Genomic DNA, 72,089 nt, shown 5'->3' on the forward strand with positions numbered 1-72,089 from the left:
GGCAAAGAAACCAGCACAAACAGGTCTTCTTAGGTTTAAAGAAGTAAAGTTGAAATTTCTTAAACTTGAACTTAAACTCTAATTCGGTTGACGCCTACGGATACACGACACACCCATGCTAGCATGCAAATGCGATACACACATGCAAATAGAGACAGAAAAGAGCAGAAGAAAAATAAAGTGAAAAAGTTTGAGGCAATATCTGAAGAGTTTTTGTTACGGTTCTTTGAGCTCACTGTAGTGTCCATGATTGTAGGTCGATCTTGCTTTTTGTTGGGGCCCAGTATTCTTCTTAAACCTTGTTCACTGTAGGAGATTTTTCTCTCTTGGGGTTCATGTGTCTTCAGTGGATTCAGAGGCTTGTGAGAAAGAGATGGGAGCAGACAGGAGAGATCTTCTCAGTTCAGGAGCAAACAGTCTTTCTTCTCAAATTCTCTGTGGCTAGTTCAAAAAGCCCTGGAACAGCCAGTTAGTCATGTGACCAGCTGGTCCAACCAGTCCTGGCCCCTGTAGATTGCATCACCCCAGCAGGCCCTGGAATGCACTTCCCCACCCCGTCACTGTCCAGTGATCAAAATCCATTATGGGTTGAATTGGATAGGGGAAGTAAGCTCTCTTGTCCCTATTGGCATGCAAATGTCCTCCGTCCAAATCTGGCAGCCCTTGTAACAGGCTTTCTCTTCTTCCCAACAACAATTTGAAATTTAATGTCCATATGGTATGGCAGGTGGGGGCCAGCATGACATTACCTTCTGATTCCCACAAGTTGTTATTATTGCTTTTGTAATATGGAATATCCCGAAACAGTTTGATGCACTGGATGATGGTCCTGTCTAATTTGTTTCACTACTTCTTTGGCCTCCTTATCTCGAGAGACAATGGGTAAGCGCCTGGAGGTGGTCAGTGGTTTGTGGAGCAGCGCCTGGAGTGGCTATAAAGGCCAATTCTAGAATGACAGGCTCTTCCACAGGTGCTGCTGAAAAATTTGTTTGTCGGGGCTGTTACACAGTTGGTTCTCCCCTTGCGCTTCTGTCTTTTTCCTGCCAACTGCTAAGTCTCTTCGACTCACCACACTTTAGCCCCGCCTTTATGGCTGCCCGCCAGCTCTGGCGAACTCTGGCAACTGACTCCCACGACTTGTGATCAATGTCACAGGACTTCATGTCGCGTTTGCTGACGTCTTTAAAGCGGAGACATGGACGGCCGGTAGGTCTGATACCAGTGGGGAGCTTGCTGTACAATGTGTCCTTGGGGATCCTGCCATCTTCCATGTGGCTCACATAGCCAAGCCATCTCAAGCGCCGTTGACTCAGTAGTGTGTATAAGTTGTGGATTTTGGCCGCCTCGAGGACTTCTGTGTTGGAGATACGGTCCTGCCACCTGATGCCAAGTATTCTCCGGAGGCAGTGAAGATGGAATGAATTGAGACGTCGCTCTTGGCTGACATACATTGTCCAGGCCTCGCTGCCATAGAGCAAGGTACTGAGGACACAGGCTTGAAACACTTGGACTTTTGTGTTCTGTGTCAGTGCGCCATTTTCCCACACTCTCTTGGCCAGTCTGGACATAGCTGTGGAAGCCTTTCCCATGCGCTTGTTGATTTCTGCATCTAGAGACAGGTTACTGTTGATAGTTGAGCCTAGGTAGGTGAACTCTTGAACAACCTCCAGAGCGTGGTCGCCAATATTGATGGATGGAGCATTTCTGACATCCTGCCCCATGATGTTTGTTTTCTTGAGGCTGATGGTTAGGCCAAATTCATTGCAGGCAGCCACAAACCTGTCGTTGAGACTCTGCAGGCACTCTTCAGTGTGAGATGTTATAGCAGCATCGTCAGCAAAGAGGAGTTCCCTGATGAGGACTTTCCGTACTTTGGACTTCGCTCTTAGACGGGCAAAGTTGAACAACCTGCCCCCTGATCTTGTGTGGAGGAAAATTCCTTCTTCAGAAGACTTGAACACATGTGAAAGCAGCAGTGAGAAGAAAATCCCAAAAGGTGTGGGTGCGGGAACACAGACCTGTTTCACGCCACTGAGGATAGGAAAGGGGTCTGATGAGGAGCCGCCATGTTGAATTGTGCCTTTCATATTGTCATGGAATGAGGTGATGATACTTGGTAGCTTTGGTGGACATTCAATCTTTTCTAGTAGTCTGAAGAGACCACGTCTGCTGATGAGGTCAAAAGCTTTGGTGAGATCAATGAAAGCAATGTAGAGGGGCATCTGTTGTTCACGGCATTTCTCCTGTAGCTGGCGAAGGGAGAACAGCATGTCAATGGTCGATCTCCCTGCTCGAAAGCCACACTGTGCCTCAGGGTAGACACATTCGGCCAGCTTCTGGAGCCTGTTTAAAGCGACTTGAGCGAAGACTTTCCCCACTATGCTGAGCAGGGAGATTCCACGGTAGTTGTTGCAGTCACTGCGGTCACCCTTGTTTTTATAGAGGGTGATGATATTGGCATTACGCATGTCCTGTGGTACTGCTCTGAATTGGTGCAGCTACAGCATTATGCTTGTTCAACGCAATACAAGACCCAGGAAATTATGATAATGATTCATGCATTTATATCTACCATGCCATAATTTCCTAGGACTTTTGCACCACTCTGCCAACACCGTCTGAAAAATTGAAAGCATTGGCTATTATAGTTTCACAGTCCCCTAGTTAAGTTAATGGTGACCTGAAATTTCCTGGATTTCTCACTGCATCCACAGAATGAAAAATAATGACATATATGAGGTCAATCTAATTAATTATAGGTAAGTAAAATCTCTGTGGGTAGAAATCCATCCGAGACACTAGCCTGAAGTAGCTGGGACGTTTCCAGACAGCCAAATTATTGACCACAATTGAACTGACTATTGAGTGGGGCACATAACTGGTAATCCATGTGAATCTGCCCCTTTTGTCTCACTATCCAGGATGATTTTCTACTCCTTGCTCTTTCATGATATCTTTAACTCAGTGCTGAAACCCATCAAAATACTTTTGGCGTAAATGTAAGTTCCTTCTAAAAGGAAGTTACGATCACCTTTATAAAACACTGGTTAGGTCACAACTGGAGTATCCTGTCCAGTTCTGGGCACCACACTATAGGAAGGTTGTGAAGGCCTTAGAGAGGATACAGCAAAGATTTATTGGAATAGTTTCTTGGACTTCAGTTACATGGATAGATTGGAGATACTGGGGTTGTTCTGCTTAGAGAAGAGAAGGTTGCTAGGAGATTTGATAGAGGTGTTCGAAATCATGAGAGGTCTAGACAGAGAATAGCTGTTCCCATTGGTGGAAGGATTGAAATCCAGAGGGCACTGATTTAAGGAGATTGGCCAAAGAACCAAGGGTGACATCAGGAAAATTCTTTTCACGAAGCGAGTGGTTAGGATCTGGAAAGCAATGCCTGACAGTGTGGTGGAGGCAGATTCAATCATGGCTTTTAAAATTAGATAAGAACTTGAAACGGGAAAAAATGCGGGGCGGAGAATGGGACGAGCTGAATTGTTCTTGCAGAGAGCTGGCACAGACGTGATGGGCACAATGGCCTCCTTCTGTGCTGTAACCATTCTATCGTTCTGGGATTCTAACCTCTGGTGATTGTGTAAAATGGATATCGGGCCAGCCACCATTTAAAAAAAAAATTGCAAAAATAGTCACTGCTTAAAATTTCATGTAATATTTGCTATTCTCTTTTTTCAGGACATCAAGTTGTTTATTGACAGGTGTGTGACATTTTTCTGTCTGCAAAGTAAATCACTGTGCATATCATCCTGTGAATATTCATAGAATCATATAATCATAGAATCATACACTGCAGAAGGGGGCTATTTGGCCTGTCAATCCTGTGCTGGCCCTTTGAATGAGCTATCTGTTTATTCCCACTCCCTTGCCATTTCCCCATGACATTTCAAATTTCCCTCTTCAATATTTGTCCAATTCCCTTTTGATAGTTATTACTGAAATTGCTTCTACCACCCTTTCAGGCAGTGCATTCCAGATCATAACAGTTCGCTGTGTAAAGAAAACATTCTCCTCATCTTGCCTCTCGTTCTTTTGCCGGTTACCTTATATTTATATCCTTATTAATATCCCTGCACAATGAATACGAGTGGAGACTGAACACACTCACCAATTGCTGTGTTTAGTTCTGGCAATCACAGCTGAAAAGAATACACAACTCCCAGAGAAAGTGCAGCCGAGAGCAACAGGAATGATCCCTACTGCAAAGGGGAACTACAGGACAATAATAAAAACCCTTAGTTTTTCGCTAATGCAAAATATTTTCGCTATTGGCGATTATTTCAGTTTTATTCATATATAATTTGTCTAACACAATATTTTAATAAAGCCAATTATCACATCATTTTCTTAGAATCATTGAATCCTCCTGCCGTTTGGGCTTTTTTAACTGTGTCAGCAGTTTGAAAGAGCTATCCACTTCGTCTCACTCCCCAGCTCTTTCCTCATTGCTCTTTAAATTTTCCCTTGTCCAGTGTCTATCAAATTATGTTTTGAAAGTTACTACTGAATCTGCTTCCACCACCCTTTCAGGCATTGCATTCCTGATCATCACAACTCACTGCTGGAGGGCAAACTTTGCAGATGACCAGAGATGACCCTCGCCTACCGATTGCACACATCAGGACATTATGCTCACACCAACCATGATTTCCAGTATTTAATTTGAATGGATGAAAATTGTGAGCAACACATGCATGTGCCATTAATGGCTGATGTGAATTCAGAACAATGACCCCTAAATGCAAATCAAGTGCACTGGTAAAAAGGTTTTACAAACAGAACTGATGCTAACTGAATTATTTAGGATGGGGTAATTCTGCCCTCCAGCTCCCTAAACATCATGGGGTGTGAAATAAGACATGGGTGGGGACACAAAATAGGTGGTGTTGCATTTGTCACCTGTAATATAATATTTTATCCCCCATTTCCAACAAGATCCTTGGATGCATTTCTTTAGGTTCTGGTATTCCTTTTTTTTTAGAGATACAGCACTGAAACAGGCCCTTTGGCCCACCGAGTCTGTGCTGACCATCAACCACCCATTTATACTAATCCTACACTAATTCCATATTTTTACCACATCCCCACCTGTCCCTATATTTCCCTACCTATACTAGGGGCAATTTATAATGGTCAATTTACCTATCAACCTGCAAGTCTTTGGCATGTGGGAGGAAACCAGAGCACCCGGAGGAAATCCACGCAGACACAGGGAGAACTTGCAAACTCCACACAGGCAGTACCCAGAATTGAACCTGGGTCGCTGGAGCTGTGAGGCTGCGGTGCTAACCACTGCGCCACTGTGCCGCCCCCTCCTATCCTCCTTTCATTTAAATAACTTCTTTGGTACCTTTTTATTTGTTTCAATATCACTCATCTCATTTTCAACCAGTCCAGGATTAATCTCATCCCTAATACCTTCTCTTTTGTAAACAATGAAATGAAGCATTGTTAAGTATTCCCACCAAGTCTATTTATCCTCTATTAACCAAGTATTATCTATCCTCTCTTCCTATAGGCCCTACCTCACATTTAACATTCTCTTTTCTCTAATACTTTTGTACAATTCCCTACTATCCTTAATAAATTTGAGATTCTCTCCTCAAACTCCCTTCTTGATTTTCTCATCCCTTTCAGTTGTGGCTCAGTTGGTCAGAGGGTAATGCATTTGATGGAGTCTATATGAATTTCAGCAAAGCTTTTGATAAGGTCCCACATGGCAGACTGGTCCTGAAAATAAAAGCCCACCAGATCCAAGGCAAAGTGGCAAGTTGGTTCCAAAATTGGCTTAGAGGCAGGAAGCAAAAGGTAATGCTGGATGGGTGTTTTTGTGACTGGAAGGCTGTTACCAGTTGGGCTCCACAGGGCTCAGTATTAGGTCCCTTGCTTTTTGTGGTATATATCAATAAATTTGGACTTGAATGTTGGGGGTATGGTTAAGATGTTTGCAGATGAGACAGAATTTGGTGGTGTAGTTGGTAATGAAGAACAAAGCTGTAGACTGCAAGAAGATATTAATCTGGAAAAGTGTGAGCTAATGAATTTGAGGAAGGCTTTCAAGGCAAGGGAATACACAATAAATGGTAGGATACTGAGAAGTGTAGAGGAACCTTGAGTGCATGTCCATGGATCCCTGAAGGTGGCTGGACAGGTAGATAAGGTGGTCACAAAGTCATAGCAGATTCTTGACTTTATTAGTCGAAGCATAGAATGTAAGAACAGGGAGGTTATGCTGGAACTGTATAAAACACTGGTTAAGCCACAACTGGAGTACTGCATGCTGTATTTGACCCCGAGATGAGCTTCTGGTGAAATTGGCTTTGTTTAAGTTTAAGATTCTTTTTTGTGATTGGAGCATGTCACTTTCAGACTTAACATGAAATTCAATGGTATTATGATCACTGTTTCCCAGTGGATATTTTACTATGACAAAGCTTATTAACCCTGCTTCATTACACAATACTAGGTCTAAGACAGCTTTATCCTTAGTTGGCTGCACAATATATTGCTCCAAGAAACTGTTCTGAAAACATTCTACAAACTCATCAGGGAGAGGGAGTGACAGAGGGAGGGAGAGAGATGGAGAGACGGAGAGATGGAGAGAGGGATGGAGCGTAGCACAGAGGGAGGGTGAGAGGGAGGGTGAGTGGGTGGGAGAGAGACAGCAAGAGCAGGAACAAGGGAAGGAGCGAGGGAAGGAGAGAGGAGGGAACGAGGGTGGGTGGGAGAGGGAGAGAGGGAATAAGGGACAGAGAGAGAAGGAGATGGAGAGAGGGACATAGAGAGAGGGAGGGAGAGAAAGAGACACACACACAGATAGAGGGAGGGAGAGAGAGAGATAGAGGGGGGAAGAGACAGAGAGGGAGCGAAAGAGACAGAGAGGGAAGCAGAGACAGAGAGAAGGAGAAACTGTACATCTAGATGTGTTAAAAATGAATACAAATTTAGAGGGACTCCACACTGAGAAAATTGGCCATGCACAACAACTCAATTTAAAAAGAAATATTGCAGCCAGCTGTGGCTCGGTGGGTAGCCATTTTACCTCTGAGTTATAAGGAGGGAGGAAATCCCTCATCATGTTTAAATTGGAGGGGGAAATGAGGTTCTGTTTAACTCTCGATCTTTACATGTTGTTAGCGGAAAATGCAGAAAGTGCCAAGTGACCCTGAGACACTTTGGAAGTGGAGGAAGGGGAGACAGGGTGACCTTGTCAGTACCTCAGTAACAACCCCCATTCTCTGTCCAGACCTGTGTTGGGGGATTAGTGTGAGTGTTTAGGGGCCAGTGTTGGATTAGTGTTTGATATTTTCAAACTGCAGTGACATTCCAAACAAGAACAAGAGTTAAAGGTTTAAAATTAACCAAGAAATTGCTGAAAGCATTCCTGTCATGGGAGAGAGGGAGGCAGAGAGAGAGATTAAAATAGTGAGATGGAGAGAGAGAGGGAGGGAAGGAGAGAGAGAAAGAGAGAGAGAGAGAGAGAGAGTCAGAGAGAGGAAGGGGTGTAGAAAGAGAGAGGAAAGGGTGGAGAGAGAGAGGAAGGGAGCAAGAGAGCAGGAGGGGGAGAAAGAGAGACTGAGAAAGAGGGAAGTAGAGTGAGAGAGACAGAAAAAGGGAGGGAAAGACAGAGACAGGGAGGGAGAGGGAGAGAGAGAGAGGGAGACAGAGGGAGACAGAGACAGAGAGGTGGGGGGGGGGGGGGGGGTGGTAGAGAGAGAGACAGAGACAGAGCGAGAGGGAGAGAGTGACCAAGAGGGAGACAGAGAGAGACTGAGATGGAGGGAGAGAAACAGAGGAAGACAGAGAGAGGGAGGGAGAGAGAGAGAGATGAAGTGAGAGAAGGAGGTAGAGAGAGAGGGAGGGACAGAAAGAGAAATGGGTGGGGGGGGGGGAGACAGACAGAGAGCAGGAAGGAGAGGGTGTGTGTGGAAGAAGGAGAGAGGAAGTGAGGGACAGAGACAGGGGGGTTGAGAGTGGGGGAGAGAGGGATGGAGAGAGGTAGGGCGAGAGGGAGGAGAAAGAGATAGAGAGAGGGAGGGACAGAGAGAAAGGGAGGGAGAGAGAGATAGAGGGAGGGAGAGAGCAATGGAAAGAGGGAGGGAGAGAGAGACAGAGAGGGAGGAAAAGACAGAGACAGAGAGGGAGGGAGAGAGGGAGACAGAGAGAGACAGAGAGGGGGTGGAGATACAGAGAGATGGAGGGGAGAGTCAGAGAGAGACGGAGACAGGGAGGTATGGAGGGATGAACAGAGGGAGGATGAGAGAGAGAGGAAGGGAGAGAGGGAGGGAGGGGAAGGGACAGTGAGAGAGGGACAGGGACAGATGGAGGGAGAGAGACAGAGCAGGAGGGAGAGACAGAGAGGAAGGAAGAACCTTTACATATAGCTGTTAATACACTAATAAAAATTTACAGGGAATCCACATTGAAAAAACTGGCCGTGCACAACAACTAAATTGGAAAGGAAACATTGGAGCCAACTGTGACATTGAGGAGATTGACTCTGAAACTCTCACAACACACACATCATACAGGCACACACACACAGACACACACATACAAACACACACACACAAACACACACACATTCAAACACACAGACACACACACATACAGACACAAACACACAGACACACACACATACAGACACAGACACACACACGCATTCAAACACACAGACACACACACATACAGACACAGACACACACACAAACACAAACACGCACACACACACACACACACACACACACACATAAACAGACAACATGTACACACACAAACAGACACACACACAAACACACACACAAACACACACACAGACACACACATAAACAGACAACATGTACACACACAAACAGACACACACACAAACAGACGACATACACACACAAACAGACAACATACATACACACACACACTTCATCCTTCTTAGGCAGTTCCTCGAGAACGAGGATGACTTTCTTCCACTCCAGGGTTATGGGTCCTTAGGTGACTGAAGTGTATTCACTGTTATTTAGGAAATGGGAAGGCTAATTTCAGAGAGAGAGGTACAGAGACAGAGAGAGAGACACAGATAAATAATTAAACACTTTAGAAGCAGGGGGAAGGGGAGACAGGATTCGAGGGGACCTTGGCAGAACCTCAGTAACAATCCACATTCTCTGTCCAGTCCTGAATTGGGGGATTAATGTTGGATTCGTGTTTGATATTTTCAAACTGCAGTGATATTCCCAACAAGAGCATGAGTTAAAGGTTTAAAATTAACCAAGAAATGGCTGAAAGCATTACTGTCGTGGGAGAGAGGGAGGGAGAGATGGAGTGAAAGAGACACAGACAGAGGGCGACAGGAACTGAGAGGTCAAGAGATGGAGACAGAGGGAGAGACAGAGAGAGAGAGGGAGAGAGACAGATACAGAGTGAGAGACAGAGAGAGGGGAGAGAAACAGAGGGATAGGAAAAGAGAGAGAGAGGGAGAGACAGAGAGAGAGAGGGAGAGAGAGGGGGGAGATACAGAGACAGAGGGAAAAACAGAGACAGAGGGAGAGAGGCAGAGAGAGAAGGAGAGAGTGGGAGAAACAAAGACTGAGGGAGAGAGACAGCAAAAGAGAGAGAGAGTGAGGGAGAGAGGCAGATTGTAGGAGAAACTTTACATCTAATAGTGTTGAAAAAAGTTTAACAAAAGTTTACAGGGATTTCACACTGAAAAAACTGGCCATACACAACAACTAACCATGAAAGGAACCAGTGCAGCCAGCTGTGGCTCAGTGGGTAGCCATTTTACCTCTGAGTTATAAGGAGGGGGAAAATCCCTCATTATGTTTAAAATGGAGGGGCACATGAGGATCTGTTTTACTCTTGATCTTTAAATGTCATCAGCGGGAAGTGCAGGAAGTGCCAGGAGACCCTGAGACACTTTAGAAGCAGAGGAAGGGGAGACAGGGTGTGAGTGCACCTTGGGCTTACATGCGAACAAAGAACTAGGGAACTAGTGCCACTGACGTGCAGACTCATTGACACAGAGGCGCACACACACACACAAACACACACGTACAGAGACAGACGCACAGAGACACACAGACACACAGAGACACTCAGACACAAACACACACAGACACAGACACAAGCACACACAGAGACTGTACAATCCACAAGTCTGTAAAAATCAAAAAACAGAACCTCAATAAAAATCCCCATGTTCTGCCCAGACCTGTGTTGGGGGATTAGTGTGAGTGTTTTGGGGGCGAGTGTTGGATTAGTGTTTGATATTTTCAAACTGCAGTGACATTCCAAACAAGAGCAAGAGTTAAAGATTTAAAATTAACCAAGAAATTGCTGAAAGCGATAATCCTGGGATTAACATATCAATGGACAGGCCTCCTGGCTCAGTGTGCGTGTGTGCGTGCGTGTGTGCGTGCGTGCGTGCGTGCGTGTGTGCGTGTGAGTGTGTGTGTGTGTGTGTGCGTATGTGTGTGTGCGTGTGTGTGTGCGTGCGTGTGTGTGTGCGTGTGAGTGTGTGTGTGTGCGTGTGCGTGCGTGTGTGCGTGCGTGTGTGCATGCGTGTGTGTGTGAGTGTGTGTGTGTGTGTGAGTGTGTGCGTATGTGTGTGTGCGTGTGTGCGTGTGCGTGTGTGTGTGAGTGTGTGTGTGAGTGTGTGTGTGTGCGTATGTGTGTGCGTGTGTGTGTGAGTGTGTGTGTGTGTGCGTATGTGTGTGTGCGTGTGTGTGCGTGCGTGTGCGTGTGTGTGTGTTCCCTCTGTCTCAATCTGTCTCAAATTTTTTCTCTCTCTCCAGCTTTCTTTCCTTGCCTCTCTTTAAACTTTTAATAGCTAAAAACATGCTAACAAAGCAATGTGATTTCTTGTTAGTTTAAATGGTGAGACAGGAATATTTCAAAGCATATTTCAATTAAGATTACATATGAGATGGAGGGAAATAAACAGAAATATGGACACAGAGAGATACAGACACACAGGGAGAGATAGACAGTTACAGGCACACATACAGATGGAGGTAACTGTGTCTCAGCTTTTTAGCCCCTGGATTATATCTGTGATTTGTTCATATTTGGATGTTGCTGAGAGATTGTCTGTGTAACTGAGAGGAGATCCTGGGCTCTTGTTGTGTTGTTTTGTTTAAAATGTTACTGCCTTTTCATCTGTTTTTTTCTCTCTCTTATCAGGAATTGTTAATTTGAAAACTGCAACATGAAGATCCAAAGAGGGAAAGTCTGGGATGCGGAATCCTTAGAGCTTCCTCCAGAGGGGATGGACTGAGGCCTTTTCCACAGCTCGCACCCAATGGGCCCACATGAGTTGTGTCTATTACCCTGAAGTTTATTTCATTTAGTCTCTGGGGCCCTAGTTTTTGGTGCCTCGGGTTAACCAGTTCCTGTTGAATTGTGGCCCTGGAGTTTGAAACAGATTTAAAGCCTGGGGTTAAAGTAGCCCCCAGTACGTAACAGGCCCCCCCTCACCCGAGAGGAAATTAAACGTCCTAAATGTGAAGCTGTCTATAACTCCAGAATAATGTGCTTTGAACCTTAAGATTAAGTAAGATGCGCAGTGGCCATTTCAATTCTGAGTCTCTGACTTCAGATTTCTCTGTCTATCTCCAGCTTTCTCTTCACTATCTCTATCTCTCGAGCTTTCTTTGTCTGCTTCTCACTAGCCTTCTCCCTATTTCTCCATTTAAACCTTTAATAAATAAAAACTTGCCACACACAGCAATGAGATTTGTTGTTATTTTAAATGGTGAGATCTGGTGGGGGGGGGGGGGGGGTGGGGGTGGTGGGGGGGTGCGGTTTTGCCAGATCTGCCCTGCTCAGAGCCTCTGGAGAAAAGGTTCTCAGTCACACCCTTCCACAAGTTCTGATTTACACTATTAAATCCAGGATGATGAGATCAAACAGTGTCCTGAAGGAATCAGAAAATTATTCCCAAGTTTGAAGAGGGAGTTTAGCATTTTCTGGGGACCTTGAGGGCGCATCTGGCTATTATCACATTGTGGGATCTTGCTGTGTGTAAATTGCCTGCGTCAATTCCTATATTACAACAATAAGGCATAAACAGATGGAGAGAGAGAGAGAGACACAGGCTGTGTGTGGATGGTGGAGGGAAGGCAAAGAGAGAGAAAGAGATCGACAATCAATACCTAAACTGAATTTTGAAGTGCCGCCATTGTTGGGATCTTGCTGTGCGTAATTTGCCTGCAGAATTTCCTGCATTGCAACAGTGACTGCAGTTTAGAAGTGAACTCATTGTGTATAAAACACTTGTGAAGGCCTGGAATCAAAGTCCTGAGATTGAAACAGGTATAATTCCGAATAATGCTGGTAATTTGGGCAGTGCAGTGAATTTGATCATTAATTGAAATGTGCAGCAGCCATTTAGTTGCGAGTGAGGTTCTGAGAGTGGATTTCTCTGTCTCTCTCCATCTTTCTCTCTGAATGAGAGTAACAGAAGGAAGCATGGAAGGAATCAGAGGGGGAGCGGGTGTAGCTGGCTGTTATCACATTGCTGCCTGTGGGATCTTCTTGTGCACAAATTGCCAGCAGTGTTTCCAACATTGCAACAGTGATGACCACTTTAAAAATTAATTGATTGAGTGTCAAATGCTCTTGAGGGCCAGGAATCAAAAGTCCTAAATGTGAAGCTGTCTAAAGGCTTGTTATAATCCCAGAATAATGCTTGTATATTGGACAATGCGATTAAATTGATGGTTAAATGAAATGTGCAGCAGCCATTTTCATTCATTTTACTGCAGTTTTGATTGTGGATTTCTCTGTCTCCCGATCTTTCTCTCTCTCGCTCTCTCCATCTTTCTCTCTGGATGAGAGTAATGGGGGTGGGGGAGTGAGAAAGGGGAGAGATTGAGGGAAATAGGGAGAGAGAGGGAAACAGAGGGAGAGGAACAGAGAAAAACAGAGGAAGGATGTGTTGTGTGGTGGAGGGGAAAGAGACACAGGATCCAGGAACTGCAGTGTGTAGTCACTACCCAGCCCCAGGCACATCCTCCCCGAAGATCTAATTTCCAACATTAAATCCTAGGCCGGTGATTTTACAAAGTGTCCTGAAGGAATCAGCAGATTTTTTCCAAGTTTAAAGAGGATGTTTAGCATTGTCTGGAGACTTTGAGGGGTGCTATGGCTATTATCACATTGTGGGATCTTGCTGTGTGTACCTTGCCCGCAGAATTTCCTGCATTGCATGACTGCACTTTAGAAATGAATTCATTCTGTGTAAAGCACTCGTGAAAGTGTGGAATTAAAGTCCTGAGCTTGAAACCGGTATAATTCCCAAATAATGCTGGTGTTTTGGCCAGTGCAGTAAATTTGATGGTTAATTGAAATGTGCAGCATCCGTTTGAAGTGAGAGTGAGGTTCTGAGAGTGGATTTCTCTGTATCTCTTCCCCTCTGCTAGACTCTATTAAACACACACACACACATACCTTTAACAATTTCCCCTCTGCTAGACTCTATCATACACACACACCTTTAACTATCTGTATTATATACACACACACACTTAATTTCCCCTCTGCTGTACTCTATTATATAGACACACACACACACTCACACACCTTGAATGATTTCCCCTCTGCTAGACTCTCTCTATTAAACACACACACCTTTAATAATTTCCCCTCTGCTAGACTCTATTAAACACACACACTTGCCAATTTCTCCTCTGCTAGCCTCTATCTCTATTTCACACACACACATACCTTTAACAACTTCCCCTCTGCTTGACTCTCTGTGTTACATGCCCATACATACGCACTCACAAACCTTTAACAATTTCCCCTCTGCTAGCCTCTATCTCTATTACACACACACACATCTTTAACTATGTCCCCTCTGCTAGCCTCTATCTCCATTACATACACACACACACACCTTTAACTATGTCCCCTCTGCTAGCCTCTATCTCTATCAAACACACACACACACAGACCTTTAACAATTTCCCCTCTGCTGGACTCACTATTACGCACACACGTTCAACAATTTCCACTCTGCTAGACTCTATCTCTATTACACACACCCCTTTAACAAATTCCCCTCTGCTAGACTCTATCTCTATTACACACACCCCTTTAACAAATTCCCCTCTGCTAGACTCTATCTCTATTACACACACACATTCAACAATTTCCACTCTGCTAGACTCTATCTCTATTACACACACCCCTTTAACAAATTCCCCTCTGCTAGACTCTTATCTCTATTACACACACACATTCAACAATTTCCACTCTGCTAGACTCTCTGTATTACATATACACACACGCACTAACACACCTTTCACAATTTCCCCTCTGCTAGACTCTATCTCTATTACACACACACACACCGTTAATTATCTGTATTATATACACACACACACTTAATGACCCCTCTGCTGTTCTTTGGGCCTCCTTATCTCGAGAGACAATGGATACGCGCCTGGAGGTGGTCAGTGGTTTGTGAAGCAGCGCCTGGAGTGGCTATAAAGGCCAATTCTGGAGTGACAGGCTCTTCCACAGGTGCTGCAGAGAAATTTGTTTGTTGGGGCTGTTGCACAGTTGGCTCTCCCCTTGCGCCTCTGTCTTTTTTCCTGCCAACTACTAAGTCTCTTCGACTCGCCACAATTTAGCCCTGTCTTTATGGCTGCCCGCCAGCTCTGGCGAATGCTGGCAACTGACTCCCACGACTTGTGATCAATGTCACACGATTTCATGTCGCGTTTGCAGACGTCTTTATAACGGAGACATGGACGGCCGGTGGGTCTGATACCAGTGGCGAGCTCGCTGTACAATGTGTCTTTGGGGATCCTGCCATCTTCCATGCGGCTCACATGGCCAAGCCACCTCAAGCGCCGCTGACTCAGTAGTGTGTATAAGCTGGGGATGTTGGCCGCTTCAAGGACTTCTGTGTTGGAGATATAGTCCTGCCACCTGATGCCAAGTATTCTCCGAAGGCAGCGAAGATGGAATGAATTGAGACGTCGCTCTTGGCTGGCATACGTTGTCCAGGCCTCGCTGCCGTAGAGCAAGGTACTGAGGACACAGGCCTGATACACTCGGACTTTTGTGTTCCGTGTCAGTGCGCCATTTTCCCACACTCTCTTGGCCAGTCTGAACATAGCAGTGGAAGCCTTACCCATGCGCTTGTTGATTTCTGCATCTAGAGACAGGTTACTGGTGATAGTTGAGCCTAGGTAGGTGAACTCTTGAACCACTTCCAGAGCGTGGTCGCCAATATTGATGGATGGAGCATTTCTGACATCCTGCCCCATGATGTTCGTTTTCTTGAGGCTGATGGTTAGGCCAAATTCATTGCAGGCAGACGCAAACCTGTCGATGAGACTCTGCAGGCATTCTTCAGTGTGAGATGTTAAAGCAGCATCGTCAGCAAAGAGGAGTTCTCTGATGAGGACTTTCCGTACTTTGGACTTCGCTCTTAGACGGGCAAGGTTGAACAACCTGCCCCCTGATCTTGTGTGGAGGAAAATTCCTTCTTCAGAGGATTTGAACGCATGTGAAAGCAGCAGGGAGAAGAAAATCCCAAAAAGTGTGGGTGCGAGAACACAGCCCTGTTTCACACCACTCAGGATAGGAAAGGGCTCTGATGAGGAGCCACCATGTTGAATTGTGCCTTTCATATTGTCATGGAATGAGGTGATGATACTTAGTAGCTTTGGTGGACATCCGATCTTTTCTAGTAGTCTGAAGAGACCACGTCTGCTGACGAGGTCAAAGGCTTTGGTGAGATCAATGAAAGCAATGTAGAGGGGCATCTGTTGTTCACGGCATTTCTCCTGTATCTGACGAAGGGAGAACAGCATGTCAATAGTCGATCTCTCTGCACGAAAGCCACACTGTGCCTCAGGGTAGACGCGCTCGGCCAGCTTCTGGAGCCTGTTCAGAGCGACTCGAGCAAAGACTTTCCCCACTATGCTGAGCAGGGAGATTCCACGGTAGTTGTTGCAGTCACCGCGGTCACCTTTGTTTTTATAGAGGGTGATGATGTTGGCATCGCGCATGTCCTGGGGTACTGCTCCCTCGTCCCAGCACAGGCATAGCAGTTCATGTAGTGCTGAGAGTATAGCAGGCTTGGCACTCTTGATTATTTCAGGGGTAATGCTGTCCTTCCCAGGGGCTTTTCCGCTGGCTAGGGAATCAATGGCATCACTGAGTTCCGATTTGGTTGGCTGTATGTCCAGCTCATCCATGACTGGTAGAGGCTGGGCTGCATTGAGGGCAGTCTCAGTGACAGCATTCTCCCTGGAGTACAGTTCTAGGTAGTGCTCAACCCAGCGGTCCATCTGTTTGCGTTGGTCAGTGATTATGTCCCCCGATTTAGATTTGAGGGGGGTGATCTTCTTGATGGTTGGCCCAAGAGCTCTCTTCATGCCATCATACATTCCTCTGATGTTTCCGGTGTCTGAGGCCAGCTGAATATGACTGCATAGGTGTTGCCAGTAGTCGTTTGCGCAACGCCTAGCTGTTCTTTGTGCAGTACTTCTGGCTGCTTTAAGTGCTGCGGATGTTAAATCGCTGGGGGCTTTCTTGTAGTTCAAAAGTGCAATGCGCTTAGCGGCTATGACAGGTTCCAGCTCTTCATTATGAGATTGAAACCAGTCTGCATTTCTCTTCGCACTTTTGCCGTAGGTGGTCAAAGCTGACTCATAGATGGCGTCTCTGATGTGGGCCCACTTGGTCTCAGCATCCCCTGTGGGAGTGTTTTGAAGGGCTGTTACAAGTGAATTTAGAAATTTTTGTAACAGCTGTGGGTGAGAAATTCTGCTCGTGTTGATGCGCGGGTGGCCCTTCTGCTTGGAATGATGCAACTTCTTTGGTCTGAGTCTAACCTTGCTGCACACCAGGGAGTGGTCGGTGTCGCAGTCCGCACTGTGGAAGCTGCGTGTGATTTGAACACTGTTTAAGTGTTGTACTCTTCTGTACTCTGCTGTACTCTCTGTATTATATACACATACTCACACACCCTTAACAATTTCCCCTCTGCTAGACTATATCTCTATTACAGACACACACACACCTTTAACAATTTCCCCTCTGCTAGACTCCATCTCTATTGAACACACACAAACACCTTTAGCAATTTCCCCTCTGCTGAACTCTATCTGTATTATATACATGCACACACACACACATTTCCCCTCTGCTAGACTCTATCACTATTACACAGACACACACACCTTTAACAATTTCCCCTCTGCTGGACTCTCTCTATTAAACACACACACTCACACACACATACACACAGCTTTAACAATTTCCCCTCTGCTAGACTCTATCTCTATTAAACACACACACTCTCACACACAGACACACATACACCTTTAACAATTTCCCCTCTGTTAGACTCTATCTCTATTACACACACACACCGTTAATTATCTGTATTATATACACACACTTAATGTCCTCTCTGCTGTACTCTCTATTATATACACATACACCTTTAACAAATTCCCCTCTGCTGGTCTCTGTTATATAAACGCACACACACACAGCTTGAACAATTTCCCCTCTGCTAGACTCTCTCTCTATTAAACACACACCCTCTCACACACAGACACACATACAACTTTAACAATTTCCCCTCTGCTAGCCTCTATCTCTATTATACAGACACACACACACACACACCTTTAACAATTTTCTCTCTGTGGACTGTTTCTCTATTAAACACACACACATTAACAATTTCCCCTCTGCTAGACTCTGTCTCTATTACACACACACTTTCAACAATTTCCCCTCTGCTAGACTCTATCTCTATTACACACACACACAAAGAACAAAGAAAAAAGAACAGTACAGCACAGGAACAGGCCATTCAGTCCTCCAAGCCTGCGCCGATCTTGATGCCTGCCGAAACTAAAACCTTCTGCACTTCCGGGGTCTGTATCCCTCTATTCCCTTCCTATTCATGTATTTATCAAGATGTCTCTCAAACGTCTCTATGGTACCTGCTTCCACCACCTCCCCCGGCAACATGTTCCATGCACTCACCACCCTCTGTGTAAAGAATTTGCCTCGCACATCCCCTCTAAACTTTGCCCCTCTCACCTTAAACCTATGTCCCCTAGTAACTGACTCTTCCACCCTGGGAAAAAGCTTCTGACTATCCACTCTGTCCATGCCGCTCATAACTTTGTAAACCTCTATCATGTCGCCCCTCCACCTCCGTCGTTCCAGTGAAAACAATCCGAGTTTATCCAACCTCTCCTCATAGCTAATGCCCTCCAGACCAGGCAACATCCTGGTAAACCTCTTCTGTACCCTCTCCAAAGCCTCCACGTCCTTCTGGTAGTGTGGCAACCAGAATTGCATGCAATATTATAAGTGTGGCCTAACTAAAGTTCTGTACAGCTGCAACATGACTTGCCAATTTTTATACTCTATGGCCCGACCGATGAAGGCAAGCATGCCGCATGCCTTCTTGACTACCTTATCCACCTGCGTTGCCACTTTCAGTGACCTGTGGACCTGTACGCCCAGATCTCTCTCCCTGTCAATACTCCTAAGGGTTCTGCCATTTACTGTATACTTCCCACCTGCATTAGACCTTCCAAAATGCATTACCTCACATTTGTCCAGATTAAACTCCATCTGCCATTTCTCTGCCCAAGTCTCCAACCGACCTATATCCTGCTGTATCCTCTGCCAATCCTCATCACTGTCCGCAACTCCACCAACCTTTGTGTCATCCGCAAACTTACTAATCAGACCAGCTACATTTTCCTCCAAATCATTTATATATACTACAAAGAGCAAAGGTCCCAGCACTGATCCCTGCGGAGCACCACTAGTCACATCCCTCCATTCAGAAAAGCACCCTTCCACTGCTGCCCTCTGTCTTCTATGACTGAGCCAGTTCTGTATCCATCTTGCCAGCTCCCCTCTGATACCATGACTTCACCTTTTGTATCAGTCTGCCATGAGGGACCTTGTCAAAGGCTTTACTGAAGTCCATATAGATAACATCCACTGTCCTTCCTTCATCAATCATCTTCGTCACTTCCTCAAAAAACTCAATCAAATTAGTGAGACACGACCTCCCCTTCACAAAACCATGCTGCCTCTCGCTAATAAGTCCATTTGTTTACAAATGGGAGTAAATCCTGTCCCGAAGAATCCTCTGTAATAATTTCCCTACTACTGACGTAAGGCTCACCGGCCTATAATTTCCTGGATTATCCTTGCTACCCTTCTTAAACAAAGGAACAACATTGGCTATTCTCCAGTCCTCTGGGACCTCACCTGTAGCCAATGAGGATACAAAGATTTCTGTCAAGGCCCCAGCAATTTCTTCCCTTGCCTCCCTCAGTATTCTGGGGTAGATCCCATCAGGCCCTGGGGACTTATTTACCTTAATGCTTTGCAAGACACCCAACACCTCCTCCTTTTTGATAATGAGATGACTGAGACTATCTACACTCCCTTCCCTGGGCTCATCATCCACCAAGTCCTTCTCCTTGGTGAATACTGATGCAAAGTAGTTATTTAGCACCTCACCCATTTCCTCTGGCTCCACACATAGATTCCCTTCTTTGTCCTTGAGTGGGCCAACCCTTTCCCTGATTACCCTCTTGCTCTTTATATACATATAAAAAGCCTTGGGATTTTCCTTAATCCTGTTTGCCAATGACTTCTCATAACCCCTTTTAGCCCTCCTGACTCCTTGCTTAAGTTCCTTCCTACTGTCTTTATATTCCTCAAGGGATTCGTCTGTTCCTAGCCTTCCAGCCCTTACGAATGCTTCCTTTTTCTTTTTGACGAGGCTCACAATATCCCGCGTTATCCAAGGTTCCCGAAACTTGCCAAACTTATCCTTCTTCCTCACAGGAAATTGCTGGTCCTGGATTCTAATCAACTGACCTTTGAAAGACTCCCACATGTCAGATGTTGATTTACCCTCAAACAGCCGCTCCCAATCTAAATTCTTCAGTTCCTGCCTAATATTGTTATAATTACCTTGAACACCTATAAACACCTTGAACAATTTCCCCTCTGCTAGATTTTATCTCTATTACACACACACTATCAATTTCCCCTCTGCTGGACTCTATCTTGATTACATACACACCTTTACTAATTTCCCCTCTGCTAGACTCTATCTGCATTTACACACACACACTTTCAACAATTTCCACTCTGCTAGACTCTCTGTATTACATGCACACTCACACACACACTCACACACCTTTAACAATCTCCCCTCTGCTGGACTCGATCTCTATTAAACACACACTGACACACTTAACACTTTTCCCTCTGCCAGACTCTATCTCTATTATACACACACACACACACCTTTAACAATTACCCCTCTGCTGGACTCTATTATATACACACACATACACACACGCACCTTTACTAATTTCCCCTCTGCTAGACTCTATCTGCATTATACACACACACACACATTTAACAATTTCCCCTCTGCAAGCCTCTATCTCTATTATGCACACACTGTAACAATTTCCCCTCTGCTGGATGCTATCTCTATTAAACACACACACACACACTTACCAATTTCCCCTCTTCTGGACTATATCTCTATTAAACACACACACACACACTTACCAATTTCCCCGCTGCTGGACTATATCTCTATTAAACACACACACTTACCAATTTCCCCTCTGCTGGACTATATCTCTATTAAACACACACACTTACCAATTTCCCCTCTGCTGGACTGTATCTCTATTAAACACACACACACACTTACCAATTTCCCCTCTGCTGGACTGTATCTCTATTAAACACACACACACACTTACCAATTTCCCCTCTTCTGGACTATATCTCTATTAAACACACACACACACTTACCAATTTCCCCTCTGCTGGACTGTATCTCTATTAAACACACACACACACTTAACAATTTCCCCTCTACTGGACTGTATCTCTATTAAACACACACACACACTTACCAATTTCCCCTCTGCTGGACTATATCTCTATTAAACACACACACACCTTTAACAATTTCCCCTCTGCTGGACTCAGTCTCTATTAAACATACACTCACAGACCTTTAACAATTTCCCCTCTGCTGGACTCAGTCTCTATTAAACATACACTCACAGACCTTTAACAATTTCCCCTCTGCTGGTCTCTGTCTCTATTACACACACATCTTTAACAATTTCCCCTCTGCTTGACTCTATCTCTATTAAACACACACACACCTTTAACAATTTCCCCTCTGCTTGACTCTATCCCTATTAAATACGCGCACACACACACACCTTTAACAATTTCCCCTCTGCTGGACTATATCTCTATTAAACACACACACACCTTTAACAATTTCCCCTCTGCTGGACTCAGTCTCTATTAAACATACACTCACAGACCTTTAACAATTTCCCCTCTGCTGGTCTCTGTCTCTATTACACACACATCTTTAACAATTTCCCCTCTGCTTGACTCTATCTCTATTAAACACACACACACACACACCTTTAACAATTTCCCCTCTGCTTGACTCTATCCCTATTAAATACGCGCACACACACACACCTTTAACAATTTCCTCTCTGCTGGACTCAGTCTCTATTAAACACACACACACCTTTAACAATCTGCCCTCTGCTGAAATATTTCTGTATTACACACTTGGAAGTCGGCCAAAGAAAGGGCCGTCTGGCTGATGGCATATTGACAACAGAAACAAAATGACCAGTAGGAGATACTGGAGTTAAGACAGGAACGGGACGAGAGAGAAGCGGTAGTGAATAGATTACGAAAAGAATTGGAAGGGGAGCGACAAGATCGCAGGCAGGATTGAGTAAAACATGAGGTTGAAAAGGAAAAGTGGTGTAGCCGACTATAGTTTGTTGAGGGTCAGAGTGTGAACAATCAGTGCCATGGGCTGAGGAAGCACACACTCAACGCTGGAGGGCGGAAGAGGCCGAGGGACAGTGTGTTGACCTAAAAGTTGCATTCCAGTGCCTGGTTAAGGAGAAACAGCGTAGTCACTATCAAGAGGGAAATCGTGGTCCTTGCCAGGAAAAGGTGTACAGATCAAGGGAGGCGCTGAAACGGACTAGGGGCATCGTATGTGCAATGGGAGGAGGGGTGGACACGAGTGATAGTGAATCTGATGATGGGGGAAGGGCTGATGAACTGGCAAAAGAGGGAGCCAAAAGGGTCGTCCCCGGAACCCCTATGAATCCGGAATGGTGGCGGTCATAACAGGCAAGCAAGAGGCCACATCAGTGCCCCCAGCCCCTGATCTCAAGGAGGTTCAACATAAGGATCCAGCTTTGAAGGCTATCATCCGGGAAAAATAAGAAGGGAAATAATTGGAGGGACCATGGCAGGCTAGTGACATAATGGTGGGGAAAGACATGATATTCAAGGGGGACAAGTGGGTGGTGCCCGAGGGGTACCGACGGAAAGTGATGCCGTTAACCCACGGAGGCCTTGGCATGGGGCATCCCAGAAGTGAGGGAACTTGGGAATGTATTAAACAAGGAGGATGGTGGCCCGGGATGAGATCAGATGTAGAAGGTTATGTGAAGGGATGTTTGGTGTGCCTGGTCAATAACCCAAATCCACAGAAAAGGAAGGTGGAATTGGGAGGGACCCTGGCGGTCAATCCAGATTGATTTTATCAGACCCTTACCCACCACCACAAGGAGGAATAAGCACTGCCTGGTATTAGTGGACGATTTCACTAAACGGGTGGAGGCTTTCCCCTGTAAGTCAGCCACAGCTTTGTGGACTGCTGGGACTCTGGTCAAGGAAGTGTTCTCGAGATGGGGATTGCCTGATGGAGTGGACTCGGATCAGGGAAGTCACTTCACCAGACAGGTGATGCAGATGACTCTAAAACTGTTAGGGATAGAGGGCAAATGGCATGTGTCGCACAACCCCCAGTCATCGGGGTTAGTGGAATGCATGAACAGAACCATTGAAATGACTTTGCGGACAGAGTTGGAGGGACGGTCCCAGCGATGGGATGAAGTACTGCTCCCTAGTCCCCATGCATATCAGAGGGCAGAAGTCCAAAGGAACAGGGTATTCCCCCCATGAATTGGTGTCGGGGAGGCCCATGCACATCCCCACCCACCTGTTGATACCCACACTGACGGAACAGCAAGCCCAGGAGGTAACTAAACATAAATTCACCCGAGATCTGTGGAACCAATTGCAATTGTTGCATGAAAGTGCAGCTGGTAATATCGAGATGAGGCATCGACAGAACAAACTACTCCTGATGCCGGGCAAGTCCCAAGAATGGGACATTGGGGACAAGGTCATGGTAAGAAACTATGCAAGGGTGGGAGTATTTGAACCCATGAACAAAGGCCCATACCACACTGTGGACAGGGTCAGTCCTATGGATATGCCAAACAATTGCCCAAACGTGTTAAATGGTTCCACATCAACCAAAGGAAGAAACTGCATCTGCCAACCCGTGAGATAGGAAAGGTGGCTAGTAGCACACCCTGAAAGGAATCTGACTCCTCGATAAGCCGATTCGATTGGAACGAGGATGACAATGATAATGACTCAGAAGGGTCGGAAGAGGACGTCCCTCCGATACCCGATTAGGACCGATGAGGGCAACGGCGAGGTTGGCGACCATTCGATTGTGGGGAGGATTTCCCTTTCGACCTTTCAGTCCAGTCGAAATAACCGGAAACGGTGAAAGTCGCAGCACTTGTCTGAATTCTTTATGGATTTCTAACCCCTCTGGCAAGGCCTTTGAGTAAAAAAGCCTTAGCAACGTGGAAATATTTTGTCATGCAGAATTAATCACAGCTGATCAGTGACGACTGGAGAGGCCCATTATATCTTGCAGAATGCTACTCATCATACTGATACCACTGGGATTGGGGACAGGCGGAAGTTCAGTACATATTAATTGTAAAAACAAATTGCTGTAGCAACGAAGGCTCGGATGGCATAAAGATAGATGGCAACGACCAGGTCAATATGGGCACAACCAGTACAATTGTGGTGAATGTCACCATCGGGCAATGGGTACGTGTCGAGTGTCCAGAGAGAAACAAGATCGAGGTCCCCTCTGCGGATGAATACCCCCTCCTGCTCTCTGTGAGAGAGCCCTGCAGCGACAGTGGCTGTAAAGTCTGATTTAAGTGCTTAAGACCAGGGGGCGGGTTGATCCTCCCCAGAACAGGATGGGTAACACCGACAATAGTATTGTGTATCGGCAAGAACGAGTAAAGGCAAAACATCGCAGACACATTTAACGGATTCCTCTTGCCCAGCATTAAGCCCTGGACCAGAGAATAGACAAGTGTTGACAAAAATAAAGTTTTGTACGATAATGTACACCATGGGTTGGTACTCGTGATCCTAGACATCTCAGATTTGGGATTACCCCCGTGGTGCTCAAATCTGACTAGAACAATATATGAAAGATTGGTGAAACGAGTGATTGAACAGGAAACCCAGGCACAGGGATCCCGGCCAGATTTCTGGAGGGAGACTGGGCTTGGAGGCGTGTGACCAGGCCGAGCCGGTGGGTCTTGGGGAAATTTGAGAAGAAGTAAAAGAGAATTGGGTGACTGATGTAATAACAGGTTTTGATACCGGGACAGGAGTAGTAAATACCCTAGACATAGCCAATTTGGACCAAAAGGGTAGGACATTCAGCGCTCAGCTGAAAGAAATTCTAAGGGACGCACAAAAGATCTAAAGAAATGGGTTCTAGAATGCCCAAAGACTGACCAAATGGGTTAAATTGTTGGTGCCCACCGTGGAGGATCATCCAAAAGCAGTCAATAAATTGTCTAGGGAAGTGGAGGAGTCAGGAAAGAGAGCAACTAAGAACAGTGCCTGTTCTACTGATGGTAGTTGGGTTGGCAAAAAGGCCAGGGAAAGCCTGAGGCAAATTCACCAGGGAGAGGTACCCCTCTGGATCAGTAATGATCAGGTTAAGAATTTAATTTCAAAACCCACCAATCTGACCGGTTTCTAACTCAGGGGATTAATGCATGCGTTTGCGACTCATACTAACTGTATTGAAAAGGGAGGGAATGTTATTGGGAATGGTACTGGCAATACCTATTATTACTGTGAATCATGCACCTAAGGATGTATACCGGGTAGAGAACATCGGAGTAATGAGGGAAAGACACCATTGTTGTGTATCATCACATTCACCCCTATGCAGTCCGCTCTAGGAAAGTAATGTTGGGGACATCATTGAGAGGACGTTGTATGGGAGAATCGACCATAGTGTGTTCATATCCTGTCTATGCCACTGAGGAAGCATTTTGTGGTTTTACCTGCACTATGGAGGCGTTATCAGCAGTTGGCTTACATGAGCAAGGGGAAATATTATGTGACTACCTCCCAGACATCATTCGGGCATGGTAGGTCACAGTAGAGAATAGTACACTATGTTTTACCCCAACGCTTCCTCAAGGATAGGCCAGGTGGAACTGGTGGACATACACAGGCGAGTGGTAGTGGCGCTCAATGCCACTGCAAGTTTGAGGGACGATCTGGAACTGTATGTTAGCCAATTCTCATACCCCATACCCCCATTGCCCGAGCATATGACAGAGATTAGAAAAGGACTGGGCCGAGTGCATAATATTTATGAAATGCTACAGCAAAGGAGTGGGCAAGTGCAACTAGAAATTGAGGAAATAGAGGTGACCACCTGGTGGGAGGACCTATGAGACTGGGGAATGAACGTGCAAGTTCACCCCCTGGATCAGAATATTCTCACATGCTCTGATTGCAGCTCAGCTTGTGGTGTTGCTTTGCCTCCTCACCACCCTTTGTCAGCTAAGGCAACGAACTAAGAAACGGGAAAAGCAAGCACTTATACAAGAGGTTTTCCAGGAAGGGACTCCTCGGGGAGGTTGGCGGATCACGAGTTGGAAGGTGTTGTCTAAAACTAACTGGACCCTGAAGGGGCCAGGTAAGGTTTAAAGGGTAGAGCTCTGTCGGGGACCACCATTCAACCCGTGAACTGTATGTGACCTGTTAAAAGTGTAAACAAGTCCACAGCAGGGGACTAGGGATATACAGAGACAGCTATGTGGTGTAACTGAACTGTAAAGGGGAAGTGGATGTACTAACACCCGTGAGGTTTTATGACAACCTGTTTAAACTCACTGCTAAATTTGTAACAGATGCTTGGAGACCAGGGGTTGAGAGAGTGAAGTAATGCCTTGTTATCAGACAAGGGCTGGAAAACAGAGAACTAGCTATACAACGTGGTCGAAACTTGTGGGATGAGGCTACCAAACATAAGTAGATGTCAAAACCGGTGAAAGGTTGACCGACTGTGGTTGAGGTAGCGCACCCGCGGCGTTAGCCACAGCTAACCGACCAATCTCTGTACATCGGGTAGTCAGGTCCGACCCATCCCGAAACAGGGTATGGGTAAGCATGTTCCAAAGTGCTAGCTAGCTAGCTTAGGACTAAGTAGTCTGATCAACTATTTGGAGAATCGGATGGGTGAGGACTGATGACCTGCTCCGTTACGACTCTCAGATGAACCTAAGTAACCTAGCTTACGTGAACGTGTGAGTATAATCTCTGTTGAAAAGACTTTGAAATGCTGAATAAACGTGCTATATGGGAGCACGTCTTGAGTTGTTGATACCCAGAGTAAACCTCTGGACCAGGGCCAGTAGTAGGGATAGGTTACAAACTCTATCTGTATTACACACATATTTAACAATCTCCCCTCTGCTGGACTCCATCTGTATTACACACACACACACCTAAAGTGCTACAGCACTGAAACAGGCCCCTTTGGCCCACTGAGTCTGTGCCAACCATCAACCACCCATTTATACTAATCCTACATTAATCCCATATTCTCACCACATCCCCACAATTCTCCTACCACCTGCCTACACTAGGGGCAATTTACAATGGCCAATTTACCTACCAACCTTCAAGTCTTTGGCTGTGGGAGGAAACTGGAGCACCTGGTAGAAACCCACACAGTCACAGGGAGAACTTGCAAACTCCACACAGGCAGTGCCCAGAACTGTTTTAGACACACACACACACCTTTAACAATCTCCCCTCTGCTGGACTCTATCTCTATAACACACACACCTTTAACAATTTCCCCTCTGCTGGACTCTATCTCTATAACACACACACCTTTAACAATCTCCCCTCTGCTGGACTCTATCTCTATAACACACACACCTTTAACAATCTCCCCTCTGCTGGACTCTATCTCTATAACACACACACCTTTAACAATTTCCCCTCTGCTGGACTCTATCTCTATAACACACACACCTTTAACAATTTCCCCTCTGCTGGACTCTATCTCTATAACACACACACCTTTAACAATTTCCCCTCTGCTGGACTCTATCTCTATAACACACACACCTTTAACAATTTCCCCTCTGCTGGACTCTATCTCTATAACACACACACCTTTAACAATTTCCCCTCTGCTGGACTCTATCTGTTTTCGACACACACACACACACCTCTTCAACAATTTCCCCTCTGCTGAACTCTCTCTCTATTACACACACACACCTTTAACAATCTCCCCTCTGCTGGACTATATGTATTAAACACACACACAGACCTCTTCAACAATTTCCCCCTCTGCTGAACTCCCTCTATATTACACACACCTTTAACAATCTCCCCTCGGCTGGGCTCTGTGTATTACACACACAAGCACAGCTTTAACAGTTTTCCCTCGGCTGGGCTCTATCTGGATTACACACACAGAGGAATTTTCAAGTTGGCAGGCAGTGAATAGTAAAGTGCCTGCAAGGATCAGTGTTTAGTTTAGTTTTTTAAAAAATAAGTTTAGTTTAGTGATACAGCACTGAAACAGGCCCTTCAGCCCACCGAGTTTGTGCCGACCATCAACCACCCATTTATACTAATCCTACACTAATTCCATATTCCTACCACATCCCCACCAGTCCCGATATTTCCCTACCACCTACCTATACTAGGGGCAATTTATAATGGCCAATTTACCTATCAACCTGCAAGTCTTTGGCATGTGGGAGGAAACCGGAGCACCCGGAGGAAAATCACGCAGACACAGGGAGAATTTGCAAACTCCACACAGGCAGTACCCAGACTTGAACGCGGGTCGCTGGAGCTGTGAGGCTGCGGTGCTAACCACTGCGCCAGGGTCTTAACTATTTAAATCTATAATCAATGACTTAGACAAAGAGGCAGAGAGTAATGTATCTACGTTTGCTGATGATACAAAGCTCTGTGGAAAGGTAAGCTGTGGGGAGGACACAGAGAGGCTGCAAAGAGATATTGACGGGTTAAGTGAATGGACAACAAAATGGAACATGGAGTATAATGTGGGGAAGTGTGAAGTTATTCACTTTGGTCGTAAGAATAGAAAAGCAGAAAATTGTTAAAACGTGCGTAAGAGGTTTGAAAGGAGCAGATTCAGTATTAACTTTCACAAGGGAATTGGATAAATACTTAAAAGGCAAAAGAATTGCAGGGGAAGAGCAAGGGGAGTGAGAGAAACAAGGAAAACATTTTGTTCAGGAATGGACTTGGCAGTGGAAGTGCAAACCCTGAAGTCACTTCAGAAGCCGCTGCTTGCTGCAGTGGGGGAATCTTTTCCCTCTGGATGAAAGAATTAAAAAGGGGCCAAACAGTCTCATCTTCAGAGTTGTGCCTTTCTCCTGTGATTCCCCAGCATCACCCTCTGCTGGTGGATGGACGTTCCTGCACCATTGGAGAGGAAATCATCAGGGATTCCCTGGAGTCAATATCACACAGCACTGATCTAAACTGACAGGAGCAGCAACACAGCCACACAGTCAGTGTGGAGATGGAGAGGGGGGCTAGTGCCTCACTGAACTCGGAAACTTAGATAAACTTGTCAACACTCGCAGACAGTGTTAAATACAGTGTCCAGAACGTGTGCCTCAGATTACAGGGAAGATGCCTGTGCAGAAAATTCCCCTGCCTAACCTGTATAACAGGCCTCCAAAACAAACCATCCAGTTGAACAAAGTACTCGCCTTAAGCATGTTGCATGTTTCATAGTTGCCAGTTTTAACACTCTTTACACCTCATCACTTCAAATGTGGACAAGAACCAGAATGTACAGGCGCACCAGTGTCCCATTTGGAGTAAAAAAAAAATTCTAAAGGTCTGTTCATATCTGGCTTTAGGTCGAATGCTGTCACCGACATTGCAGTGACTGTCTAAGTACATGACAAACAGGATGCACAGACACCCACAGGAAACTAAAAAACGGCTGATACTGCCCTGTTACTTCTCACAGGGAGATGGTATTTTACCTGCTAACGACAAAGAAAGGAAGAACATGTAATAATGTCTGGACCTCCCAGAAAGCTTCCAAACCAATGAATTAATTACTGCCATAATGTCTCTAAAGGTGGCCTTCAATTAGGGCAATTAGGAATATTGCTCCTGGAAAACATTCCATGGAACAGATCAGCTGAATGGCCCGACCATTTCTTGGAATGTCGGTCAGGAACACCAAGAGAATTACTTGTTTTTTAAAATTTAATTATTGTCATGGATTTTCTCGGTCACCTTGAACATTCAGACTGGACATGAGATTGGGAGCACCTCTGACAGTGCAGCACTCCCTCAGTACCGCAGGCCACTTTTAATTTGCTCAAGTCTGACGATGAGGCGTGAAGCCACGAGTCATAGAGTGATAGTCATTTGCAGCACAGAAGGAGGCCATTTGACCCATCGAGTCTATGCCGGCTCTCCCTTGAGCAACCCAGTCAGTCCCACTCCCCTGCTCTATCCCTGTAGCCCTCCAAGTTTAGTTCCTTCAAGTGCCAATTCTCAACTGCCAGAGTGCTACTAAAAAAAAACTTAGCGAAATAAACCCCATAAATGGCATGGTTCATGTATGACAAGATGGATAGTGAATGGAAAAGTAGCAAATGTAACACCGCTATTCAAGAAAGGAGGGAGAGAGAAAACGGGAACTGCAGGGCCAGTCAGCATTACATCATTCATCGGGAAAATGCTGGAACCCGTTAAGTTAGTTATAATGCAGAACTTGGGGAAAAGAAATCCTAATATGTTTAGGCAGAGTCAACAGGTTGGCAGACTGTTACTGGAGGAGTACCGCAAGGATCAGTGCTATTTAAACCTATGAGGTAGATGAAGGGACTGAGAGGAATAGATCCACGTTTACTGACCATGCAAAGCTAGGCGGGAGAGTCAGTTGTGAGGAGGACGTAGAGTCATTGCAAATGGACATAGATAGGCTGAGTAAGTGGGCGAGAAGGTGACATAGTGAACTACAAGACCAGGCTAGAAAGATGCCGGAGATTGCAGACTTTTGCTTCTTCAATTTCTGACGGTGAAGGCGATGTTCCAACAACAAATTTACGTTGATATCGCGCCTTTAACTTGGGGGAAAAATTGTAAAGCTCTTCACAGGAAATGACATTCACCCCCAACCGAGCCCATCAGCTGCCAAGAAGACCGAGCAGAAGTGAAGCTTGAGGGTTTTTTTTAATATCTTGAAACCTCTGTCCTGTTGGCGGGGTCATGTTGGTCCTGTTCTCACATCCTGTCATCTATTTGCTGATGCTGTAGAGGCGGTGAACTGGGTGAGTTTCATAATCACTGAAGCTGCTTCTATGCTGCAGCTCCCAGCAGCTCAGTCTCGACTGGAAAGAACAGCAGGTTAACCACTGCATGAAAATGACAATGAATGTTGTTTGCGTCCCTGTCTCCATTATAACGTCGTATCTTTTTCTCATGGGTAAGTCAACGTTTCTATTCAGCAATGACTGTTATTGGGATGGAAGCAAAGCTGGGGCGAATGCTATATTCCGAACTGAGCTTGCTGAAGGTTTGCAATGTCCCGTGTGCTCTTTAGAGAAAGCGGGCGCTCGCTCCGAGCCAATGTTAACTCGTCAATGCAGTTCCGGGCGCCCCGTTGCTCCGATCATTGGCTCCCAACGAGTCCGGGAGATTTCAGGGACTCCAGGAGTTGAACCGGTTTCCGTGCCAGTCACAGACAGGGAGAGGGTGCTGGTCCTGGATTCAGGACAGGAAGGTTCAGGCAAAGAAAATGAAAGGAGGAGCCAAGTTAAATCTTGATCAAGTTCATGAATATGTGGAAGCGGCAATGAGAGAAATAAGGAGTGATGACTGACTAGAAGCTTTATTTCTAACAGGAGTTCACTCAGATTCAGAAATTGTACGGCAGACACCTCAATTAATACAGCTGGTCGAAAGCAAGAATGTGGTTATGGATTGCACCATTAATTTCGCTGGACCGAAAACTTACAAATGGCTAAAAAATGGCCTGCCAGTCTCACAAACTATCCCAAAGTACAACGAAAGAGTAGCCGAAAGCATGAGGGAGTCCGAAAACCAGAAAGTGCTGCTGCTGTCTTTGCGGATCAGGAATCTTACAGAATGTGATTCTGGAAAATATTATTGCACGATGGAGAACCTGGGGAAGATAAAGAAGGGCGCGGGGACCACCCTGACCGTAACGCGTAAGCACATTGCGTTAATTTTGATTGTGTGTGTATGTCTGTGCTTGTGTGTCTGTATGAGTTTCTGTGTGCGCATGAGTGTGTGGTAGTTTGCATCTGTGTGAGTATGTGCGTGTGTGTCTACGTATGTCGCTGTGTGTGTATGCATTTGTGAGCCTGTGCGAGAGAGTGCATGTGTTGTGTATGCATGCACATACACACAATATCACATAATATTACACATACGCATAAATATACACTCACAGACACATGCACACACACTCATACAGACGCATACGCACACATACATACTCACAAAGACACACTCTCAGACACACACATACACTCACTCTCGCACGGTCACGCACTTAAACTGACACACTCTTACACAAAACACATACATACATAAAAATATTCTGTCTGTCTGTGTGAGAATGTATATGCGTCTTGTGTGTGCATGTGCTTATGTGTTTGTCTCTGTGATTGTGTGAGAGTGTGTGTCTGTGTGAGTATATGTGCGTGCGTGTCTGTGCGAGAGTGTGAGTATATATGCTTGTCTATATTTGTGTGCGTCTCAGTGTGTGAGGATGGTGTGTGCCTGTTAGACAGTGTGAATATGTTTGTCTGTGACAGTGAGTGTGTGATAGTATCTGTGTGAGTGTGTATGCATGTGTGACAGTGTATGTCTGTGCTCGAATATTTTTATGAATGTATGTGTGAGTGCGTGTGTATGTTTGTGTGTCAGTTTATTTGCGTGCGTCAGTGCGAGAGCGTGTCTTTGTGAGTATATGTGTGTACGCATAAGAGCGCGTACGTGTCTGAGTGTGTGTCTGTGAGAGTGAATATGTGATATTGTGTGCCTATGTGAGAATGTATATGTGTGTGGCTGTGTGAGTTTATGTATGTGTGTGTCTCTTACAGTAAGTTTAGATATCTTTGTGATAATGTCTATGTGTGTGTGAGGGTATGTCTGAATGTGTGTCTGTGAGGGTATGTAAGTATGTGTTTGTCTATGAGAGTGTGTCTGTCTGTCTTTGTGATAGATTGTGTGCGTCTGTGAGTGTTGTAATATATCAGCATAAATACACCAAGAAAGACTATTACTGAGACCCCCATCATTATTGTGATACAAAAGCATTTGTTTTTAATGGCAAGTGCACGGAAAGAATGGGTATTCATTTACCGAGGCACCAATGCTTGGCTGACTTTATCCATTATCATTTTAGGTGTTTCACAGGAAGTTCAATGCGTCCCCATCAACATTATACATATTGGAGTGTCGGCTGGTGTGATAGCAGTGCTTTGCGTTTCATTAATTGTAGTGTCTGTACGTCTCATTCAACGAAATAAAGGTATTGTTACAATTTGATTTAAAATCATCAATACTGCAATGGCGATTGCTGCCTTCCTTAAACTTTAAATGCACGCCTTTCATCCTCTTCGCGTCCTCACTTTCTCAATGATGTTTTCTGCTATCTTGTCCTACTCCAGCTCATTTTATTTTAAAACCAATTCATTCAGTCTCCCTTTCCTCTGAAATCTCCTGTCTTTTATAACCATTGTTTTATTATTTACCTCCCCTCCACTCACCGCTGCACACCCCCTCACTCCAACCTACCTTTTCAACTGTTGTGTGGTCATGACCTAGATCTCTCAATAAAAGTAACGAAGCTATTTATTGTTATAGATTAGTGCATTTTTTTCATTGCTTGCCAAGCCTCAACTGTGACTAAAATAACATTGAAAAAAATGCAGATCATTGGCATCCATTCTCTGCTCCACTGGAGCGTGCTGGCTGCAGTGTGTACTATCGATAGACTACACTGCAGCAAGTGTTCTCCCGCAGCACCTCCCAAACCCACCACCTCCAACACCTGGGAACACCATCACCTCCAGGTTCCCCTGCAAGCCCCACACCACCCTGACCTGGACATCTATTGCCACTCAGTCATCGTCTCTGGCTCGAAATCCTTGCACTCCCTACCTAACAGCACTGCTGGAGAACTTTCATCACCCAATCTGCCGTGGTTCAGGCAGATGGCCCACCACCACATTCTCAAGGGTAAATAGTAATGGACAATAAATGCTGGCCTAGCCAGCGACGCCCACATCCCATGAATTAATTAAAAACACAGTGACTATATATATGTTCATAAGTGCATGTATTAAGTTTCAAAGGTCATTCCCAAACATGTTTATGAGTACAAAAAGTTTTGCTATACATTGCCAATTTTAGGCAATGGCTAAAAAGTAAAAAAAAAGATAAGAAGGGGTATGCACTCAAGCGTTGAGCTATAAAGTTTAGTTTATAATTTATGTTCATTGAGTTGAACCACGTTTGCCTAGTTTCTTGGGTTGCAGCATATTAGATCCCTACACTAAGAATGGTAAAATTATGTTCATTGTAGTCACTCAGTTGGTAGTCAGCGACCAGAGGATTGTGTCGAGCAGGAAACGTGTATTAGAGATTATTTTGGACATTTTGGGTAGGAAATAATGATTGGCACTTTAATAAGCTGAACGGCGGTGGGGGAGGGGTGGGGGGTGGGGTTGGTGGGCGATGGCAAGCACAGAAGCGAAATACCCCCAGTCTATGTTGGCAAGGTTTGGGCAACACGTTTCCCATGTGAGTGCTTAGGTTGGCAGCAGAGGCCCTGTGGCTTTATGGTTCATTGAGGATCCAATCCGCTGCGGGGCATGGGGTGGGGCGGGAGGAGTGCCGGGGGTGGAGGGCTGGGAGTGAGTTCTAAAACATCCGTATAGGAGGTGGATGGGTGGAATAGGCTGTGAATAATAAACGTTTCAGCCTCAAATTCGAAAGCATAACGAAATGTGCCAAGCACCAGAGTCATTCTTTAGGACAGTGACATGTTTGTCAGTATATGTCATGTTCATAGCTATTACTGATTCTGGTGTTACACACCACGCATTTTTGCCCAGCTGAAGTTCCATTGGAAAGCCATAGCTATAAATCATCAGCTTTGAAACTGTGAATGATATACTCATCATGGATCCAGATTTAATCCTTTTATCCTGTTGTTCTTTTTTGCAGCTTGCATTGTTCTTCAGAGGTAAGTTCATGTACTGCGTTCATTTGCTTCACCCCTCTGGTTCCTCCTAAGCTGAAAATGAACCGCCCCATTTGTTTTCCCAAGCCTCTGAATATGACCTGCATTGAAATTAAAACTTATTGCATTTGTAGCCTCCTTGCTGAATATATTTGCTAACCATGTGCTTTCTTCTTCCACAGACAGTTTGTCGCATACATCACTGAAAAGTCAACAGGTAACTGATTTCTAAAATGTAAAAGGGGATTCATAAGATGACAAATCGGTTTGAATGAAAAGCCCCTTGGCCCATTCGTGCTTATTATTTCAGAACCCCAATTTTGCCATCTTCAGCATCTAGTTCTTGCTGAAGTGACTCAAGTGTTTTGGCTGCAACCATTCTTCCTAGCGGTCTGTCACTTCCAGTTCTTCCCTCCACAAGTCCTATTCCATTTTTAAAGTAAATGGGCCTCCTATTTTTGCACAATGCAGTGCCTTGCAGTAAAAGTTACTGAACTTAATTTGCCACTGATCAACCCTAACCAGCTCCCTCTTCTCTGAACACATGTATTAAGCAAGGGAGCAAGAAGGGATAAAGAGAATTTTATTCATGTAGTGGGTTGTTATGATCTGAAAAAAGGGTCCTGGAAGCAGATTCAATCGTAACTGTCAAAAGGGAATTGGTTATGTATTTGAAAAGGAAATTTTTGCAGAAAATGGGGAAGAGCAAGGGAATGGGACTCTTTCAAAGAGCTGGCACGGACATGATAGGCCAAATGGCCTCCTTCTGTGTTGTATGTTTCTATAATTCTATGTGCTTGTTTCGGGTCTGCATTATTCAAAGGATCATCAGTGTTTCACAAATTGCAGTCTCTGCAAATACTGTGAGGTCGATTATCCATTGTGGAGGATTCATCAGTTTTCATCCGCTTAAGCCCTTATCTTCATCTCATATCAAAGTCCTGGAGCACACGTGAACTATTTGGTCTTGGTTGGTGTGTTTGTTGCCTCATGAAAGCCTTAAAGAAGCTTTAATTTAATATTCTAACTATTTACCTTCATGCTTAATTTGTCTTAATTCACTTAGGGCTTGATTCCTCTCACTGACTGCTCTCTCAGCATTATAATATTGGAAAACATTTTTTTTTGACTTTAGGTTTTATATCAATTACAATGTAACGAACCAACTTTGTTTTGACACCAAAAATCTTGTTGATTGGCTTCTGTGTAATTTTTTACATGACTCAAGAGTCACCATTTTCCTTCTTGCAAGCTTTGTACTTTGATAAAGGGGAACCCATTGACGTAATGTACTTGAATTTCCAGAAGGCATTTGACAAAGTGCCACATAAAAGGTTATTGCGCAAAGTAGGAGCTCATGGTGTAGGGGATAACATATTAGCATGGATAGAAGATTGGATGGCAGAAAACAGAAAGTATGTTTAAATGGGTCCTTTTCTGATTGGCAGGATGTGATGAGTGGAGTCCCGCAGGGGTCTATGCTGCAGCCTCAACTTTTACAATTCATATCAATGACTCAGATGAGGGGAGTGATGGTTCGGTAGCTAAATTTGCAGATGACACAAAAATAGGTAGAAAACTATGTTGTGAAGAGGACTTAAGGAGGTTGCAGACCAATATTGAGTGAGTGGACAAAAATCTGGCAGATGGAGTATAATGTGAGAAAATGTGAAGTTGTTCACTTTGGCAAGAAGAATAAAAAAGTGGAGTATTACTTAAACGGAGAATGACTACAGGATTCTGAGGTGCAGAGGGATCTAGTTGTTCTAGTAATAAGTCACAAAAAGTTAGTTTGCAGGTACAGCAAGTAATAAAGAAGGCTAATGGAATGCTATCCTTTATTATGAGAGGAATTGAAAATAAAAGTAAGGATGCTATGCTTCAGTTATACAGGGCATTGGTGAGACCACATCTTGAATACTGTGTGCAGTTTTGGTCTCCTTATTTAAGGAAGGATGTAAATGTGTTGGAGGTGGTTCAGAGGAGGTTTGCTCGATTGATACCCGGAATGAGCAGGTTGTCTTATGAGGAAGGGTTGGACAGACTGGGCTTATTGTCAATGGAGTTTAGAAGAGTGAGAGGAGACTTGATTGAAGTATATAAGAACCTGAATGGTCTTGACAAGGTGGATGTGGGAAGGATGTTTCCTCTTGTGGGTGAGTCTAGAACTAGGGCGCACTGTTTTAAAATTTTGGGTCACCCTTTTAGGACAGCGATGAGGAGAAATGTTTTCTCTCAGAGGGTTGTGGAACTTGGGAACTCTGCCTCAGAAGGTGGTGGTGGGGTTATTGAATATTTTTAAGGCAGAGGTAGATAGATTCATGTTAGGCAAGGAAATCAGAGGTTATCGGGGGTAGATGGGAATGTGGAAATCGAGACAGAAATAGATCAGCCATGACCTTATTGAATGGTGGAGCAGGCTCAAGGGGTCGAACGGTCTACTTCTGCTCCTAATTCGTATGTTCGTATGTTCTCCTTAATTTCCCTTTTAATTCCCAAGTATTTATTTTTCCTTCTGGTTACTGTTGGTTACACTGTCTTGCATTTCCTCACATTGTTTCCAAAGGATTTCTGCTCATTATTCACTGATTTAATGCTGTCAAATGTGCTTGAGATTGTGCTATAAAGGTCAGGTACCACATTCCTATAGTTTCTCTAATGAATTGATTCCTTATCTATACTGTGCTGTGATAGAATAAATAAGGAGAATCTGTTTCCCTGGCAGAGAGGTCAGTAAGCAAAAGGCATAGATTTTAAATAATTGACAAAAAGAACCAGGGGTGAGATGTGTTTTTTTTTTAACCTGCAGTGAGTTGTTTTGATCTGGAATGCACAGTCTGAAAGGATGGTGAGAGCAGAATCAATACTAACTTCCAAAAGGGCATTGGATATATACTTGAAAAAGAAAAAAATGAGCTTTAGGAAACAGCAGAGAAGTGGGATTCATTTGGTAGCTCTTTCAAAGACCCAGCATGAGTATGATAGGCCGAATGGCCTCCCTCAGCATGTAAGATTCTATCTTGGGCAGACCTTAAAGCTTGTTTTGCTAGACACAAGCCTAATTTTACCACAACTGATCTTTATTTCTAGTTTTGAAACACATGGTTGCATTCTAAAGTGACAAAAGACAAATCTATATGGTAATTTATATGAAGCCAATTAAAGAAACTAATCTTGGAAATATCCAGAACAAGGGGACATAGTCTCAATATTAGAGCTAGACCATTCAGAGTTGATGTCAAGAAATACTTCTTTACTCAAAGGGTAGTGGAAATCTGGAACTTTCTCCCCCCAAAAAACAGTTGAGGCTGGGGGTCAATTGAAAATTTCAGAACTAAAATTGGTAGTTTTTTGATAGGCAAAGGTATTAAGGATTGTGAAACCAAGGAGCTGAGATACAGCTAATCCACGATCTAATTAAATGGTGGAACAGCCTTGAGGGGCTGAATGGCCTCCTTCTGTTCCAACATTCCTAAAAAACCTAACAATGCTGCAATTCCACAGCAGGTCAAGCATCATCTGAAAGATTTGGAAAAACTATTATTTTATATAAGGCTACTGAAGGGTTACAAAGGAAATATTTAACCATTTTTAAATGCAGCTGGGGCAACCATGTAATCCCTGCACTTGCTGCTTTTACATGTCATTCATTTACATTTCGATAACTGAGAATTATTCTGTGAAATCATAGAAATTTATGTATCCTACGAATATACTATATCCTCATCTATTTAAGAAGATTTAAAAACCCAGTTGCTGAACATTCAGGCAAAAATATACTTTATTCATAAAAACTTTGCAAAAATACATTACAAAACAGTTCAAATTTCACATTTCGGAATAGAGATCAGATTTCTGCGATGCAGAAACATGAAGTGCCTCACAACTCTTGCCTTTCCATTTTATATGCAATGTACATTTGCAATTCACAGCAAAACCGTACTTTGGTGCTTACAGCCTGAGGGGCTTTACACCGGTTCCAGCCCCATGGTTCACTATGGTGGGAGGACCTTACACACTGGCCTTTCCCTGTTACGTCTTTGCGGTGGCTGCCCCAAGCTTTATTGCATCCTTCAGCACGAAGGTCCATAAAGTTTTTTCCCCCAAAATATACTTTATTCATAAAATTTGCAAAAATACATTACAAAACAGTTCAAGAGAGTTGAGAGCAGTTAATGAAGCATACAGTATCCTGGGCTTTATAAATGAGGGCATAGAGTACAAGAGCAAGGAAGTTATGTTGAACTTGTATAAGATATTAGTTTGGCTTCAGCTGGAGTATTGCGGCTAATTCTGGGTGCCGCACATGCGGAAAGATGTGAGAGCATAGGAGACAATACAGAAAAGATTCACAAGAATGGTTCCAGTGATGAAGAATTTCAGTTATGAAGATAGATTGGAGAAGGTAGGACTGTTTTCCTTGGAGAAGTGAAGGCTGAGAGGTGATTTGATAGAGGTATTCAAAATCTTGAGGGGTCTGAACAAGTAGAGAGAAACTGTTTCCACTCATGAGAGGATCAAAAACATGAGGGCACCGATTTAAAGTATTTGGTAAGAGAAGCAAAAGTGACATGAGGGGAAAACAATTTAGGCAGTGAGTGGTTAAGGCTTGGAATGCACTGCCTGTGAACGTGGTGGAGACAGGTTCAATTGAAGCATTCAAAAGGGAATTATGAAAAGGAAGAATGTGCAAGGTTATGGGGAGAAGGCAGGGGAATGGAACTGAGGGAATTGCTCTTGCAGAGAGCTGGTGCAGTCATGATGGGCCAAATGGCCATCTTCTGCGCTGGAACGATTCTGTGATTCTGTGAATCTGTGAAAACAGTTCAAATTTCATATTTCAGAAAGTACAAGAGAGATCAGATGTCTTCGTTACAGAAACATGACGTGCCTCACAATTCTTGCCATTCCATTTTAAATGCAGTGTACGCTGGCATTACATTGTAAAAAAAAACATTTTGATGCATATAGCCCATGGTTTCTACATGGGTTCCAGCCCCTCAGTTCAGTTCACTATGGTGGGAGGCCCTTACACTGTGGTCTTTCCCCAGTGAGCCTTTGCAGCAGCTGCCCCAAGCTTTAGTGCATCCCACAGTACTTAGTCCTGGACCTTAGAATGTGCCAGTCTGCAACACTCGGTCATGGGCAACTCTTTGCTCTGGAAGACCAGCACATTTCGGGCAGACCAAAGAGTGTCTTTCACCGAGTTGATGGCCCTCCAGCAGCAGTTGATGTTTATCTCTGTGAAAGTCCCAGGGAACAGCCCGTACAGCACAGAGTCCTGTGTTACAGAGCTACTCGAGATGAACCTCGATTAAAACCACTGCATCTCTTTACACAGCTGCTTTGCAAAGGAACATTTCAGAAGGAGGTGAGCAACAGTCTTTCCCCACCAGAGCCACCTCGAGGGCGGTCTGTGGAGGGCGGTGAGACTCTGAGCACACAGGAAGGATCTGACAGGGAGGGTCCTTCTCACCACCAACCAAGCTACGTCCTGGTGCTTGTTTGAAAGTTCATGCAATGAGGCATTCTGCCAAATGACTTTGGCAGTCTGCTAGGGGAACCATCCAACAGGATCCACCATTTCCTTTTCCCATAGGGCCTTGAGTATATTCCGTGCTGCCCACTGCCTGATGCTTTGGTGGTCAAAGGTGTTTTTCTGCACAATTTTTTCCACGAAGGATAGGTAGTAAGGCACGGTCCAATTGGATGGAGTGTTCTGGGATTCTATGCACAGCTTGATGCACACAAAGATATCCATCAGGATGAGGGTGATGTTGGGTACATTTTCCCTCCCTTTATCTAGAGGTTTGAACATTGTGTCCCTCTGGGCCCGGTCCATTTTGGATCTCCAGATAAAGTGAAAGATGGCTCAGGTGACTGCCACGGTGCAGGACTGGGGTATGGGCCAGACTTGCATCACAAACAGTAACAACATGAGCACCTTGCAGCTGATGACCAGGTTCTTACCTGCAATGGAGAGGGAACACTGCTCCCACATTCTCAGTTTATGTTTTACCATGGCTACACGCTGCTTGCAGTTTTTGGCACATGCCCTGGCCCCTTTGAACCATATCCCCAGCATCTTCAGGTAGTCTGACCTGACGGTGAAGGGAGCAAAGGTTCAGTCAGCTCAGTTCCCAAAGGACATGGCCTCATTCTTGCCATGATTAACTTTGGCTCCCGAGGCCAGTTTGAACTGGTCACAGATGCTCATCAGCCTGTGAACGGACAGCAGATCTGAGCAGAAAACGGTGACATCATCCATGTACAGGGAAGCTTTAACCGAGGGCCTCCGCTGCGTGGAATTGTCATCCCTCTTATGCCTGCATCCTTCCTAATGGACTCAGCAAAAAATTCAATGCAGAAAACAAACAAGACAAGGGAAAGCGGACAGCCCTGTCTGACTGCAGATTGGATCGGGAAACTTTCTGATTCCCACCCATTAATTGCAACTGCGCTACTGATTTTTGTGTAGAGCAGTTGGATCCAATTGCAGATTATGTTTTTGGACAGCATGTCCGTCATGTAGGTGTGTGATATCCTGTCAAAAACCTTCTCCTGGTCCAAGCTGATGAGGCAGTTGCTCAGCCCCCCTGTCCTGCACATAGGTGATCGTTCAGGCGGTAATCCAATCCATTCGCATATTTGTATTGGCATACAATTTATATAAACAAAGTCACCAAGATTTTAATGCTATCCCCTTTCCAACAATGTAACACATACTAACAAATCAGTAAAAACACATTTTTCCCATAAAACTGTCCTACTTCAACATAAATAGCTTAACATTTCCAAGAGACCAGCATTAGCCATTGTTCTAATTCTGTACTTTGCAGATGTAAAAATTGTAGAAATTATTTAATTTTAGTTGAGGGCTGAAACATTTAGTCAGACAAACTGTTAAATAAATGGTTGGAGTGCTATATTTGTGACTTCCTGCTTTTTAAATCTCTTGTCAAATGTTATATATTTGAATTTATTTGCCAAACAAAGTGCTCTTTCTTTCCAATAGGATCTGTCCCATCAAACCAGGAAAGGAAGCATAAGGTAAGCAGGGCCTTGCTAGAATTTTCTACCATTAATATATCAATAAATGTATTTACTTAAGAATCAGTAGAAAACTCAGCAAAATTTCCAGAAAACAATGTATGTACATTTATACGATGCTGTCTTAGAGCATGTATCTGGGAAAATGCCTAATTGATAATTATTTCATTGAATTAACAAATATTAAAGCATCAGACACTTTAAAAAGTGTATGTATTGGGATCTTATTAAATGCAATTTAAGACTGATACATTTTATGCATGCATAAAGATATTTATTAGCTCCAAAGGTTAACACGGAGTTTGTGAGATACTTTATCTTGACTATAAATGATGAGCTCTCCAAAGTGTTGATGTCCATGAAATGTGATAATAGCTTGTTAGGAATTTGCATATTAGACAGGCACCTTATATATTTACAAAGTTGTACTGTTTTAATTAGAATGTTACCTAAATTGAAAGAGGGATTATGCAACATAGCATATAATGCTTATGATTGCAAAGGAGCTTAATAAATGTAAATTTCATTATCGTGAGAGAATGGGAACTGCATTGGAACACGCTATTTGCAATGGAAACCAATTATAAATTGTACAACTGGAATGGAACTTTATTCATTGGGGAATTAATGGCAGACAATTGAAGTATTAAGAATCCGTACACTGGGAGTAAATGGAAAAGGGCACGAAACATTGGATTCCATACAACATGAATCACGGAGATGTGGTTTGATCAGAATGAGATTCAGTGGAACTGATTGGGATAGAGTTGGGAGTAATGTGGAAGTGGTTGGCATTGATGATGATATATTGTAAATCTATGCAATGAGAATTGGTGTTTGACGTTCTATACAATGGGCAGGAATGGGGCCTTCAGTCGCTCCTTAAAACCTATCTCTTTGATAAAGCTTTTGGCTAAAGAACCAGGGGTGACATGAGGGGAAAAAGCAAGACCTGTCATGCACTGTCTGAAAGGGTGGTTGCAGCAGATTCAATGACAGCTCTCTAAGGGAATTGGATAAATACTTGAATGAGATAAATTTGCAGGGCTTTGGGGAAACAGCATTTTGTTTTCTTTTGTGTTTCCTTTTTGCTTTTTTTAAAGGTGACCTTTATACCCCAGGCCCCTTTATATATATATTTTTTAAAAATAACTTTATTAAAAACAGATAAATAAAACAAAGAGCGGGACTAATTGGATAATCCTTTCAAAGTTCCAGCACAGGTGTGATATACTGAATGGTTTCTTTCTGTATTGTATTATCCTATGAATCTTTGATTCTTTGGCCACATGTCCTAATTCCTTTTTATGTGGCTCAGTGCCACTTTCATCTGATAATACTTCTGTGAAGTGTCTTGGGACTTTTTATTACATTAAAGGTGCTGCATACATCTGCATTGTTGTTGTTCACTTGGAAATTCAGCAAGTGTGTTGCTTAATAAGATAGAGCATTATCATAGAATCACAGAATGAGACATGACAGCAGGAGGCCATTCATCTTAGTGTGGATTTGGAAGATTTATCCAATTAGCCCCACTCCTCTGTCATTTCCCCAGAGCCTTGCAATTGTTTTCCCGTTGAAGTATTTATCTAATTCCATTTCGAAAGTTATTGTTCATAAAACAACTTTACTGATGCATTCCAGATCATGATAAATTGCTGCATTAAAAAAAAATCCTCTTGCAACCTCTGGTTCCTTTTCCAATTACTTTTAATCTGTTTTCTCTGATTTTTGATCCTAAGCCACTGGAAACAATTTGTCATTTACTTTATCAAAACTCTTCATCATTTTGAACACTTCTGTTAAATCTCCCCTTGAAAATTTCTGCTCTAAGGAAAACAACCCCAGCTTCTTGACCTAACAGAAGTTTCGCATTCTTGGCACCATTCCAATAAACTTCCTCTGGACACTCTTTAAGGCCTTGACATCCTTCCTAAATTGTGGTTCCCTGAATTGACAACAATGCTCCAGTTGGTGCCTAATCAGCGATTTAGAAAAGATTTAGCGTAACTTCCTTGCTTTGTACTCTCATGCATCTGTTTGGAAAGCCAAAGATCCTGTATGCTTTTGTCATTGCCTTCTCAACTTCTCTTGCAACCTTCAAAGATTTGTGTATGCATAACCGCAGGTCCTGCTGTTCCTGCACTTGCTTTCAAATTGTACCATTTAGTTTATATTGCCTCTCTTCATTATTCCTGCCGAGGTACATCACTTGAGATTCGCTGAATTAAATTGCAGTCTATGTCCCCTTGAGTTTGCTACTATCCTCCTCACTGTTGAATACATTTCTGATATTGTAGCTTATTGTAGTATGGATTTTATGCCACTATTTAAAAAAAGGAGGGAGAGAAAACACAGGGAATTACAGACCAGTTAGCCTTACATCAGTAGTGGGGAAAATGATAGAGTCTATTATAAAGGATGTGATAGCAGAATACCTGGAAAGCATAAATGGGATTGGACAAAGTCAGCAAGGGTTTACAAAAGGGAAATCATGCTTAACAAATCTACTGGAGTTTTTTGAGGATGTAACTTGTGGGACAGATAAGGGAGAACCAGTGGATGTGGTGCATTTGGATTTTAAGAAGGTTTTTGATAAGGTCCCACATAAGAGGTTAGTGTTCTAAATTAAAGCATATGGGATTTCGGGTAATATACTGGCATGGGTTGAGAATTGTTTGACAGACAGGAAACAGAGAGTAGGAATCAATGGGTCTTTTTCTGGGTGGCAGGCATTGACAAGTAGGGTACCGCAGGGATCAGTGCTTGGGCCCTAGCTATTCACAATATATAGTAATGACTTGGGTGATGGAACTAAATGTAACATTTCCAAATTTGCAGATGACACAGAGCTTGGTGGTGGTGGGGGTGGGGGGTGGGGGGGGGGTGGGGTTGGTGTTTGGGGTGGGGTTGGGGGGCGAATGTGAGCTGTGAGGAGGATGCAAAGGGGCTCCAATGTGATTTGGACAAGTTGGGTGAGTGGAAAAATGCATGGCAGATGCAGTATAACGTGGATAAATGTGAGGTTATCCACTTTGGTTGTAAAAACAGAAAGGCAGATTATTATCTGAATGGTGATAGATTGGGAAAGGGGGAGCTGCAACAAGACCTGGGTGTCCTTGTACACCAGTCGCTGAAAGCAAGCATTCAGGTGCAGCAAGCAGTTAGGAAGGCGAATGGTATGTTGACCTTCATTGCAAGATGATTTGAGTACAGGAACAACGATGTCTTACTGAAGTTATACAGGGCCTTGGTGAGACCACATCTGGAATATTGTGTGCAGTTTTGGTCTTCTTATCTGAGGAAGGATGTTCTTGCTATGGAGGGAGTGCAAAGAAGATTTACTAGGCTGATTCCTGGCATGGCAGGATTGATGTATGAGGAGACATTGGGTCGACTAGGCCTATATTCACTAGAGTTTAGAATAATAAGAGGGGATCTCATAGAAACCTATAAAATTCTAACAGCACTAGACAGGCTAGATGCAGGGAGGATGTTCCCGATGGCTGGGGAGTCCCGAACCAGGGGTCACAGTCTCAGGATACGGGGTATGCCATTTAGAACTGAGATGAGGGCGATTTCTTCACTCGGAGGGTGGTGAACCTGTGGAATTCGCTACCGCAGAAGGCAGTGGAGGCCAAGTCATTAAATATATTCAGGATCTTAATGCCAAAGGGATCAAGGGATATGGGGAGAAAGCGGGAACAGGGTACTGAATTAAACGATCGGCCATGATCTTTTAGAATGGTGGAACAGGCCCGAAGGGCCGAATGGCCTGCTCCTGCTCCTATTTTCTATGATTCTATGTTTCTGTGTAATGTCTAGTCTCCTGCTAATGCTTAGATCCTTGCCCCTTAAAGCAAAATGTGAAATCATCCTACAATCTTGATAACAATTATCTGGCCAGCTAGAGATCAGACCAATTGTCATTCTCCTTTTAGGTGTGTTTGCTAAGACCATTTAAAGACTGTAGGCATTCCGAGCTTTGGGTCAGTAAGATATTTACAGTAATAAAAACAAGAAATGCTGGAACCACTCAGCAGGTCTGGCAGCATCTGTGAAATATGAAATAAAGATGCTGCCAGACCTGCTGAGTGGTTCCAGCATTTCTTGTTTTTATTTCAGATTTCCAGCATCCGCAGTATTTTGCTTTTATGCTAGATATTTACAGTAGTTGGGAGATTCCCTGTGCATGGCAAATAATTAACTGCCTTGCTCTTTTTCAAATGATAGTATAGAATTTTACTGAGAGAAATGTCACCATTATGCATTATTTATGATTTGCTTTATCTATTATCATGTAAATAGCATATCTGCCAAATTATCTATTCATCTGCCTTTGCATCTCTATCTGTCTTTTTTACTATCTATCTATCCTGGCTTTTAATTTCTTTATTTTATATTATTGATGAATTATATTGTCAATCGGCACATTAGCTGACTTTTCACTGTGATCTCTATATTTTCAAAGCACAGAGAGGGCAAAGCTTCGATCTCCAGTCAAGAGGAAAAGAAGAAGAAAAGAAAAGCAAAGCAGGGTCACCGGATGGACAATGAGGAATATGTCCACGTCCGCCAATCCCAGGAGTACATGCCCTAACCACAAGAACACAGTCAGACATTATTTAAGCTTCTCAGTCATCCTTCAGTCTTTTCCAAAGGGTGATTTCCTCTTTCTATAGTTTTAATATGTTGCCTGTTTTCAGTAAGGTAAATAATGAATAGGTAAATCAGACTTTATGCCAATATAATTCCATAGCTTTTCTATTACCATCTTTATATTCATTAATTGCACCAATTAAATGGTGGTGGGAAATGTTGTATAGTGTTTTTTTTTCAATGTGAAGTTAATAAGTTATTTTATTTTGGACAATAAGAGTAAATTATCAGATCCAAGGCAAAACCACAATGTCATTTCTTCCTGCACTCTGTTTCCTTCCTCTTTTTCAACACGGACAGATTCCCAATGCTTGCACAAGGGGTGCGATTTCACTAGCCCCCGGGTGGTGGGCTAGGAGATGGGGGAGGGCCAGTATAATGTTGGGGAGCTGAGCCTGGAGGACTCCCTGATTCAGTCCTGCTGTGGGGTCATTTTAGCAGCCAGTGGCTCGCTGCCGGAGGCGGGCGGCCGATTTAGGCAATTAAAGGCCCAATTAAGGGCCATTTTTCCCAGCGCCTTCTCGAGTGTGGGGAGGTGGTCATCCCTTCCGGAGGCTCCATGGCCCAAGGAGCTGCACCCCCACTACCCGGCCCACCGCCCACACCGGCATCAAAGGCCGCCATCACGGCCCTGCTGCCAACCTGCGTGGCTCCGGCAGAGAAAACCATTCTCTAACTCTCTGCACGGGCATCTCAAACTGGAGGCGGCCTGTCCTGCTCCTTGCAGCATCATCAGCGGCCATCTCTCTGGGTGGATCTGCCCAGGTTGCAGAGCTGCTGGTGGTCCTCTTCATTGGATGGCGGGCCCGGGAGCCGCATTTGGTCCAGACATCGGGACTTAAGCCTCTGCCGGTAAAATCCTGGCCTGGGCAGAATTTTCCGGACCCACTGGCGATGTGCTGGGATGTGGGGAGGGCAATGACGCCGCCGCTCATCGGGGCTGGCTGACTTCAGTGGAGATTAACATCAGGCTGGGAATAAAACCTGCGTTGTACCCCATCCAGTCAGTCTCTCGACGGGCGGGCATTGTCTGTTGTACCGTCAGACCTTCATGTTAGTTTGTGAAATAACAATGGCGAAATTTTGGAGACATTTTAAGCAAGCCTTAATACAAAGCAAAACAAAGCTTGTTAAAGCTTTCAAGAATGCAAGTTGCATTTATTGAGTTTATGACAGGAGAGCTTATAAGCTCGCGTCAAATTCCACTCTCCGTTATATTAATGGAGGCGTTTCTCCCACTTCTTAACACCTCGCTTAACGAGCAGAAACCGGCGTAAAGATTTTAGCCGTCCATAGAAACTACTGTCGGTAATATGATACATTAAGTTTTTTAGCTGAAAAGTTGCACCTAGTGACATCGACTCTAGGGCACAGGAATGTTTATGCTCCAAATGACTCCAAAATGCTGCGGATGCTGGAAATCTGAAATCAAACCAGAAAGTGCTGGAAACACTCAGCAGATCTGGCAACATCTGCGGAGAGAGAAGCAGAGTTAACGTTTCACGTCTGTGAACTTTCCTCTCACCCTTCTTTATCGCACCCGGTCCTCATATCCTTCTGCACCGTTCGCCCTCCTGTACTTATCTAACTTCCTCTTAAATGCATCTACGCTCTCTGCCTCAATTGCTAATTTAGAAAAAAGGCTCTCCAGATAATAGCAAAAAAGACTCACTAAATACTAATAAAACGAACACGTTACCATCTAATTGTGTTTGAATCCTGCTAGTTCACTCCCTTGGACTACTGGGGCAAACGGAAATAAAATACTTCATCAGAAGGAATAATCTTTAAGCAGAACCCTTTATTCAGCTCAACTTCATTGAGTTAGACTGCCAAGAGTTTGCAAGAATAAACCCACGCACCAGTTGCAACTCACAAGTTGCTTTCAGTGTGCCTATGTGGAGGTGGGTGGATGGATGGTATCTTGTGCGTGTGCGTATGTGTGTGGGGAGGTAAGTGGTGCTCAGGTTTCTATGCATATTCCTCTGCACGCACACTTTTCACACTTTTAAAACCCTGCCTGTAGTTTTTGCAGTTTGACACTGTCATTGTTTCAGAGGTCAGTGGAAACTCTGAGGCGCTGGCTGCTGCAGGTATTTCGTGAGAGGCTGGTTGCTTATTTTTAGCCTGGCACATCGTCAGAGGCACAAATCTAATATTCTATCTTAACCACTTCAGCCGCTGTGCAATGTTGCGAAACCTTCACCTAAATGTGCGGCACTACGGTCATGTTTGTTTTCGTGTTTGACCGGATGCCACTTTTACAGAGCAAGCAGGCCTGTAATTAGAATTGATCATTAATTTAAAAAGTCGAAAGGCACAGCAGGTTGATCAATACCTGTAGGCGAGAGATGTTTGATCGGAATCGAATTATTCCCCAGTATTTGACACGTCTAATAGGTGGAACCCGCAATATTCTACAGAGAAAAGGTATGAACCGCATCCCCGAGCCATCTCACAAACCGGCCTGTCTTGGCTCAATTTGCCAATTTGGAACCGACCTTAAATCTGGTTGGAGAAAAGCACGTCACACATATGCAGTAGAGGTTGCAGTTATCGGGTTATGAGTGAGGTATTTTAGGTTAGATAGGAAGGAGCTCCTTAGGGTGTGTATGATATATGTGACTTGGGAGTTACCCAATGGTGACGAACATGCGGAAGATCTCCACTGTCAACATTAATAAAGGGAAAATAGGAACAGCAGTGGGTGGACCCACAACTGCAGGGAATTGCACTAAAGCAGCCAAAGCATATTTACAACAGCCCAGAAAGAGCGGTGTGAAGCGAAATCACCCACAGATCGTATAATCAGAAAGAAATTCGCTATAAAATCAGTGGATTGAGCCTCCTCCTGGAAATCTGTCACCATATCCCTGGGACTGGGGTAATAGTGGTGGTATGAGCCCCTCGGATGGCTGTTGATATTGTGGTTTGGGGCAATTTTAACCTTAATCCATCCGTCGTGAACGTGACCGGATCGAGTGCACCGCTGGCTTTACACCGGACCCCGATTTTACTCTCCATTAAAGTAATTGGTTTGTGCGCAAAACCGGCATTGCGCCGGATCGCGTGGGCTTCCCCATCAGCCGGTGAGGTTAAAATTGCTCCTGCAAACAGTGGGAGACTGGGAGCAAGAGTGAAGAAAAAGTGGAAAAGAGATGTGTTACGAAAGCACCCGAGTGTGAATGAGAATTGACCAGGGAGAGACATTGCGTATGTGTGAGGGAGTGAGTGTATGTGACAATTGAATGATCGAACCCGTTATTGGAATCGCTAATAACTTCATTCTTTGACCATAGTTTTCTTTCTCTCCAGAAAGTTGCAATGTGTTGTTTCTGAGTTCTGACCAGCCGTGTAGGTGGGAGTGAGTTTAACCCACCAATGACCTACATGTGGGTTGCAGCGGTCTGGCTAAACCTGAATTTCCATTACAAACTGGCAGGCTGCTGACATTGAATGCTGAATGTAATTAACACACACTGTCATTGTGAGGGGGTTGTCCGCAATGATAGAAACAATTTATAATCCAAAATATAAAACCTTGATCTCCATGAGCAGGAAATGCTGTCGATTCCACCATATTTATGATTGCCAGGATTGATTTGTACACTTGCATAGAGGTTTTATAATCCACTGTTAACGGAGAACGCTAATAATGATCGTTATGATTATGTAGCTTCAGCTTTTGTTAGAGCTGTCCGTTTATCATGGAGGATTATATCCTCTCTGCTACACGGTTAATTATTACATTAATTAATTTCCGGTTTCAACTGTGCAGCTTTGGTCGCTTTGTCGCCAAATGGTGAATGTGTGAGCGAAGATTTTCTCCTTATATTTTCCATCAAGATTGTAAACACTCTCTCACGGAATGCGTTGATAATTTCCCTCAATAAGTTGAACAGAGAAAATAAACTGAAATAAAAGCGGAAGGTGCTGGCAGCTATCAAGAGGCCAGGCAGCATCTGTAGAGACAGAGAGAGAAGCAGAGTTAAGGGCCTTTTACAGGAATGTAGGAACTAGAGCCATTCAGTCACTCGAACTGGTTCCATCATTAAATTACATCATGGCTAATCTGTACCTTAACTCCATTTAGTTGGTTGCACATCCTTTAATCATAGAATCATTGAATCATAGAATCTTACAACACAGAAGAAAATTTGATGAAGGCTCATCGAGTGTAACAAACCTGTTTATGTTTTCACTGATGTTGCCGGATCTGCTGAATATTTCCAGCATTTCCTGTTTGTAGATGAGGTTTGTTGATTCGCAGTTTTTGTATAAATTTCTCCCCAATTTGTCTATTAGGTTTCTCCTTACCCTTCACTGCTTTAAGGAGAACAATCGCAGGCTCTCTAATCTCTCCACATAACTGAACTCCCTCCTCCCTGGTATCATCCTATTGGCTTTTGCATCCACTCCAGGGTTCTGACACCCTTCCTAAAATGTAGAGTCCAGAACTTTAAACAACGCGCCAGCTGATTAAGTAATTTATTGACCACCTTCTTTCTATTTTTATCCTATCTAATAAATCTAGTCCCCTCTCCTCAACTGCGGCATTAACCTCATCCACTTCTTTTGTGAATTCGGATGCAAAGTGATCAAAGTAATCTTTGGGTATATCACTCACACCCTCTGCATAAATTGTCCCTAATCGCCTCACCATTCCTTTAACTATCCTTTTACTATTTATATGTTTATAAAAGAATGTTGGGTCTCTTTTATGTTACCTTCTAATTTTTTCTCATGGTCCCTCTTTGTTCTGCTTCCAGTCGTTTTCAATTTCCCACTGCGTTCTCTGAATTCTGCTTGGGTTTTGATTGTATTCTGTATGTGCCATTTGTCAATAAACTTTTTTCTTCTGTTTCATTTGAACACCTGCCATTCAGAGAGCTCCAGCTTCCCGTATTTCCTCCTATGGGAATATGCTTAGTATATGCCCAAACTATCTCTGCCTTGCAGGTCTGGCGTTGCTCATTTACCATTTTCACCACCAATTTTTTTTTTTTGCATTCCTTCTGTGCTTGGTCCATTCCTAGATCACTGACCTTGGCTTTCTTCTACTTGGGTATTTTCACCTTTGATATTTCTTCGTCTTTTCCATAACTGATTTAAAACTAAGTATATTATCATCACTATTACCCAGATGTTCTCCCACTGAAACATATTCCACTTACTCCACTTCAGTCCATCGAACCACATACATCATTGTTTCATACCTTATTGGGCTATAAACGTATTTATGAAGAATGTTTTCCTGCCACGTTTTAGGAATTCTTCTGTTCTTCCCCAGTCTACATTAGGGTATGGTAGCATAGTGGTTATATTACTGGACCAGAAATCCGGAGGTTTGTGATAATGATCCAAAGATCCATGGTATTTACGTTCAGCTAATTAACTAAAACGATCAGGAATATAAAAGCCAGCATCAGCAATTGCAACTGTGAAATTACTGGATTGTCCTGAAAATTCATCTGGTTCACTAATATAATGGCATGCTCTCAATGGGCCAAATGGCCTCCTTCTGTACCGTTCTGACTCTATGACGTTAGGGAAAGGAAATCTGCCATCCTTCGCCCGTCTGGCCTATTATGACCCCAGACCCACAGTAATGTGTTTGACTCCTAACTGCCCTTTGGAATGGCCTAGGAAGCCAGTGGAATCAAACCACTATAAGAAACAATAAGAATAATACAGACCATCCAATATCGGTCTAGGCACTGGACATGACAAAGGCACACGCAGCCCATATGATCCTGCGAAGACCTACTCACTAACATCTGGAAAATTGTGTCAAAATTAAGAGAGTTGTTTCCCTGATTATTGAAGCAACAGCCTTAAATGGTCATATTCACAGCATCATACCTTCCAAGGAAGGCAGTGGCGTAGTGGTATTGTCACTGGACTAGTAACCCAGATACCAAGTATTGCTCTGGGGAAATGGGTTCGAATCCCTCCATGGCAGAAGATAGAATTTGAATTAAATTACTAAATCTGGAATTAAAAGCTAGTCTAATGATGGCCCTGAAACCACTGTCGATTGTTGTAAAAATCCATCTGGTTCACTAATGCCCTTTAGGGAAGAAGATCTGCTGGCCTTACCTGGTCTGGCCTACATGTGACTCCAAGCCCACAACAATGTGGTTGACTCTTACATGCCCTCTGAAATTGCCCAGCAAGCCACTAAGTTGTATTTCACTGCTACGAAATCAGTAACACAGAATGAGATGGGACGGACCATCCGGCATCGACCTAGGCACCAGAAATGACGACGCAAACCCAGCCTTGTCGACTGTGCAAAGTCCTCCTTACTAACATCTGGGGGCTTGTGCCAAAGTTGGGAGAGCTGTCCCATGGACGGTTCAAGCAACAGCCTGACATTGTCATACTCACGGAATCATACCTTACAGGCAATGTCCCAGACACAGCCATCACTATCCCCGGGGAGATCCTGTCCCACCAGCAGGACAGGCCCAGCAGAGGGGGCAGCACTGTGGTATACAGTCGGGAGGGAGTTGCCCTTGGAGTCCTTAACATCGACTCCGGACTCCATGAGGTCTCATGGCATCAGGTCAAACATGGGCAAGGAAGCCATCTGCTGATTACGACCTGTTGCACTCCCTCAGCTGATGATTCAGCACCCCTCCATATTGAACAGCACTTGGAGGAAGCACTGAGGGTGGCAAGGGCACAGAATGTATTCTATGTGGCCCAGTAGCACCACGACTGACCGAGCTGGCCGAGTCCAAAAGGACATAGCTGCTAGACTGGGTATGTGGCAGGTGGTGACCTCATCCTCATCAATCTGCCTGCTGTAGATGCATCTGTCAATGGCAGTATTGGTAGGAGTGAATACCGCACAGTCCTTGTGGAGACAAAGTCCCATCTTCACACTGAGGATACTCTCCATCGGGACCACGGTGCTAAATGGGATAGATTTCAAACAGATTTCGCAACACAAAACTGGGCATTCATGAGGTGCTATAGGCCATCATCAGCAGCAGAATTGGACTCAACCACAATCTGTAACCTCATGGCTCTGCATATCCACCACTCTACCATTATCATCAAGCCAGGAGACCAGCCCTGCTTTAATGAAGAGTGCAGGAGGGCATGCGAGGCATACTGCAAAATGAGGCGTCAACCTGGTGAAACTACAACACAGGACTACGTGCGTGCCAAACTGCATAAGCAGCATGCAATAGACAGAGTTAAGTGATCCCATAACCAACGGATCAGATCTAAGGTCTGCAGTCCTGCCACATCCAGCTGTGAATGGTGGTGGGCACTTAAACAACTAACTGGAGGAGGTGGCTCCACAAATATCCCCATCCTTAATGATGGGGGAGCCCAGCACATCAGTGCGAAAGATAAGGCTGAAGCATTTGCAACAATCTTCAGCTAAAAGTGCCGAGTTGATGTTCCATCTCGGTCTCCTCCTGAGGTACCCAGCATCACAGATGCCAGACTTCAGCAAATCTGTTTCACTCCGTGTGATATCAAGAAACGACTGAAGGCACTGGATACTGCAAAGGCTATGGATCCTGATAATATTCAGGCAATAGTACCGAAGACATGTGCCCCAGAACTTCCTGCGCCCTTAGCCAAGCTGTTCCAATACAGCTACAACACTGGCATCTAACTGACAATGTGGTAAATTGCACAGGTATGTCCTGTACACAGATAGCAGGACAAATCCAACCTGGCCAGTTACTGCCCCAACAGTCTACTCTCAGTCATCAGTAAAGTGACGGAAGGTGTCATCAACAGTGACATCAAGCAGCATGTGCTTAGCAATAACCTGCTCAATGACGCTCAGTTTGGGTTCCACCAGGGCTACTCAGCCCCTAACCTCTTTACAGCCTTGGTTCAAACCTGGACAAAATAGCTGAACTCAGGAGGTGAGGTGAGAGTGACTGTCCTTGATATCAAGGCAGCATTTGACCGAGTACGGCATCAAGGAGCCCGAGCAAAACTGGAGTCAATGAAAATCAGGGGGAAAACCCTCCGCTGGTTGGAATCATACCGAGTGCAAAGGAAGATGGTTGTAGTTGTTGGAGGTCAACCATCTCAGTTCCAGGACATCACTGCAGAAGTTCCTCAGGGTAGTGTCCTAGGCCCAACCATCTTCAGCTGCTTCATCAATGACCTTCCTTCAATCATAAGGTCAGAAGTGAGGATGTTCGCTGATGATTGCACAACGTTCAGCCTGATTCGCAGCTCCTCAGATACTGAAGGAGTCCGTGTAGAAATGCAACAAGACCTGGACGATATCCAGGCTTTGGCTGATAAGTGGCAAGTAATATTCGCACCACACAAGTGCCAGGCAATGACCATCACCAACAAAAGAGAATCTAACCATCTCCCCTTGACATTCAATGGCATTACCATCGCTGAATCCCCCATTGTCAACATCCTAGGGGCTACCATTGACCAGAAACTGAACTGGAGCAGCCATATAAATACCATGGCTGCATGAGCAAGTCAAAGGCTAAGAATCCTGTGGCGAGTAACTCACCTCCTGACTCGCCAAAGCCTGTCCACCATCTCCAAGGCACAAGGCAGGCATATGATGGAATACTCTCCACTTGCCTGGGCGGGTGCAGCTCCAACAGCAATCAAGAAGCTCGACACCATCCAGGCAAAGCAGCCCGCTTGATTGGCACCCCATCTTCAAACATTCACTCCTTTCACCACCGACGCACAGTGGCAGCAGTGTGTGCCATCTGCAAGATGCACTGCAGCAATGCACCAAGGCTCCATAGCCAGCACCTTCCAAACCCGTTACCTCTACCAACTATAAGGACAAGGGCAGCAGATGCATGGGGAACCTGCAAGTTCCCTTCCAAGTCACACACCATCCTGACTTGGAACTATATCACCATTCCTTCACTGTCACTGGGTCAAAATCCTGGAACTCCCTTCCTGACAGCACTGTGGGCGTACCTACCTCACATAGACTGCAGCAGTTCAAGAAGGAAGCTGACCACCACCTTCTAAATGGCAATTAGGGATGGGCAATATATGCTGGCCTAGCCAGCGACGCCCTCATCCCATGAATGATTTTTAAAAAATCACCGTCCCAGCCTCCTCCATCACCATCCCTGGCTATGTTCTGTCCTAATAGCAGTTCAGACCCACCACAGGTGGCGACACAGTGGTATGCAGGTGGAAGGGAGTGCCGCTGGGAGTCCTCTACAATGACTTTGGACGCCAACTTCAGGTCAAATATGGATAAGGAAATTCTTCTAATTACCACCTATTGCCTTCTCTCAGCTGGTGAATCAGTACTCCTCCATGTCGAACACCACTTGGAAGAAGTACTGAAGGTTGCAAGGGCACCGAATGTAAATGGATGGGGGACTTCAATGTGGTAGCACCGCTACTCACTGAGCTGGCCGAGTCCTGATGGATGTATCTGCCACATCGGGCTTGTGGCAGGAGGTCAGTGAACCAATATGAGGGGATCAAACCTACTTGACTGCATCATTAGCAATCTACCTGTCGCAGATGCACCTTTCTATCACAGTGTTTATAGGAGTGACCACCACATTGTCCTTGAGGAGACAAAATCCCATCTTTACACCGAGAACACCCTCAATTGTCTTGTGTGGCATCACCACTGTACTAAATGGGACAGATTCAGAACTGGGCAACCATTGAAGTGCTGTGGGTTATCAGCAGCAGCACAATTGTATTCCACCACAATCTGTAACCATTTGGCCCGGCATATCCCGCACTCCACCATTACAATCAAGGGGACCAACGCTGGTTCAATGAAGAGTGCAGGAGACCATGCCAGGGACGGTACTAGATATGCCTAAAATGATGTATCATACTGGTGAGGCTGCAAAACAGGACTACAAACATGCTATAGACAGAAGTAACCAACCTATCAAATAAAAGTCCTGTAGTCCTGCCACATCCCGTCATTAATGGGGTTGAAAAATTAAACGCCTACAGGAGGAGGTGTCATGAATATTCCAATCCTGAATGATGGCACGGCCCAGTATAGCCCTTGCAATAGACATGGCTGAGTCGTTTGCAACCCCATCTTCAGCCAGAAGTGCTGAGCGGATGATCTATCTCGGCCTATTCCTCAGCTTCCCAGCATCGCAGATGCCAGTCTTCAGTCAATTTGATCAACTTCACGTGACCAAGAAATGGCTGAATGCACTACATATAGCAAAGGCTACAGGCCTTGACAACATTTCTGCTATTGTGTTGAAGACCTGTGCTCCAGAACTAGACACAGATCTAGCCAGGTTGTTCCATTATAGCTACAACACTGGCATCTAACCGATAATGTGGAAATTGCACAGAAATGCATAGATCCACAAAAAGCAGGACCATTTGGCGGCACAGCTCCAGCGACCCGGGTTCGATTCCGGGTACTGCCTGTGTGGAGTTTGCAAGTTCTCCCTGTGTCTGCGTGGGTTTTCTCCGGGTGCTCCGGTTTCCTCCCACAAGCCAAAAGACTTGCAGGTTTGTAGGTAAATTGGCCATTATAAGTAGGGAAATATAGAGACAGGTGGGGATGTGGTAAGAATATGGGATTAGTGTAGGATTAGTATATATGGGGGGTTGATGGTTCGGCACAGACTCGGTGGGCCGAAGGGCCTGGTTCAGTGCTGTATTTCTAAACTAAACTAAATCTAATCTGGCCAATTACCATCCCATCAGCCTACTCTCAATCATCAGCAAAGTAATGGAAGGTGTTGCCAACAATGCTACCAAGCGGCACTTACTCACCAATAATCTGCCCACTCTGTTTGGGTTCTGGCAGGGCTATTTGACCCCATACCTCATTACATCCTGGCTGCATACAAATAAGTTGAATTCGAGAAATGAGGTGAGAGTGCATGGCCTTGATATCAAGGCAGCATTTGACTGATTGTGGAATCAAGGAGCCCTAGTAAAATTGAACTCAGAAGGAATCAGGGGAAAGAACAAAGAACAAAGAACAAAGAAAATTACAGCACAGGAACAGGCCCTTCGGCCCTCCAAGCCTGCGCCAATCCAGATCCTCTATCTAAACCTGTCGCCTATTTTCTAAGGGTCTGTATCTCTTTGCTTCCTGCCCATTCATGTATCTGTCTAGATACATCTTAAAAGACGCTATCGTGCCCGCGTCTACCACCTCCACTGGCAACGCGTTCCAGGCACCCACCACCCTCTGTGTAAAGAACTTTCCACGCATATCCCCCCTAAACTTTTCCCCTCTCACTTTGAACTCGTGACCCCTAGTAATTGAATCCCCCACTCTGGGAAAAAGCTTCTTGTTATCCACCCTGTCTATACCTCTGATGATTTTGTACACCTCAATCAGGTCCCCCCTCAACCTCCGTCTTTCTAATGAAAACAATCCTAATCTGCTCAACCTCTCTTCATAGCTAGCGCCCTCCATACCAGGCAACATCCTGGTGAACCTCCTCTGCACCCTCTCCAAAGCATCCACATCCTTTTGGTAATGTGGCGACCAGAACTGCACGCAGTATTCCAAATGTGGCTGAACCAAAGTCTTATACAACTGTAACATGACCTGCCAACCCTTGTACTCTCCATTGGCTGCAGTCATACCGATCACAAAGGAAGGTAGTGGTGGTTCTTGAAGGCCGATCACATCAACACCAGGAAATTGCTGTAGGAGTCAGAGCATGGCTACCCAACCCGAACCCAACGGGACCCGATGACATGTGTCGGGTTAGGGTCGGGTCAGGTCTGGGTCGGGTCAGGTCGCTCTTCCAGGTCTGGTATTCGGGCTCGGGTCAGGTTGGGCCAGGTTGGACGTACCTCCGGTACGTGGCTATGATCTTAATGTACTTTTTAAACAACCTTTCAGGTCCAGTTACAGTTTTTGTTGCTTATCTGCACAAGCTTAAAAAGTGAAAACGGAAGCTATGTTAACTGAACATTCCGGTGGTCAGGTCGGGTCGGGCGTGGCAAAAAAACGAAAGGACTCGGGCCGGGTCAGGCTCGGATTGGATGTGATTCTGTCGGGCTCGGGTCGGGTTTCATTTTCAGATCCGAGCAGGCCTTTAGTAGAAGTTCTTCAGCGCAGAGTCCTAGGCCCAATCATCCTCAGCTGCTTCATCAACGACCTTCCCTCCATCAGAAGATCAGAAGTGGGGATGTTCACTGCACAGTGGCAACTTCTCAGGTAATGAAACAGCTCATGCCTGGATGCAGCAAGACTTGGACAGCATTCAGGCTTGGGCTAATAAGTGGCAAGTAACATTCGCACCGCAAAGTGTCAGGGAATTAACATCCCCAGCAAGAGAGGATCTAACCATCTCCCCTTGATATTCAATGGCATTACCATCGACAAATCCTCTACCATCAACTTCTGGGGGAATCATCATTGACAAGCAACTTAATTTGAATCAGCAATATACATACTGTGGCTAAAAGCGCAGGTCAGATGCTGTGAATCCTGCAGCAGAAATTCACCCCCTTACTCCCCAAAGCCGATCCACCATCTAACAGGCACAAGTCAGGAGTGTGCTGGATTGTAAGATTTAAGTTCATGAGTTACAGATACCAAAGAAGGGGGTCGAGCTCATAAAGTGATTTAAAAATAGTTTATTAAGAAGCAACATTTTAAATAAAATGCATATTAAGAATTGAGAAGCAAAAGTTTAAATATAATGTATATTAAGTAGCAGTTTAGATGTGATGATGCATAACCTTAATAGGCAAAAAGCACATCCAACCCATAACAGATCGAATGGATTACCGATCCCAGATAATACAGTGGGGCAGAACGGTGTTGGCAGTCTCCCTGATGGATGAGGCAGGCAAGGTGTAAGTTGCCTCTTTGGTCCTCAGTCTTCTCGAGCTAACCAAAGTGCTAGGCCGAAGCCTAACACTCAACTGAAGCTGAGCTTCAGAAACCTACCCTTCTGTCCTTCAAAGACTGACCATTTCCCCTACCATCCGCACGCCAACACCACCCCACCCCCGCCCCCCATCCCCACCCCATGCACCTGCTTATATACTGTATTTCTAGGGGTTCACCCTATGCCAATCACTTGTTCGAACACTTCTAACCAATGACTACAGGACAGGTAACTGAAGTTCGGGGTGGCCACCTCCCCCTTGTCCATCACTGCAGCTCGAGGTCATCTTTCAGTTTACTTCATACTGGAGGCCAATTGTTAACTTTCATTAGACACTTGTACAGATAACAAGGTGCTAGAAGACTCCCTCGTATCAGCTTAGGAACGTCTATGGAGTCTGGTAGCTTCTGTATGACCCCCTCAGGAAGGTCACACTGCTCTCCCCCTATCTTGTTTGCACCAGTGATGGCTCTGGCGTGAGAAACTGCTTCTCTGTCCCTTCTGAGAGAGAGGGGAAAGCAGCTTCTCAGTGAGTCTGTTTCATGCTATGCCTACTGTTTCTATGCGAAGTTTGTATCACTCTGAGAAGTATCATTTATTAAAAGATCCCATTTCTTGCACCAAAACCTGTCCACCATCTACAAGACACAAGTCCGGAATGTGATGGAATACTCTCCACTTGCCTGCATGAGTGCAGCTCCAACAATACTCAAGAAACTTGACACCACAGGGTCAAAGCAGCCCGCTTGATTGGCACCCCATCCACCACCTTAATCATTCACTCCCTCCACCACCAACACACAGTGGCAACAGTGTGTACCATCTGCAAGATGTACTGCAACAACTTGCCAAGTCTCAAACAGCACCTTCTAAACCCGCGGCCTCTACTATCTAAAAAACAAAGGCAGCAGATGCATGTGAGCACCACCACCTGCAAGTTTCCCTCCAAGTCACACACCATCCTGACTTGGAAATATATCGCCACTTCGTCATCTTCGCTGGGTCAAAATCCTGGACCTCCCTGTCTAACAGGGTGTACGTATAGTACACAACTGAAGTGGTTCAAGAAAGCGGCTCACTAACACTTTCTCAAGGGTAGATAGGGATGGGAAAAAACTGTTGGCCTTGCCAGTGACACCCACACCCCAAGAACGAAGAAAAAAAAAGTCCCTACTATAACTTCTCTATTATTTTTACATTTCCCTGAAATTCGCCTACAGATTTGCTCCTTCATCAGAGCTTAAATTATTAACGACGTCACCAACACAGCAACGAATTCTTGCTCCCCGTGTAATTTAACAAGTTTAATTTAATTCCTTCGCTCTCCCTAAAAGTGTCCCGTTTCCCTTGCATTTTGACTGAACCGTTTTCTTGCATTCTGTCTGTGGATGACTCTAGGGATCTGCCTTGTAGTTTTCTTCAGCCACGAGCTCCTTCTAGTGGCTGGCGCAGGAACTTTCACTGCGCACAACCTCCTTTCCAGTCATGCTCGAAGCTGGAGAAATGAGGACTCTTGCAGCAACAGCAGCTTGTCTTTCGAGACAAATTAAAATCCATACCAGTGGTAGATTCGAAAGGATTTTTTTGCTTTTCTAACCAAATTATTAACCCGATTTTCCGGGGGCTCTGGATTCGTGTCAATCTCTTCTAAAGTCTTCAAGATCACACGTGTTGATAATTTGTTAACAGTGCTATAGATTTACTCCAAAAAGCAATTTGACCGACGTGCGCAAGTTAAAGATTTTACTGGATGTTGTTTATGAAAATATTGACGTTAGTTTGTCAATAATAAAGCTATTTACATATGTAAACATTTTCTTAGTAGGTTGTGGTCCAGCTGCAAGAAAGCTGATTTATTGTCAGTTATTGGCAGTGTGACCAACTGACCAGAATTTTTGCTCTTGGTACATTGTTACTCAGGCCATCACGCCAAATGCTGGAAGAATCATAGAATGATACAGCATAGAACGGGCCATTAAGCCCCTCGGGCCTGTGCAACTTTCCTTGCACTGAGCAATAGGGAATCCTGTCTGCAGTGCATCCGCACAGCAAATATTGGCAACAAGAGCAATAGCTTGGAGCTGATGCACTTCATCAAGCCCACATTCCATTTCTATAGATTCCTAGGAAAATATTTCGAACATGAAATGCTTATCCATCACCTGGTCCGCTCATCCAATCATGTACAGAATCCATGCATGCCAAGAATGAAACCGGGAGTGAGACGCAGAGTGTGAAGTTGAGAATTTGGTTCACGAGAATTCGGTGCAGAAGGGGAAAGAGGAATTGACGAGTGACGTTCCAGCTAAGAAGGTAAATGATTGGTTGGTGAGTATTTTGCAATTTTGTTTATTTATCTTTTAAAACTCAGGTAATTTGTCACTAATTGTAAGGTTTTATTATTAGTAAAGCTTGCTAGCGGTAATAAAGCTTATTGGGGGTAGTAGGGTTTATTATATATAAGTTAATGAAGTAACAATAAATTAAGCATCACATAATAAAAATGGTAGGGCAGGTGATGTGTTGTGACTGCATTATGTGGGAGCTCCTGGATGCCAGTGTGACCCAGGGCAAACACGTCTGCAGTAAGTGTCTGTGGCTGCAGGAACTTTGGCTCAGAGTCGGCGCTGCAGACACTGCGACACATCAGGGAGTGGGAAAGTTACCTGGGCACTTTGTACCAGGAGGTAGTGTTCTGATGGGTCGTATAACTGGGGCGGTAGAGAGGGCTTTCATCTAAATAGTGGGGGTGAGAGATCAGGATTGAGAAGATGTGACAAATTAGGTAGAGAAGACAAGGCAAGAGAGCAAGGTAGCAATAGGGAAATAATGATCAGAGTATGGCAGGAAGGGACAGGGTGTACAAACATAACAGTATACCAGCAGATAAGGCTAGAGGTTACAACAATGGTAAAAAGACTGAACTAAAGGCGTTGTATCTGAATACACATAGTATTCATAACAAAGCAAATGAATTGACAGCGCAAATAGTAATAAATACAGATAGAGCCATATTGCGAGATGATGCTAAGATGACTAAGAATGTTAAAAAGACAAGCCGAAAGGCATTGTGCCTCAATGGTGGAGTATTCGCAATAAGGTAGGTGAATTAACCGTGCAAATAGATGTAAATGGATACGATATAGTTGTGATTACAGAGACATGGCTGCAGGGTGACCAAGGATGGGAACTGAACATCCATGGGTATTCAATATTTAGGAAGGACAGGCAAAAAAGGAAAGGAGGTGGAGTAGCATTGTTAGTAAAAGAGGAAATCAATACAATAGTGAGGAAAAATATTAGTTCAGAGAATACTGATGTGGAATCTGTATGGGTGGAGCTAAGAAACACCAGGGGGCAGAAAACGCTGGTGGGGATTGTATATAGACCCCCAAACAGCAGTGGTGATGTAAAGGATGGCATTAAACAAGAAATTAGAGACGAATGCAATAATTGTGCAACTATAATTATGGGTGATATTAATGTACATACAGATTGGGCAAACCAAATTAGCAATAATACTGTAGAGGAGGAATTTCTGGAGTGCGTACGTGATGGTTTGTTGGACTAATATGTTGAGGAACCAACTAGAGAGCAGGCCATCCTAGACTGGCTATTGTGTAATGAGAAAGGGTTACTTAACAATATTGTTGTGTGGAGTTCTCTTGGGGAAGAGCGACCATAACATGATAAAATTCTTCATTAAGATGGAGAATGAGAGAATTGATTCCGAGACTGGGGTCCTGATTCTAAATAAAAGATTTTATGAAGATATGAGGTGCGAGTTGGTTAGGATAGACTGGGGAACGTTACTTAAAGGGTTGACAGTGGATAGGCAATGGCTAGCATTTAACGAGTGCAGAGATGAATTATAATAATTGTTGATTCCTGTCTGGCGCAAAAATAAAGCAGGAAGGGTGGCTCAGCCGTGGCTTACAAAATAAATTGGGGATAGTATTAGATCCAAGGAGGACAAACATAAAATGGTCAGAACAAGCAGCAAACCTGAGGATTAGGAGAAGTTTAGAATTCAACAAAGGAGGACAAAGGGATTGATTAACAAGGGGAAAATACAGTATGAGAATAAGCTTTCAGAGAACATAAAAACTGACTGTAAAAGCGTCCATAGTTATGTGAAGGGAAAAAGATTAGTGAAAACAAATGTGGGTCCCTTACAGTGAGAAACGGGGGAATTTATAATGGAGAACAAAGAAATAACAGACCAATTAAATACATACTTTGGTTCTGTCTTCACTAAGGACGACACAAATTACCTCCCAGAAATGTTGGAGAACATAGGGTCGAGTGAGAAGGAGAAACTGTATGAAATCAGTATTAGTAGGGAAATTGTGTTAGGGAAATTGACGGCATGGAAGGCTGATAAATTACCAGGGCATGATAACCTACATCCCATAGTAATGAAGGAAGTGGCTGTAGAAATAGTAGATGCATTGCTGGTTATTTTTCAAAATTCTATAGATTCTGGAACAGTTCCAATAGATTGGAGGGTAGCTAATGTAACGCCACTATTTTAAAAAAGGAGGCAGAGAGAAAACAAGGAATTATAGACCAGTTAGCCTGACACCAGTAATGGGGAAAATGCTAGAGTCCATTATAAAAGATGTAATAGCAGAGCACTTGGAAAACAATGACATGATTGGACAAAGTCAACAAGGATTTACGAAAGGGAAATCATGCTTGACAAATCTATTGGGATTTTTTGAGGATGTAACTAGTAGAATAGATAAGGGCGAACCAGTGGATGTTATGTATTTGGACTTTCAGAAGGCTTTCAATAAGGTCCCACATAAGAGATTAGCGTGCAAAATTAAAGCACATGGGATTGAGGGTAACGTACTGACATGGATAGAATACTGGTTGGCAGTCAGGAAACAAAGAGTAGGAATAAATGGACCTTTTTCAGAGTGGCAGGCAGTGACTAGTGGGGTACCAGAGGGATCAGCTATTCACAATATATATTAATGATTTAGATGAGGGAATTAGCTATAATATATCCAAGTTTGCAGGTGACACAAAGCTGGGTGGGACTGTGAGCTGTGAGGAGGATGCAAAGAAGTTCCAGTGTGATTTGGACAGGTTGAGTGAGTGGGCAAATACATGGCAGATGCAGGATAATGTGGATAAATGTAAGGTTATCCACTTTGGTGGCAAAAAGAGAAAGGCAGATTATTATCTGAACGGCGATAGATTGGGAAAAGGGGAGGTGCAGTGAGTCCTGGGTGTCCTTGTGCACCAGTCGCTGAAAGTAAGCATGCAGGTGCAGCAGCCAGTTAAGAAGGCAAATGGTATGTTGGTCTTCATAGCGAAAGGATTCGAGTACAGGAGCAAGGATGTCTTGCTGCAATTATACAATGCCTTGGTGAGGCCACATCTGGAGTATTGTGTGCAGTTTTGGTCTCCTTATCTGAGGAAGGATGTTCTTGCTATGGAGGGAGTGCAGCGAGGATGCACCAGACTGATTCCTGGGATGGCAGGACTGACATATGAAGCGAGATTGGGTCGATTAGGCTTGTATTCGCTAGAGTTTGGAAGAAAGAGAGGGGATCTCATAGAAACCTACAAACTTCTAACAGGATTGGACAGACTAGATGCAGGTAGGATGTTCCCGATGGCAGGGGAGTCCAGGACGAGGGGTCACAATTTAAGGATAAGGGGTAAGCCATTTAGGATTGAGATGAGGAGGGATTTCTCCACCCAGAGAGTGGTGAACCTATGGAATTCTCTAGCACAGAAAGCAGTTGAGACCAAATAATTAAATATATTCAAGAAGGAGTTAGATGCAGTTCTTGGGGTTAAAGGGATCAAGAGATACGGGGAGAAAGCGGGAACAGGGTGTTGAGTTTGGGTGATCAGTCATAATCATATTGAATAGCGGTGCAGGCTCTAAGGGTCAAATGGCCTACTCCTGCTATTTTCTATGTTTCCAAGATCTGATAGTCATTAGAGAGAAATGGCTGCAAGATGACAAAAACTGGGACCTGAATATTCAAGGGTACATGACATTTAGGAAGGACAGGAAACAAGGAAAAGGAGCAAGACTAGCTCTGTTAATTACGGATGGCATTGGTACAATAGAGAGAGGTGACCTTAGTTCTGGAGATCAAGATGTAGAATCAGTTTGGGTAGAGATGAGAAATAGTAAAGGTAAGAAGTCACTTGTGGTAGTGGTTTTCGGCCCCCTACCAGTAACAACACTGTAGGACGGGGTTTGCAGGATGAAATAATGGGTGCTTGTGAGAAAGGTACGATGGTAATCATGGGTGATTTTAATCTACATATAGATTGGACGAATCAGATTGCTAAAGGTAGCCTTAATGATGAGTTCATAGAGTGTTTTCAGGACAGTTTCTTGGAGCAGCACGTTCTAGAGCTAACCAGAGAGCAGGCTTTCCTAGATATGGTACTGTGCATTGAAACAGGATTAATTAATAATCTCATAGGTAAGGTGCCCCTAGGTAGCAGTGATCATAATATGATCGAATTTTACATTCAGTTTGAAGGAGATAAGGGTGAATCTAAGACTAGTGTTTTAAATTTAAACAAGGGCAATTATGAGGGCATGAAGGCAGAGCTGGCTAAAGTAAACTGGCAAATTAGGTTAAGAGATAGTTCAGTAGAGAAGCAGTGGCAGACATCTAAGGAGCTATTTCAGAATACTTCAGAGAAGGTGCACTCCGGTGAGAAACAAAGACTCTAAAGGAAGGAAGCTCCATTCGTGGCTAATGAAAGAAGTAAAAAGCAGTATCAAATTAAAAGAAAAAACATGTAACCATGCAAAGATGAGTGGTAGGTCAGAAGATTGGGCAGAATATAACAAGCTGCAAAGAATGACTAAAAGATTAAGAAGGGGGAGAAATTAGAGTACAAGAGAAAACTAGCTAGAAATATAAAATAGGTAGTAATCTGGGAAGGTGGTGATGTAGTGATAATGTCACTGGGCTAGTAATCCAGAGGCCCAAGCTAAAGCCCTGGGCACGTAGGTTCGAATCCCAACACGGCAGGTGGTGAAATTTGAATTCAATTAATAAAAACCTGGAATTTTATAAAAGCTAGTCCAATGGTGACCATGAAACCATTGTCATTTTTTGTAAAAACCCACCTGGTTCGCTAATGTCCTTTTGGGAAGGAAATCCACCGTCCTTACCTGGTCTGGTCTACGTGTGATTCCAGATCCACAGCAATGCAGTTGACCCTTAAATGCCCTCTGAAATGACCTAGCAAGCCATTCAGTTTCTCAATGAGCGATGGATAATAAAAGCTTGCACCCACATTCCTTGAATGAATCAAAAAAAAGTTTCTACAGGTATTTAAAAAGGAAAAGAGCAAGTAAATTGAGTGTTGGTGCTTTAGAGAGTGAGTCTGTGGAATTAAGATTGACAGGTGAATTGAATAGATATTTTGCATCTGTCTTCACTGCAGAGGATACAAATAACATCCCAGAAATATTTGTGAATAAGGAGGTGAAAGGGAGGGAGGAACTTAAAACAATTACAATCACGAGGGAAAGGACACTGAAAAAAAAGAGCTAAAAACTGACAAGTCCCAAGGTCCTGATGGACTTCATCTTAGGGTCTTAAAATAAGTGACTGCTGAGATATTAGATGCATTGGTTTTAATTTCCCAAAATTCCCTAGATTCTGGAAACGTTTAATCAGATTGAGAAATAGCAAATGTGATTCCTCTATGTAAGGAAGGAGGGAGACAGAAAGCATAGGGAAATACTGTAATCTATTATTAAGGAGGTTATACAAGGGCACTTAGAAAATCTCAATGTAATCAGCAGAGTCAACATAGTATCATGAAAGTGAAATCATTTTTGACTAATTTAATGGAGTTCTTTGACGAAGTAACAAACAGCATGGATAAGGGGGAACCTGTGGATATGGCGTGCTTGGATTTCCAAAAGGCATTTGACAAGGTGCCACATCAAATGTTACGAAGCAAAATAAGAACTCATGATTGAGGGCGTGACATATTAGCATGGATACAGGATTGGTTTGCTAACAGGCAGCAGAGAGTAAGGATAAATGGATCCTTTTCGGGTTGGCAACCTGCAAGTAGTGGAGTGCCACAGGGATCAGTGTGGGGCCTCAACTATTTACAATTAATATCAATGATTTGGGTGAAGGGAACGAATGTATGGTTGCTAAATTTTCTGATGGCACAAAGATAGGTAGGGTAGTAAGTTGTGAAGCGGACATAAGGAGTTTGCAAAGGGACATTAGATAGGTTAAGTGAGTGGGCAAAAAATTGTCAAATGAAGTATAATGTGGGAAAATGTGAACTTATTCACTTTGACAGGAAGAATAGAAAAGTAGAATATTATTTAAATGGAGAAAGTTTGCAGAACTCTGAGGTACAGGTGAATCTGGGTGTCCTGCTACATAAATCAGAAAAGGTTGGTATGTAGATACAGCAAGTGATTAGGAAAGCAACTGGAATGTTGTAGTGTATTGCAAGGGGAATGGGATATAAGCTGTGTACAGGTTTGGTCTCCTTCTTTAATAAAAGATATAAATGCATTAGAGGCAGTGCAGAGAAGGTTCACTCCACTGATACCTGGGATGATGGGGGGGGGGGGGAGGGGACGGGGGTGGGGGGGGGGGAGGGTGGTTGGGGGGGAGGGGGGATAGTGGTGGTGCGTGTTATCTTATGAAGCAAGGTTGGACTGGTTGGGTCTGTATCCATTGGTGTTCAGAAGATTGAGAGGTGATCATATTGAAACATATAACATCCTAAGGGGACTTGACAGAGTGGATGCTGAAAGGACGTTTCCCCTTATGGAGAGACTAGAACTAGGGGACATAGTTTAAATATAAGAGGCCATCCATTTAAATTGGAGATGAGGAGAATTTTTTTCTCTCAGAGGGTTGTGAGTCGTTGGAAATCTCTTCCTGAGGGCATGGGGGAGGCAGGGTCATTGAATACATCTACACTTTCTAATGGCCAACCATTTAATAAATACTCTGCATATCTATTCCTTCTACCAAAGTGGATAACCTCACATTTTTCCACATTCTATTCCATCTGCTATATTCTTACCCATTCACTAAGTCTGTCCAGATCTCCTTGAATTTGCTTTGCATCATCCTCACAACACACATTCCCGCCACTTTGCGGAACACTTCTGCTCAGTCCGCAAACATGACCCTGAGCTTCCTGTCGCTTGCCGTTTCAACACACACCTCCTGCTCTCATGCCCACATCTCTGTGTTGGGATTGCTGCAGTGTTCCAGTGAACATCAATGCAGGCTCAAGGAACAGCACTTCATTTACCGTTCAGAGCATGACTGGCTGTGCCCCTTTTTTCAGTTTTACGTTTTTTTAGTTTTATTTTGTATTTTTTTTTATTTCATTTTATTTTAGTTTGTTTCATCATTATACTTTTTTTTAACCACGTGCCTGACCACTTTTTTCATGTTTTGCTTTTGACTAAGGCTTTTGTTATTCTATCATTTAACATCCTCTCTGCATTAACGCTTTGTATTTCACCACACCATTAACTTTGCCTTTGCTCCATGACCTCCTTGTCAGTTTTTCTCTGTAACCAACTGTCCTATCAACACCTTCCCATTTGTTCTCTTTTGCCCCACCCCCACTTTATTTGCTTAAAACCTATTACATTTCTAACCTTTGCCAGTTTTGACGAAAGGCCACTGACCTGAAACGTTAACTTTGCTTCTCTATCCACAGATGCTGCCAGACCTGCTAAGTATTTCCAGCATTTTTTGGTTTTATGACGCATTCCCACCTAGTTTTGCGTCATCCGCAAACTTGGAAATATTACATTTGGTCACCACATCCAAATCGTTGATAATATAATATGAACAGCTGGGGCCCAAGTACTGATCCATGCAGTATCCCACTAGTCACAGCCTGCCAACATGAGAATGAGCCGTTTATTCCTACTCTCTGTTTTCTGCCTGTTAACCAATCCTTAATCCATGGCAATACATTACCTCCTATCCCATGTGCTTTAATTTTGCTCACCAACCTCTATGGGGGACTTTATCAAAAGCCTTCTGAAAATCCAAGTATACTATGTCCACCAACTCCCCTTTATCAATTCTGTTAGTAACATCCTGAAAAATCTCCAACAGGTTCATCAAACATGATTTCCCATTCATAAATCCAAGTTGAATATGCCCAAACAGAAAGAAAAATGAAAATAAAAAAAAATTGACAATAATTTGTGAAAATGATCGATGATACAAATTACACATGTGGATAAGGATATATATCACTCCAGGTATTCAAATTAGGGATCAAAGTAAATTAACCCCTTCATCTGGAATTAAAAGCTAGTCTAATGATGGCCATGAAACCATTGTCGATTGTCATAAAAAAAAGCACCTGGCTCACTAATATTCTTTAGGGAAGGAAATCTGCTGTCAATACCTGGCCTGACTTACATGTGACTCCAGACACACAGCAATGTGGTTGACTCTTAAATGGCCTCTGAAATGGCCTAGCAAACCACTCAGTTGTAACAAACGTCTACGAAGTCAATAAGGAATGAAACTGGATAGACCACTTGGCATCGACCTAGGCACCAGACACGACAGCAGCAAACCCAACCCTGTTGATCCTGCAAAGTCCTCCTTAATAACATCTGCATACATGTGCCAAAGTTGGTAGAGCTGTCCCACAGACGACTCAAGCAGCAGCTTGACATATTCCTACTCACAGAACCATACGTTACAGACAATGTCCCAGACACCACAATCACCATCCCTGGTATGTCCTGTCCCACCAGTAGTACAGGCCCTGCAGAGCTGGTGGCACTGTGGTATACATTCGGGAGGGAGTTGACCTGGGAGTCCTCAACATCGACTCCAGACCCCATGATGGCTCGTGCATTCAGGTCAAGCAGGGGCAAGGAAACCTCCTGCTGATTACCACCTACCGCCCCCCACCCATCCACCACCTCCCCCCTCCCCCCCCCCCCCCCCCCCCCCCCCACAGCTGATGAAACACTACTCCTAAATGTTGAACACTACTTGGGTGAAGCACTGAGGATGGCAAGGCGCAGAATGTACCCTGGGTGGGGGACTTCAATATCCATCACCAAGGGTGGTTCAGTAGCACCAATACTGACCGAGCTGGCCGAGCCCTAAAGGACATCATTGGTAGATTCGATTTGTGGCAGGTGTGAGGGAACCAACAAGAGGGGAAAACGTACTTGACTTCATCCTCAGCAATCTGCTTGTTGCAGATGCATCTGTCCATGACAACATTGGTAGGAATGGCCACTGCACAGTCCTTGTGGAGACAAAGTCCCATCTTCATACTGAGGATACCATCCATCGTGTTGTGTGGCACTACCACAGTGCAAAATGGGATCGATTTCAAACAGATCTAGCAACACAAAACTGGGCATTCATGAGGCGTTATGGGCCATCAGCAGCAGCAGAACACAACCACAATCTGTAACCTCATGGCCCGGCATATCCTCCACTCTACCGTTACTATAGGGGATCAACCCTGGTTCAATGAAGAGTACAGGAGGGCATGCCAGGAGTAGCACCAGGCACACCTAAAAATGAGGTGTCAGATTGGTGAAGCTACAACACAGGACAACTTATGTGCCAAACAGTGTAAGCAGCATGCGATAGACAGAGCTAAGTGATCCCACAAGCAACAGATCAGATCTAAGCTCTGCAGTCCTGCCACATCCAATCGTGAATGGTGGTGGGTAATTAAACAACTAACTGGAGCAGGTGGCTCCACAAATATCCCCATCCTTCTTGATGTGGGAGCCCAGCACATCAGTGCAAAAGATAAGGCTGAAGCATTTGCAATGATCGTCAGCCAGAAGTGCCAAGTTGATGATCCATCTCGGCCTCCTCCTGAAGTCCCCAGCATCACAGATGCCAGTCTTTAGCCAATTTGATTCATTCCATTTGATATCGAGAAACAACTGAAGGTACTGGATACTGCAAAGGCTATGGGTACTAACAATATTCTGGCAACAGTACTGAGGGCCTGTGCTCCAGAGTTTGCTGTATCCCTAGCCAAGCTGTTCCCTGCAACTACAACACTGGCACCTGCCTGGTAATGTGGAAAATTGCTCAGGTATATCCTGTACAAAAAACACAGGACAAACCCAACCCAGCCAATTATCACCCCATCTGTCTACTCTTGATCATCAGCAAAGTGATGGAAGGTGTTGTCGACAGAGCCATCAAGCGAGACGTGCTTAGCAATAACTCGCTCAGTGATGCTCACTTTGGGTTCTGCCAGGTTCACTCAACTCCTGACCTCATTACAGCTTTGGTTCAAACATGGATAAAAGCGCTGAATTCAAGAGGTGAGGTGAGAGTGACTGCCTTTGACATCAAGGTAGAATTTGGTCGAGTATGGCATCAAGGAGTCCTGGCAAAACTGTAGTCAATGGGATTCGGGGGGAGGGGGGGTAGCTCTCCTCTGGTTGGAGTCATAGCTAGCGCAAAGGACGATGGCTGTAGTTGTTGGAGGTCAATCGTTTCAGCTCCAGGACATCGCTACAGGAGTTCCTTGGGGTAGTGTCCTAGAACATAGAACATGGAACAGTACAGCACAGTACAGGCCCTTCGGCCCACGATGTTTTGCCGACCCTTTAACGTACTCTAAGATCAAACTACCTACATACCCTTCATTCTACTATCATCCATGTACCTATCCTAGAGTCGCTTAAATGTCCCTAATGTATCTGCTTCTACTACCACCGCTGGCAGTGCATTCCACACATCCACCACTCTCTGTGTAAAGAACCTACCTCTGACATCTCCCCTAAACCTTCTTCCAATCACCTTAAAATTATGCCCCCTGGTGATAGCCCTTTCCACCCTGGAAAAATGTCTCTGGCTATCCACTCTATCTATGCCTCTCATCATCTTGTACACCACTATCAAGTCACCTCTCATCCTTCTTCGCTCCAATGAGAAAAGCCCTAGCTCCCTCAATCTTTCTACATAAGACATGCCCTCCAGTCC

The 72,089-nt window shown here is 44.3% G+C and overlaps 1 protein-coding gene across 2 annotated transcripts; it reads left to right on the forward strand.

Moving 5' to 3' along the window:
- Positions 1 to 30,570: 30,570 nt before the first annotated feature.
- On the forward strand, positions 30,571 to 46,419 carry LOC137345950 (uncharacterized). 2 transcript variants are annotated; one of them, XM_068009205.1, is made up of 7 exons: positions 30,571 to 30,757; positions 31,176 to 31,502; positions 32,708 to 32,833; positions 34,534 to 34,552; positions 34,732 to 34,766; positions 41,565 to 41,599; positions 46,076 to 46,419. In XM_068009205.1, exons 1-7 carry the CDS (start codon positions 30,691 to 30,693, stop codon positions 46,154 to 46,156), a joined length of 690 nt encoding a protein of 229 aa, XP_067865306.1. In that variant the 5' UTR covers positions 30,571 to 30,690; the 3' UTR covers positions 46,157 to 46,419. The 2 variants fall into 2 exon arrangements, with proteins under 2 accessions (XP_067865306.1, XP_067865305.1); XM_068009204.1 differs by having other exon boundaries at positions 30,574 to 30,757; positions 46,071 to 46,419.
- Positions 46,420 to 72,089: the final 25,670 nt, after the last annotated feature.

This window comes from Heterodontus francisci, chromosome 29 (assembly GCF_036365525.1).
Source record: "Heterodontus francisci isolate sHetFra1 chromosome 29, sHetFra1.hap1, whole genome shotgun sequence".
Taxonomy (NCBI): domain Eukaryota; kingdom Metazoa; phylum Chordata; class Chondrichthyes; order Heterodontiformes; family Heterodontidae; genus Heterodontus; species Heterodontus francisci.

Coding starts and splice junctions, on each gene's coding strand:
- LOC137345950 (XM_068009204.1), top strand. CDS start 30,691: ATGAAAATGACAATGAATGTTGTTTGCGTCCCTGTCTCCATTATAACG. Junction 30,758..31,175: donor GTCGTATCTTTTTCTCATGG/GTAAGTCAACGT, acceptor TATTTCTAACAG/GAGTTCACTCAGATTCAGAA. Junction 31,503..32,707: donor GACCACCCTGACCGTAACGC/GTAAGCACATTG, acceptor TTATCATTTTAG/GTGTTTCACAGGAAGTTCAA.